General features: G+C 44.1%; 2 protein-coding genes across 2 annotated transcripts; both read right to left on the reverse strand.

Annotated features, from left to right (window-relative positions):
* Positions 1-12,498: 12,498 nt before the first annotated feature.
* On the reverse strand, positions 12,499-23,743 carry LOC134344712 (extracellular calcium-sensing receptor-like). The gene is made up of 6 exons (XM_063044798.1): positions 23,646-23,743; positions 19,795-20,086; positions 15,388-16,224; positions 15,049-15,276; positions 13,492-13,615; positions 12,499-13,403 (listed from the first exon to the last, which is right to left on the reverse strand). Exons 2-6 carry the CDS (start codon positions 20,050-20,052, stop codon positions 12,499-12,501), a joined length of 2,352 nt encoding a protein of 783 aa, XP_062900868.1. The 5' UTR covers positions 20,053-20,086; positions 23,646-23,743.
* An 18,765-nt stretch (positions 23,744-42,508) lies between these two features.
* Positions 42,509-49,927, reverse strand: LOC134344713 (extracellular calcium-sensing receptor-like). The gene is made up of 6 exons (XM_063044799.1): positions 49,833-49,927; positions 47,812-48,103; positions 44,831-45,667; positions 44,494-44,721; positions 43,501-43,624; positions 42,509-43,413 (listed from the first exon to the last, which is right to left on the reverse strand). Exons 2-6 carry the CDS (start codon positions 48,067-48,069, stop codon positions 42,509-42,511), a joined length of 2,352 nt encoding a protein of 783 aa, XP_062900869.1. The 5' UTR covers positions 48,070-48,103; positions 49,833-49,927.
* Positions 49,928-54,784: the final 4,857 nt, after the last annotated feature.

Raw genomic sequence — 54,784 nt, forward strand, 5'->3', positions numbered from 1 at the left:
GAAGCTGCTCAGTCTGTTAAGTCCCTCAAGCAGATTGTTGCTTCAGATACAGCAACTGCAGTCACGTGTGTCTCCATTGGAACTAACCTCATAGAAAGTTTGTTCTTCAATAAAAATCATTGCGATTTGTGATCAAAATCTAGTAACTGCTTTCTCCGAATACTTGACAAAAAAAGCGATAATTCTTTTTCACTGCCTGCTGTACCTGCATGCTTACTTTCGGTGACTGATGAACAAGGACACCTAGATCTCATTGTACTTCCCCTTTTCCTAACTTGACACCATTCTGACAGTAATTTGCCCTCCTGTTCTTGCCACCAAACATGTTCCAGATGTTGGTGGAGTCCAGAACCAGAGGCCACAGTTTAAGAATAAGGGTAGACAATTTAGAACGGAGTTGAGGAAAAACTTTTTCACACAGAGGCTTGTGGTTCTGTGGAATACTCTGCCTCAGAAGGCAGTGGAGGCCAATTCTCTGGATTCTTTCAAAAAAGAGTTAGATAGAACTCAAAGATAGCGGAGTGAAGGGATATGGGGAGAAGGCAGGAAAAGGGTACTGATTGTGGATGATCAGCCGTGATCACAGTGAATGGTGGTGCTAGCTCGAAGGGCTGAATGGCCTAATCCTGCACCTATTGTCTATTGTCTAAAACCAACAAAAGTCCCATACGCTGAGGCCATTTGTGAAGAAAGTTCCAATTTTTTATTTGCTCTAGACTGGTTGGAAGACCATAAGACCATAAGATACAGGAACAAAGTTAGTCCATTTGGCCCATCGAGTTTGTTCCACCATTCATCATAGCTGACCCAATTTTCCTCTCAACCCCAGTCTCCTGCCTACTCCCATATCCCTTCATGCCCTGACCAGTCAAGAATCTATCAACCTCTCCCCAAATATATATAAAGACTTGGCCTCCACAGCTGCCTGTGAGAAAAAATTTCACAGATTCACCACTCTCTGGCTGAGGACATTTCTCCTTATCTCCGTTCTAAAAGGACTCCCCTCTATTCTGAGGCTGTGTCCTCTGATCTTAGACTCTCCCCACATCCATTCTGTCGAGTCCTTTAACCATTCAATAAGTTTCAATGAAGTCACCCATCATGCCTCTGAAATCCAGTCAATATAGTCCCAGAACCATCAAACACTTCATATGACAAGCCATTAAATCCTGGAATCATTTTCCTGAAACTCCTTTGAACCCTCTCCAGTTTCAGCACATTATTTTGAAGTTACGGGGCACAAAATTGCTCACAATACTTCAAGTGAGGCCTACCAGTGTTTTATAAAGCCTCAATATTAAATCCTTGCCTTTATATTCCAGACCTCTTGAAACGAATGCTAACATTGCATTTGCATTGTTCATCAAAGACTCAACCTGCAAATTATCCAATAGGAAATCCTGCACAAGGACTCCCAAGTCACTTTGCACTTCTGTATTTTCTCTGCATTTAGAGAATAGTCAACCCTTTCCTTTCTTCTACCAAAGTGCATGACCATACACTTTCTGACACCATATTCTATCTGTTATTTCTTTCTCCATATTCCTAATCTGTCCAAGTCCTTCAGTAATCTCTTACTTCCTCAATACTATTCGTCCATCCACTTACCTTCGTACCCTGAGATCTCATCATTAAAAATCAAACCCAACATCTTCCCAACCACTGAGGTCAGGCTAACCGGCCTGAAGATTTCTTTCTTATTCATCTCTCCCTTCTTGAAGAGTGGAATGAAATTTGCAATTTTCCAAGTCTTCTGGAACCGTTCTAGGGTCTAGTGATTCTTAAACGATCATCACTATTGCCTCCATGATCTCTTCAGCCAACTCCTTCAAAACCCTGGGTTCTACAGCATCTTGTTCAGAGGAGTTATCTTCCTTCAGACCATTCAGTTTCCCAAGAACCTTCTCTCTAATTATAGTAACTGCACACACTTCACGATTTCTGACACCGGGAATGTCCACTGTACTGGTAGTCTTCCACAGTGAAGACTGATGCAAAATACTTATTCAGTTTGTCTGCCATTTCATTGACCGCATTACTACCTCTCCTGTATCCTTTCCCAGCAGTCCGATATCCACTTTCACCTCCCTTTCACACCATGTATCTGAAGAAACTATAGGTATCCTCTTTAATAATATGTACCAGCATAATTTTGCATTTAAGACTAATGAGCTGGTGGTAGACCTGAGGAGAGCTAAGGTACCGGCGACCCCTGCTTCCATCCAGGGGGTCAGTGTGGATATGGTGGAGGATTACAAATACCTGGGGATACGAATTGACAATAAACTGGACTGGTCAAAGAACACCGAGGCTGTCTACAAGAAGGGTCAGAGCCGTCTCTATTTCCTGAGGAGACTGAGGTCCTTTAACATCTGCTGGACGATGCTGAGGATGTTCTACGAGTCTGTGGTGGCCAGTGTGATCATGTTTGCTGTTGTGTGCTGGGGCAGCAGGGTGAGGGTGGCAGACACCAACAGAATCAACAAACTCATTCGTAAGGCCAGTGATCTTGTGGGGATGGAACTGGACTCTCTGACGGTGGTGTCTGAAAAGAGGATGCTGTCTAAGTTGCATGCCATCTTGGACAATGTCTCCCATCCACTACATAATGTACTGGTTGGGCACAGGAGTACATTCAGCCAGAGACTCATTCCACCGAGATGCAACACAGAGCGTCATACGAGGTCATTGCTGCCTGAGGCCATCAAACTTTACAACTCCTCCCTTGGAGGGTCAGACACCCTGAGCTAATAGGCTGTTCCTGGACATTTCCTGGCATAATTTACATATCATATTTAACTATTTATGGTTTTATTACTATTTAATTATTTATGGTGCAACTGTAACGAAAACCAATTTCCCCCGGGATCAATAAAGTATGACTATGACTGTTTCATCTTTACCTTCTTAGTGAATTTTCAGTTGCCTTCTGTTGGTTTTTAAAAGCTTCACAATCCTCTAGCTTCCCAGCAATTTTTGATCTATTATATGCCCTCTCTGTGGCTTTTATGTCGGCTTTGACTTCTCTTGTTAGCCATGTTTGCCTCATCTTTCCTTTAAAATACTCTTTCCTCTGGGATGTATATATCCCATGCCTTCTGTATTGCTTCCGGAAATTCCAGCCAATGCTGCTCTGCCATCATTCTTGCCAGTGTTCTTTCTTAATCAATTCTGGCCAACTCCTCTCGCATGACTCAGTAATTCTTTTTACTCCACTGATACATCTAACCTTAGCTTCTCTTTCTCGTGTTTCAGTGTGAATTCGACTATATTATGATCACTTTCCCAAAGGGTTGCTTTACCTTAAGCTGTCTAATCAATTCTGGTTTATTGCACAACACCCAATCTAGAAACGCTGATCCCCTAGTGGGCTCAACCACAAGCTGCTCTATCCAAACCACCTCGTAGGCACTGTAAAATATCCCCCTTTTGGAATCCAGAACATGTAGAATTATTTCTCATCAAAGTTGCTGGTGAACGCAGCAGGCCAGGCAGCATCTATAGGAAGAGGTACAGTCGACGTTTCGGACCGAGCCTCTTCGTCGGGACTAACTGAAGGGAGAGCTAGTAAGAGATGCTGTCCGGCCTGCTGCGTTCACCAGCAACTTTGATGTGTGTTGCTTGAATTTCCAGCATCTGCAGAATTCCTCGTGTTTAGAATTATTTCTATCAGCTTCTATCCGGCTGTTGCACCAGATTCTTACACGGTCTTCAAGCAGCTGCCTCTAGTAACACTTCACGCAGATGTGGCTGCCCGTGAGAATCTGGGTCTTAGGACTCCAACATTTGGCTTGAAGAACACAGAAAACCAGGTCCCCTGACTCAGTAATTAAAAAAGGAAACTTAACAGAAACTTAACCGGACAACTTATCCGGAGCCAATGCCTCTTCCTAGCCGAAGCCCAATGCCTGAAACTCCCACTCTCATCATTGGTCCACTCCCAACAATGGCAGCTCCGCTTGTCCCTTCTGTACTTCTGTTTACACCTCCATGTGCTGCTCCTGCTGCTGACAACACCGTCATAATGATACCGAACGTCCGAGAAGCTCTCCTTATAAACGACCGCCACCGACCTGCGAGAAACCTCCTCCTTGAGCGGTGCTGCAGCCGCTAATTGAACCGCTGGAATGTTGCATCGGGTTAAGATCGGATTCCGACTGGGTTACTGAAGGACTTCAGTTTTCTTCATTTGAAGCCACTTCATGGTTGCTTTGGCAGTGGGTTTGTGTCGTCTTGCTGAAAGACGAACTTCCTCCACAGCTGAAGCTCTCTGGTAGAAGATAGCAGGTTTTATCCAGGATTTAGCAGCATTCACCTCCCTATCAATCCTGCCCAGATTTTCAGTCCCTGCTGTGAAAAGCATTCCCCATAGCATATTTTACAGTAGGTACGGTGTTACCTGGTTGACTTGCAGTATTAGATTTAATACTGCACGGACCGCTTAATGTTGAAGCCAAAAACTTCCATTTTAACCTCATCCGACCATAAGTCCTTCCACATGTTTACAGTATCTTCTAAATGAAACTTTGCGAAACTTTTACGGGCAAGGATATGCTTTTTTTTGTCGGGGCTTCTTCCTTGCCGCTCCTCCATAAATACACTTTTAGTGAAACGCCTTAAACATTGTGGAGCCATGAACGGCGTCTTCAGTTGCAGCCGTCGTCTTCTGCAGTTCGCTCAGAGTGATTGTTTGCGTCACGGTAGTCCCTCTTGCAAATACCATTCTTCTGTTACGACTACATTTAGAGGAGAGCCGTGGCCTATGCAGTGTGGCCGTGGTTTCATATTTGTTCCTCTTTCTTACAATGCGCTGCACTGAGCTCTGAGGTATATTTGGTGACTTTGATACAATGTTGTACCCATTCCCAGATTTGTACTTCTCTAGTATAATTTCCTTGATTTGTCTTGAATGCTCCTTTGCCTTCATTTTGGTGTGGTCAGTTGAAAATCTACCATACTGTTGGATCTTACAGAGAGAGCGTGTATCTACCAGGTGATCATCCAATTTTGCACTTCATCAAATTGAGTAAGTTGGTAAGGTAGTACGTATCTTGCAGCCGAGAAAAGTTAATGTAGTAATTATAAAGGAGATAGATATTTTGTCTGCCTCCCAATTTTAGTTTCTCATTTTTAGTAAAATGTTGACAGGTTTTGGAATTTTCCTTTGATTTGACATGATGCGCAGTGTATCACAGGTTAACTCAAAATCCTACTTTGATGTATTTCAAATATAGGATATGAGCCAGCAACCAGTGAACATATTTGTGGGGAATGGATATTTTTTCAAGGCACTGTATGTGCGGCGTTTTGTAATTGTCATATAGGCCACACTTGGAATATTGTGTTCAGTTCTGGTAGCCTCATTGTAGGAAGGATGTAGAAGATTTTCAGAAGGTGCAGGGAAGAACTTTTAGGATGCTGTCTGCATTCAGGAGCATGTCTTATGAGGATAAGTTGAGTGAACTAGGGCTTTTCATTTTGGAGCGAAGGTTGCTGAGTCGTGACTTGATAGAGGTGTACAAGATGATAAGAGGCATAAATCGAGTGGACAGCTGGAGATCTTTTCCCAGGGCGGGAATGGCTCATACAAAAGGGTATACTTTTATGGTAATTTGAAGAAAGTATAGCGGGGATTTCAGAAGTAATTTTATTCTTTCGCGTGGAGTGTGCTGAGCACGTGGAACGCCATTCCTGAGGTCGTGGTGGAGGCAGGTACTTTACAACCATTTAACGCACTCTTAGCTAGGCACATGAATGATAGAATAATAAAGAGCTATGTAGGACGGAAGGGTTAGATTAATATTAAAGTAGGTTAATAGTCAAAGCAACATCCAATGATCTCTACTGTATAGGCGCTACGATAGCCTAGCGGTTAGGACGCTGCTATTACAGCCCGCAGCGCCCGAGATCTGAGTTCAATTCCGACATCGTCCGTAAGAAATAGAATCCTTTTGAAATGTAACAATTTCTACCTTATTGGAAAGAAACTGTCCTATACCAAAGGATCGCAAACCAAAGGTCGTTAATAATAAAGATTAGTGTTTTTCAATGATGAAAAATTTCTCGGGTGCTGAGGCAAAGTGTTCCGAACTTGTATGAAATAAGTCAGAATTATATTATCGCAGCAAGCGACAGTATAATATTTCGGAACTAATGTCGGTTTAGTCTTCGTATTCAAGACCCTAGCACGTTTATAGCGAGTTCATGTCTCTGTTAAACATATGATGCACAAGTTTCGGAGATGCAGCTGTCAACACGAACCTCATGTACTAACTTTAAGTTGTGCCTTTCTTATTGTCCTTGGTGTTCTGAATTTCCACTTCAGGACATGTAAACAATTGAAACAAGAACACTCCGTGGCCGTGCAGACATGGTGATGATTTTCAATTGTTATTCAGGCCAAAGATCAAATCTAACTCTCTTTGGTCGCGGAGTGGTTACTGGCGCCGGCCAACATGGTTATAGGATCTCAGAAACTGCTGATACCCCCGGTATTTTCACGCATAACAATATCTGGAGTTTACAGAGAATGGTACAAAGCACACACAGCCACACACACACAGACACACACACACACACGCACACTATATCCACTGAATGGCAGTTCGGTGGGCGGAATAAGCCTTGCTAATGAGAGAGATGAGAGGAGAATGGCCAGACTGGTTCAAACTGACAGGAAGGTGACAGTAACTCAGATAAGCACGCAGTACAACAGTGGTGTGCAGAAGAGCGTCTCTGAACGCACAACACATCGATTCTGGAAGTTGATGGACTGCAGCAGCAGATCACGATGCTACACGTAGTGGCCAAATGTATTAGGTACAGCAGGTACCTATTAAACAAGCCACTGCTTATAGTTGTTCCTTTTTTATTGTCTTCCATTTGCCTGTGACACACTTCTCAGAACAAATTACTGTCATAAACTTGAAAGACTATATATAGTCAAAGAATAATCCAGCACAGAGACAGGCTATTTAGCCCCACGAATTCATGCCGACCGTGACGCCCATGAAAGTGGGTGTATTCGCCTGCAGTTAGTCAATATCCCTCTAAACCCCTTTTACCAGAGTACTTACCCAAACGTCTTCAGAATATAAATCTCAAGTTTGAAATTTGAAGTTTTCTGCGGGGCACAAGTTCCTTGTTGAGTTCCTATGTAAAAAGCGAATGGGCCTGTCGGGACATTTTGTCGAGCTTGAGATCTCTTTAACTACTAGTCACTTGGCAAGGGCCAATAAAAAGTAAGTTAGGTTTAAGCGGACCAGCCATCGTGGCAGCAGCCGTAGTATGAGTGGCATTAGGTTCGAGTGGGGAATAAAGGCAAAGGTAGTGACAAGGAGAAGCGGAGACAAGGATAGGATTTCTCTAACATTATTTATTAGCTTCTAGCAAGAATAGTGAGGATGAATTCCAGGTCAGTGGTGTGCTTCTCATGCAAGATACTGGAGATCTTGTCTCCGTGATTGCTACATCTGCCAAAAAGAGCACTTGGAAGTAACGCCCAGCAGACCGCCTTAGGAAATTGGAAGCTGGATAACGTTTGTCCCATTCAGGATAAGGAGCAGATATCCTACAGAGAAGTAGCCACACCTTTGTTACAGGAGGCAAACTGCACCAGTAGTTAGCTTGATGACTGTTTGGGGAGGGATAGGGAATAGGCTGGTAGGTTTTGATAACGACTTCTGCAATGACCAGATATTTACAATCTTTCCCATTTGATCTTGCTCTTTTCCCAATTTTAGAAACCCTAATTGCTTTAAAACATATTCTCAACTGGCCCTGCAAATATCAACAAGATATTCACTCTTGTTGCCATGATCTTGTTGATCTGCCCTATTTTAAAACTGCCCTTCATTAATCCCTCTTTTCCCTGGCAGAATCAAGTCCATAATACCATAGAAGCAGCATTCACAAGAAAACACATAAACGAGGCGAAGTGAAGGTGGCGCGAAACAGCGACTGCTTTGCTTGCATCTTTGGAAACAGCTCTATTTCCATCTTTGATATCTTTATTTTTCCCTTTCAGGGTTCTTTTGAAGACCTTGACAGGGAGTTACACGCAGACTTCGGTTCTTTGCGGGAATGCAACCCGCTCTCGAGGTTTCAGAACCCGCCTTGTTGTTTGGCACTCCAAGGATTCGGCCTGAGAGTCCGGCTCGAATTCGAAAGCCCGAGATCTCGGGGCTCTGGAGACGGGCGGAAAGAGGGTCGGTGTCACCGCAGGATACTCGTGTGTCGTCGGGGAGGCCGGAAAATCTTTCGTTGTGGGCCCGAAGACCCAAGATCTTTGCGATCTTCAGGCACACAGCTCGTAAAACAGCGACGAAATGAACTTTTCAACATCGCAAATCATCGGGTTGTTGTCCCGTCTCCTGCTCGCTGTGAAAATGGGGGACAGCTCCCTCTCCCTTATTAGGGAGAGAGAGAACCTGCGGTTTGTCGAATGCCGGATGAAATGCGATAGTCTTTGGGGTAGCTGCAAAATCTGTGTCTTTGCTATCACCTAGATCATACTCGTGCTCGGTAGCGTGGGCTTTTTTTTTGCTGGGGAGGGAGGAGGGGAATCGTTGCTTACTGCCGCTTACTCGCGGTATGGGGGAGCTGGGGGGACTTCGGGGTTCTTATGATTAACTGTCGTTCATTCTTTGGGGCACTTCTCTGTTTTCGCGGATGTTTGCGAAGTAAAAGCATCTTAGGATGTATATTGTATACATTAAATTGGACCTTTGAACCTTTGAAACACAAATTTTAGTGGTAAGCACAATTAGAACCAAATATAGCAAAAGTCTTTAACAGTGGAAAGTTGTCAAATTGCCACCGTGTTCCTAAACTGGACTAATTAGGATGATGCCGGTTGGTTTAAAACCGAATGGGCCTGGTAATATGGGACTTCAGTCCCGATGGCAGCTGCGAGAAGTTGGCATGGTTCGGGGCTGGTCGTTCGGTATTTCTTCATTTCGGACGCTGTGGAGGCTTGCCCGTTGAGTACACCATTTGCCTGTGCCGGCTTTCTTCATATTCTCCTTAGCCAGACTAACACAACATCAAACGGTAGTTTTACAGAAAACCGGTTTGTAATCCATGCTATTTTAATGTTTCAGACAGAGATCGATGTGTTTATAATGCAATTCCATATTATAAACATGGAAACATAGAAAACCCACAGCACAGTTAGACCTATCGGCCGCAATACTGTGCCGAACATGAACTTACTTTAGAAATTACCCAGGGTTACCCACATCCCTCTCTTTCTCTAAGCTCCATCGAGGAGTCTCTTAAAATACCCTGTCGTGTCCGCCACCCCACAGTTGTCAGTAGCCCATTCCACGCACTTACCACTCTCTGCGTAAAACAATTACCTCTGACATCTTCTCTGAACCTACTTCCGAGCATATTGGTGAAGGCAATTTGCATTGCTCACTGAACAGTGAAATAATTACTTAATGAACAATGAACTAAAGAATGGGACGGACTTTTAATAAAGGAAAGGAATGCAACAGATGAAGCCTGTTTACTCCTATTGTCTGCCCTTTGAAAGAAAGATCCATTTGGTGGAAGTTTTACAAATCCTTGCAGTTCGTTTCCGTATAATTAGAAATGTATTTCAAAAGCTGCTATTCAACATACATCCATCGGTCTTTCAGTCAATGCATCACATTCTCAATGTTTGATACCTGCATTTATCTGTCAATAAGGAAATCGATTATTCCTTTGCTCTGGAATCGAATTACAGTAAATTTATTGTGCAGTGCACCATGAATGTATTGAAAATACATAATTAGTAAACCAACATTGTTATCCACGAGGCCATGAACCGATGAAGGATTGCACAGTAATTGCAATGCGGGACTTCAATCTGCAAGGATATTGGGAAAATTACGTTAGTGTCGGATCACAAGAGAAGGAATTTGCTGAATGCCCAAGGGAATTCTTTTTAGAGCAGCTTGTGCTTGAGCCTACGCGGGAAAGGCTATCTTAGGTTGGGTGTTCTGTCATGACCCAGATCTTATTAGGGAGCTTAATGTAAAGGAACGCGTGGGAGGCAGTGAGCATAATCTGATTTAATTCACACTGCAATTTGGGAGGGAGAAATGTAAGTCACGTGTATCTGTATCGCAATGGAATAAAGGGAATTATGTAAGTATGAGAGAGGAGCTTTCGCAGGTGGATTGGAGGAGGATACTGGCGGGGATAACGGCAGAAACGAGATGGCTAATGTTTCTGGCTGTAGTTCACAAGACGCAGGATAGATATGTCCCACAGAAGAGGAAGTTCTCAAATGGCAGGGGTAGGCAACCATGGCTGAAGAAGCAAGTTAAGGACTGCATAAAAGCCAAGAAGAGGGCATTTCAGGTAGCAAAAGTCAGTGGTAAGTTAGATAATTGAGAAGCTTTTAAAATCCTATAAAAGGCAACTCAAAAGATATAAGAAGGAAAGAGATGAAACATGAGGGTAGTCTAGCCAATAATATAAAGCAGGATACCAAAAGATTTTTTTTTCAGGGAGGTGAGAGTTGATACTGAACTACTTGAAAATGATGGTGGTGAGGTAGTAAAATAGGAGATAAAGAAATAGCAGATGAGCCTAACGGGTACTTTGCATCTCTCTTCACTGTGGAAGACACCAGTAGTGTGCCAGAGGTCCGTGAGGGTCGGGGAACAAGAGTGAGTGACATTGCTATTAGACAGGAAAACTTGCGAGGCAAACTCAAAGCTCTTAAGGTGGATAAGTCACCAGAGTTTGACGGACTACATTCCAGAGTCCCGAGAGACGGCGCTGAAGTGATAATGAATGGATTGGTTATGATCTTTCAAGAATCACTTGACTGTGTCATGGTCTGGGAGGACTGGAAGATTGCAAGTGTGACACCACTCTTTAGGAAGGGAGGAAGGCAAAAGAAAGGAGATTATAGGCCATTTTATCCCAAGAGTGGTTCGAGTCATTATTAAGGATGAAGTTTCGAGGTACTTGGAGAGTAATGATAAAATAAGTCAAAGTCAGCATGGTTTCTGTGAAAGGCAATCATGCCTGACAAATCTGTTACAATTCTTCGAGGAAGTAACAAGTAGGGTGGACAGGGGAGATGCAGTGGAAGTCAGTCACTCGGATTTTCAGAACGCGTTTGAGAAGATACCACACATGAGGCTGCTTAATAAGATAAAATCCTGTGCGTTACAGGAAAGATACTGGCATTGATAGTGGAATGGCTGACAGGCATAAGGCAGCGACTAGGAATAAAAGGGACCTTTTCTGGTTGGCTGCCGGTGACTAGTGGTGTTCCCCAGGGGTCAGTATTGGAACTGCTACTTTTAACATTGTTTGTCATTGATTTGGATAATGGAATTGATGGCTTTGTTGCAGTATTGCGGATGATACGAAGATAGGTGGAGGTGGAGGATGTCAAATTGGAAGAATGGGCAAAAAAGTGGCAAATCAAATACGGCGTTGGGAAATGTATGATAATGCATTTATGTACAAGGAACAATAGTGCGGACTATTATCTAAATGGGGAAATGGTTCAGACATTAGAGGCACAGAGGGACTCAGAAGCCCCCGTGCAAGACTCCCAGAAGGTTAACTTTCAGGTTAAGAGTGTGGTAAAGAAGGCAAATGGAATGTTAGCATTTATTTCAAGGGGGATAGAATATAAAAGCAAGGAGACAATGCTGAGCCCTTATAAGACACTAGTCAGTTACACTTGGAGTATTGTCAATAGTTTGGATACATATCTCATAAAGGATGTGTTGTCATGGCAGAGAGACCAGAGGAGGTTCACAAGGATGATTCCAGGAATGAAAGAGCTAGCATATGGAGCGTTTGACTGCTTTGGGCCCGTACTCACTGGAATTTATAAGAATGCGGGGTTATCCAATTGAAACCTACCGAACATTGGAAGGACTAGATAGGGTGGATGTGGAGAAGGTGTTTCCTATGGTGGGGTATCCGAACTAATTAGAGGGCACAGCCTGAAAATTGAGGACGACCTCTTAGAACAGAGGTAAGGAGGAATTTTTTAGCCAGCGAATAGTGAATCTGTGGAATGCTATGCCACAGAATGCAGTGGGGGCCAAGTCCGTGGGTATGTTTAAGGCGGAAGTTGATCGTTTCCAGATCGGTCAGGCATCACATAATATGGCGAGAAGGCAGGTATATGGGGTTGAGTGGGATCCGGGATCAGCACCGATAGAATGGCGGAGCAGACTCGATTGGCTGAATGACGTAATCCTGCTTCTATGTCTTATGGTCTAAAATTTTATGATTTTACATCTGAAGTAACACTTACCAACAGTTTTACAATCCAACTGGGTTCTGATCTTACACTTTACTGGTTATCTGCGCTGCAGTTTCTCTGCAGCTCTACTCTTTCTCCTTGCTCCACCTTCGATGCACTATGTAACCACATGAACAATATGCAAAAAGGTTTTCCACTGCGATGTCGGCATAGCTGATAATAGTAATCCAATATCAATAAACCATAACAAATACTACTTAAGGCTTTTAGCAAGACAATTTCCCCATCAAATGTTTCTTTGTATTTCTCTCCGGCTTTAACAATATGATGTAACATTTAGGAGCAAAGATACAGAAAAGTAAGCCAAAACTGGAAGCCAAAATGGCAAATACTTCCACTGCCACAGTGAATTTCCCGGGGGAACTGATGTAAGCTGGAATGAAAGATATCCAAACAGAACAGAATACCAACATACTAAATGTGATGTATTTCGCCTCATTGAAATTGTCCGGTAAGTTTCGTGCCAAAAAGGCAACGGCAAAGCAAAGCATTGACAGGCAGCCAATGTAACCCAGGACGCAGTAGAATGCTGCATCTGATCCCACATCACACTCCAGAAGGACCACCTCGTTCGAGTAGGCCATGTTTTTGACGGGGAGGGGTGGGGATTTGATGAGCCAGACGGTACATATCAAGCACTGCAGCAGTGTAAGAAGAAACACAGTCAGGCGCTGTTGTAGGGGACCAAACCATTTGGCCACATTACTGCTGGGTAGTTTTGCCTGAAATGCCAGCACCACAACAATCGTTTTGCCCAAAACACAGGAGACGCAGAGAACAAAAGTAACGCCAAACATTGTGTGGCGTAGCATACAGGACCACGCCGATGGCTCGCCAATGAATGTGATTGAACAGAGGAAGCAAAGACTCAATGCGACGAGAAGAAGGAAGCTGAGCTCAGCATTGTTTGCCTTCACGATCGGAGTATCTTTGTGAAACAAGAAAATGCCACCAATGGTGGCAGTGAAGCAAGTTCCGATCAGCGCCAGCGTGGTCAGAACAATCCCCATCACCTCGGTAAATGTGAGAAAGTCAAGCTGCTTGTGTATGCATTGGTCTTGTCGGTCGTTGGACCAGGAATCACTGGGACACCTCATGCACTCAATTGAATCTTGAAGGAGAAAAGGGAAAATTGATTTAACAACTGCTCTGGAGACACCCGTGAACACTTTAACATTGAAGTTATTAGTGGTCCATACCTGTGGCGTTGCTGATCACCCCTTGGGCACAAGGAATGCAATCAAAGCAACAAATAGGCTGTCCCTTGCGAGCTGCTTTTCTTGTTCCAGGGGGACAGCTGTTGGAACAAACTGCCCGGGGCACCTCGTGGCAAACAACGATAACCTGTTAATTTCTTATTTTTATCAAAGACACATCACCCTGACGGGGAACGAACTGCAGGGCTTAAGGTGTAGACTCGGGCAGATTTATAAGGGACATGTGGGGCAACTTCTTCATGCAGAGGAAATAGCACTCGGAGGAAAGCAAAACTACCGGGATAGGTTTAAATTGTGGCGTAAGAGAGATATGAATGGACCTGTGAGGCAGCTTTTTCAAGCAGAGGGTGGTACGTATCTGGGAAAAAAAGCTGCCAGAGGAAATAGTGTAGGCAGTGGCAATACTAACCTTTAGGCGGATAGACAGGTGCATGGATGGGTAGCGTTCTAAAGATGTGGGCCGAGCTGACAAATCGGTGGAAATCTCGGTCAGCACGGGTGAGTTGGGCCAAAGAGTCTGTTTCTGTGCTGTATAACTCTATATCTCAGAATGTCAGTACCTTGGCTAATCCTACCTGCACTCCTGTATACAGAGAATAAATCACAACTACCCTCGTGGATTTTCCTCCACTAATTCGGGGAAATGTTAAGGCCAGATAATTTTTTGACAACCTCTCTCACGGAGGAATTAGATATCGCCCAGGGAATTGCAGGTTGTTCACAACACTGTGTGTAATTCCTGTACGACCCTCGGGTTCATATCTTATCTGCCAAATTTCGTTTAGTTTTAGGAATTAAGAAAGCCCAGTTTTCGTGACTCTACACATAACGTTCCCGGGTACCAAACGGATTCCGTTTTACAGATGTCCGAAATTTGATTCTGTCCGTAAATCGGAAAGCACACAAAGATCATTCGATATGCTTACACTACTGTTATGAATACGATCAAAATCACATAAGTCTGATAATATAGCACAATCCTGAAAGTTGAAAGAGAGAGAGAGAGAGACAGGGAGAAAGGCGAGAGAGAGAGAGAGAGAGAGAGAGAGAGAGAGAGAGAGAGAGAGAGAGAGAGAGAGAGAGAGAGAGAGGTTGAGAGAGATTGAGAGAGAGAGAGAAGAAGAGAGAGGGGGAGATATAGAGAGTGAGAGAGACAAGGGAGGAGAGGTGAGGGAGAAAATGTGTGTGAAAGAGGACACGGCGATAGATAGATAGAGAGAGAGAGAGAGAGAGAGAGAGGGAGACAGACAGTCAGACAGACAAACAGAGAGTAGAGATGTAAGTAGGCATGACCTCGGCAGAAATAAAGATCGGAAGGGTAGATCCGGTGGGTTTTAGAACTTAATAGTATTATGAAGCTGGTTATCAAGTCGAGCTGTCTATAACTCGACAGGTCATAACCGGAGGACCGCCTGTAGTTAAGTTGTTCAGTTACATCATGAATCTCAATCCCGTTTACAGAAAGAAATGTGAAGCTTCGCTAGCTGTTAAACTTCAAGATTACTTACTTTACGCTACAATCGCATTTTCATGCATTACCTCTCTGCGACCACCAGTCCACACAATCGATCCTTCATTTATTATAACTTGTTCAGCTGAAGGCGCGGATCCGTCATAATGTCCAACTATCAAAACAGCGGCATTCCCCTCGCTATTCACCTGCCAGTTCACAATGTCGTACGTAGGCACTGAGTCTCCGTTATCGTCGAAATTTACCCTTTCCCCGACCTTGCTTGTGAAATTTAGCGATTGCATATAATGCAAAACCTACCAGGGGACGACACGGACGATGGAACATGACATCGATCAACCGACATTTCACATAAACAAAGAATATTAATTGGACTATGTTCGAATGTCTTAGTCAATTCTACGTACCTGCCATGGCTGAAAATTTGAAATGTTCGCGCAAGACTGATTGACAAATGGACCTTCGCCACTTTTACACGAAAGCATATTGTGAAGTGCATGGGCTATAGCATAAGTGGCCTCATAAACTTTGTTGGTCACCCTCATCTGAGATGTGTCCGTGTAGGTGTTAGACACAGTCTTTAGGCTCTCCAATTCGGTACATTGACGAGGTTTTGCGGTTGTCGTTGTGCTTCCTGTGCTGTTACCTGTTCTTTTCAGGCTACAACCGAAGGTCTTTTCCCAAAATTCTTCGACTAAAATATTACCGGGATAAGCAGACGGATGAAACCGCGTTAAGAAGTTTTTGAATCCCGGAATATTCACGTTACGTATCGCAACCCCGATGGCGCCAGTTACGAATCTTTTGTTCTCCTCTGGAGATAAAAGCGAAGTTGCGATCCACGCCTCACTACCCACCCACTGGATACCAGAAATGTTTTGTCGAACTATTTCCCTCAATAAAATGGCCATGTCGCCTTGAGCGAGAAAAGCCACCACGACTTTCGTGGACGCTTTCCGAATAATTCCGGTAACATGAAGTAACCTTTCTCTCGAATACGTCCTGTGGAAAGACTCGGAGAAGGCAATGCAAACCCCAAGCTGCTGAACCGTCTCAGTGAAGGCCTGCATCCCAAAGTTTCCATAATCGTTGTCGCTTCTCACTGTTCCAATCCAAGTCCATCCAAACCGCTTGACAAGTTGGGCCAACGCGTGGGTCTGGAAGTAATCGCTTGGGATCGTCCGAAAAAATGAGGGGAATTCTCGCCGGTTGCTGAGACAAGCACAGGTGGAGAAATAACTAACCTGCTCAGAAACCAAAATGGAAACAGAAAAAAGAAAATAGTAAAATTAGTACAGTCTTGGGGGAATAAGTCGGCGCAAAGAAATGTCTCTACGTAGAGAATGCTACAACTGGCATCTTTCATTCAGATAGAGTCATAGAGTAGTACAGAAAGGACATAGTCCTCTCAGTCCACCCCTTACATACCGATATTTCCATGAAACTACAGCTATACGTCTGCTTTCTATATGTCCCCATTTCCTTCTAAAGAATTACTGTCAAAGTGTCCTCTAAATGTAATTGTCGTAGGGTCAATAGCTTCCCCTGGCAGCTCGTTCCTGCAAACCACCCCCACCAACCTGCCTTTGTACTCCGATACCCTGCAGTTCTTCATTCCCGAAACCTGGGAAAGATGTGGTGAATTTACCATCTTTAGGAAACGTCAATTTTAAACAGAGAATGGAAGAAATAGTCATAGATCAGACAATCAAAGAGAATGTGAAGAAAAGAATCTCGTCAAAGAGCGATCAGCAGTTTTATCTGAGCGCTGTGAGCATTCTGGAATATATTTCATTGTTTGTTAATTTACTTCTGGTAATATTACTTCACGTGTTGTGTGTGATCTATATGCATTGTGTTGTGTATCTCGTCCAGAGGAAAGAGTTTTTTTTCGTTTGGTGGTATATATCTGCAAATATCTTAGGCACATAGATGGAGTTAGGGTGCCTGAGACTTCGCACAGCACTGTATTTGTCAACGTGGAGCGGAGAACGAGTTTGTAAACCTGGCGGGAGCGAAGAGTGTTGGGAATGGCGAGTGTAGTACGTCGTGCGAAGATTGTGGGACAGCCGGCAGAGGACTGCCGGGGCAAGAGTCAGTGTGAGTGTAGACGCACCCATTTCAGAGACGCCAGACAAGATCCTATGTTTATATGTATGTGTCTGTACGCGCCTAAGAGTTTTGCACAGTACATATGGTTGAATAACAATAAACTTGAACTTGAAGTTGTACTTGGTTTGCTATTTCCAATTTCAAATATCCAGCTCTGACAGCCTTCTAGTTTCAAATTTAACTTTCTAGAGCAAACTGAGTCAAGGCGTATTCCTTCGAACACCTCCTCATATTGTAACCGTTTTGTATTGCACCCCGAAAGCTTTGCGAACTAAAACAGTTGATGTCACTTAAATAGCACATGCTCACCATGCTTGAAAAGGCGGTGTATAATTTAGGTTTAGAAACATAGAAACATAGAAAAATCTACGGCACAATACAGGTCCTTCGGCCCACAATGCTGTGCCGAACATGTACCTATTTAGAAATTACCTAAGGTTACCCATAGCCCTCTATTTTTATAAGTTCCATGTACTTATCCATAAAAGACGTTATCGTATCCGCCTCAACGAACGTTGCCGGCAGCCCATTCCATACACTCACCACTCTGTGTAAAAAAACTTACCCTTGACATCTCCTCTGTATCTAATCCTAAGCACCTTAAAACTGTGCCCTCTCGTGTTATCCATTTCAGCCATGGGAAAAAAGCCTCTGACTATCCACACGATCAATGTTTAGTTATGTTTTTGTTGCGAATGCTACTTAGTTTATGGTATGTGCTTGTGAGGCTATTGCAAATAAGTTTTGTTGTGCACCTGTTCATCCATGCACTTGCGCAGATCGCGATTAACTCGACTTTGACTTTGATAAGTGCTTGTTTCTGAGGAAGTTATGTTTTAAGTGGCTGCTGTCCGACGTACTTCCTCTGTCTTGCCCCAAAGCTATTGTTGATCCAAACATGATCGGCATTTTGGCTTACCTGTTAGTGCAAATGCAGGACTGCAGGTACTGGAATCTGGACCAATAAATAAGATGCCGGGAGACCTCAGCGGGTCAGACAGCAGCTGTGTATGGACATGTGTAGTCGACTTTCATCTACACTGGCAACATCCGGTCTCTTCTCTAACACACGTGTGACCTGTGCACCGAATTTGAAGCGTCTCTACCCGAAACGTCTACTGTTCATTCCACTCCACAAACCTTACCTGCTCCGCAGAGTACCACAAGCATTTCTTTTGTTACGCCAGTTAGTGCTGTTGCCTCACACCCCGATTCGAGTGTCTCCGTCTGCGTGGAGTTTACATGTTCTCCCTGTGGCTAATAGGTTTGCCCCGGGTTCTCTGCTTTTCCCTACAGCACAACGATGTGTTTAAGTGCAGTTGGTACTCTAAATTACTCTTCAGTGTATAGTAGTGTCACCAGGATCGAAGAGGAGCTGATAGACACGTGAGAGTCTGAATCGATGGCTGGAATGGAGGGAATCGAGACGGGAGAGGCCTGATGTGATTGGTCAGTTTACATCCATAAGGCCATAAGACCATAATATATCGGAGCAGAATTAGGCCACCTGGCCCATCCAGTCTGCTGTGCCATTCAATCACGGGTGGTCCTTTTTTCAATCTCCTCCTCAAACCCAGTTCCCGGCCTTCTCTCTATAACCTTTGATGCCATGTCCAATCAAGAACCTACCAACGACTGCCTTAAATACACCCAACGACCTGGCCTCCACAGCTGCATGTGGCAACAAATTCCACAAATTCGCCACCATTTGTCTAAAGAAATTCATCTGCACCTCTGTTTTGAAATGGCGCCCCTCTATCCTGCGGCTGTGCCCTCTTGTCCTAGACTCTCCCATCATAGGAAACATCCTTTATACTTCTACCCTGTCTCGGCCTTTCAACATTCGAAAGGTTTCGATGAGATCCCCTCTCATCCTTCTGAATTCCAGCGAGTACAGACCCAGAGACATCAAACGTTCTTCGTACGATAACCCTTTCATTCTTGGAATCATCCTTGTGAACCTCCTCTGGACCTTATGCAATGGCAGCACATCCTTTCTAAGATGAGGGGTCCAAAACTGTTTACAGTACTCAAGGTGAGACCTCACCAGTGCCTTAGAAAGCCTCAGCATCACATCTTCCCTCCTGTATTCTAGACCTCTTCAAATGAAAGCTAACATGTCACTTGCCTTCATCACCACTGACTCAACCTGCAAGTTAACTTTCAGCGTGCCCTGCACAAGGACTCCCAAGTCCCTCTGCATCTCAGACTCCTGGATTTTCTCCCTGTTTGGAAAGTAGTCCACATATTTATTTCTACTACCAAAGTGCATGACCACGCATTTTCCGACATTGTATTTAATTTGCCACTTTCCTGCCCATTCTCTTTATACGTCCAAGTCCTTCTGCACCCTTTTGTTTCCTCAACACGACCTGCCCCTCCACCAATCTTCGTATCATCGGCAAAAGTGGCAACAAAGCCATCATCTAAATCATATGTATCCGATAGGGGATAACGAGCAGAATAGTATTTAAATATGGTGATTGCCACATACAATAAAAAGACAAAGACCATTTGAGGTTGAATCACCTGTGAGCAATAAACTAATTTCTGGCAATGAAAATCGTGTAAACATTCAGTAGTATTTCAAGTCATAAGAAACAAAAAGGACACGTGTTATATTCCAGGCCGCCGTTTTACGCCAGCAGATGTATTAAGGCTATTTGCTAAGAACACGCCTTTAAAAATAAGTGAGTTCTCACCATAGGAACTTTCAATGGACCGACTGACGCCGCCAAAGCCAGAGAGAGCGAAGATTCCGATTCCGCCACGATGGCGGGGACCAGTGAGCGCGGAGTACATGAATGCTGCGGGAATATTGGGTCCAGTCCGTTGATCAGGTCGAAAGCCGCTTTCACTGAGAAGCGAGGCAGACTGCACGAATCATAAATCCTGTAGCCCAGTGTAATATTTGGAAGGAGGACGGGACTCCTGTTTATCTCCTGAATCGCAAATATCATAGCCTGAATGTAGCGGAACACTTGGAATTCCAAACTGCAAGGAGATGCTTGGTAAATTAGCAAATCAGTACCACATTACTGCCACATGTACAGTGTAAACTGTGCTTTGCAGGCCAACCACACAGAGATTTTTATAACAACAGTGCATTAATGTAGATCAAAAGAAAACAAGGGAGGGAGGTCGGCAGCCCACAGTAGAAATAAAGATGTGTAGGCATGGCAGGTTATAGAACTTAGTAACATTATAAAGCTCACTACTAAGTAGAGCTGTCAATAGCTCGGCCGTTCATAACCCTCAGGAGCGCCTGTAGTTTAGCTGTTCAATTACATCATGAATCTCAGTCCGGTGTACAGAAAGAAATTTGCTGCTTTGCTAGCTGCTAAACTTTTGAATGACTGAGTTCAAGAATCCATCCTATCCTACAGGAGACAGCGGAGAGGCACGAATCAACATCGTGATACGAGTTGTACTGGAGCCTGTCCTTGTGTGAGAGAGAGAGAGAGAGAGCGAGAGAGAGAGAGAGAGAGAGAGAGAGAGAGAGAGAGAGAGAGAGAGAGAGAGAGAGAGATATTTATAAGTTAGAAGAAAGTTTTAATTTCCCATTTTGCAGCATTTTCTATTTAATTTAAATTCGTAGCACTTTTGGAATCATTATTAATTCTTTTCGGAACACAAAAATTTTGAGCCATTTTTGCCACAACGCCCAGGGAAAGTGCTAGTCAGGAGCAAAAGGTGAGCTGCTGGAGGAACTGAGCGAGTCTGACAGAATCTATGGAGCGAAATGGACTGTCAACGTTCAGGATTGAACCCTTTAGTTGGCTTGTGTGATCTGCTGTCATTGTGGACACGTTCTCCCACAATGCAGATATTGAAGAAAAACACATTGTTCCCCACTTAACGCCATTCTGTACGTACTTTACAATTCTGAATTTATACACGGTAAGTATTGACATCAACTTGATTATATGTTCTTGCATATGTATTAATTCTATCTGGTTTTAAGAGAATATCAATGAATTATTCGGCACGGAATTTGGTTCGTATGTCACTAAAACTGCCAAAGTTACAAAATCCAGCCTAAATTCTCTCAGTTCTGATTATTGTAACCTCAAACTTTGTATTCCGATTCCAGCATCGAATCAGGAACTTCCGAATCGTTTGGTGTAATTCATTTATAAATATCATGAAGGAAATTGTCGAGACTTGAAGACCTTAGTATGGAGGGAAAATATGTGTAAGGGATTTCTTTTTTTGTGTGTCACTGCGTACTCTAATTAAAATGGCTTCTTTGTTATGTTATAATTGAAAGGGCTTCTTTGTTATGTTAACTGCTGAGAAAGTCCCTCCCACTAGCAGTTGTTTGAATCACGTTACTGATAAGAAGATGTTATGAACCAATTGCGATAGTTGTTATGTTTTTGGTGTATTTGTAAGATATTGTATGCGCGGGGTTTTGGGAGAGAAGGCGGGAGAGGGAGCCAGAGGATGGATCAGGTGCTGTGAGTCCGCTAACGGGGTCGGACCCCGAGCGGGGCGTTCTGCGAGGAGAGGAGTCGGAGACGCAGACGGACTCGTGTGGAGCGTCTAGTCGACCACCGTTGATGGTCCCAGGCGGCCGGTCGAGGTGGTCCGAGGGGTCGCAGGGTGAAGAAGAAGGGTCCTGAGCTCCAACTGTTTGTGCACGAAGAGATTGAACTTTGACAAATGTGGTGCCTTTTATTTCCCTTTTATATTTTATTCTCTATTAATTATATAGTTCCAGTAATATCTATAAAACTGCAAATCATTTAATCATATCTCGTGTATTGTCTGTTATTTGGGCGGGGTGGGGTACATCACACAGCATCCACACAAACTTATTACCCAGTTTGGTGGGGCCGAGGGCTGTTTCCCTAAACGACAGTGAGCCGAACGACCCTAGGGCTGGCCAGGGGGGGCTACAGATGAATAGTTTAGGACTTTTTCTGTGGAATGTAGAGGACTGATAGGGAATACAAAATTATTAGGGGTATAGATAGGGGTAGAAACAGGATAGTCTCACTGCAATTTGGTGAGAGGACAACTATTGTTCTTGGGTTGAGGGAGAAAGGTGAAACATTTAAAGGAAGGTGAGGAGGATATTCACTCAGAGAGTAGTGAGTATGGAACGAGTAACGAGGGCAAATAGTGGATGCGGGGACTATTTCAACATTTAATTTAAATTTCGACAGGTAGTTGGATGAGATAGCAATAGAAGGTTATGGAGGTGCAGTTCGATGGGACTTGAGAGATGAATGGATCGGGATAAACTATATGGACCGAAGGGCCCGTCTCTGTTATGTCGTTCGAGGACTCTATGGCTCCATAAAATGATTTGTCAGTGTTGCGTCGATCCTACTAAAATAATTATCACTTATTCTTGTCATATTATCTAAAAACTGTGAGAAGCCTATCTTGCATACTGATCGTACAGATGAAATCATTGAACAGTGCATTGAGGTAGAACAAGGCAAAACAAAATGCAGAATAGGGTGCAACATTTACAGAGAAAATCCAGTGTAGGTAACTACTAAGATGCAAGATCATAGCGATGTGGATTATGAGGTCAAATGGCCATCTAATCATATTTGGGAACTATTTAGCAATCTCATAACACCAGAGTAAAATAGTCTTTGAGCTAGTCGGTCCGTACGTTCAGGCTTTTGTATCTTTTGCTTGATGGAAGAGGGGAGAAGATGTGTTTTTGGGACTGGGGTCTTCGATTATGCTAGTTGCTTTACTGAGTGAGAATGGAGTATTGACAGAGAATGTAGGGGACACTGGTGTCCGCGTTCTGATGAGATGTGTCCACGATTCTCTCCATTTCGATGCCACCATGTGGAGAGCAGGTAGCCTAGCAAACCATCATCCAGATAGGATGATTTCTGTGGTGCATCGAGATAATGAATCATGTTGAGTGCGATTTGCTTTGTAACGGGAACTATTCGGTCACTATCACTAATGATTTCTGACATTTTTATTGAGAATACAATTCACCAAACAGAACAACTATTAGCTATTTCTCAAAATACTCTTCAGCTTCATGGTTTGTGGAGTAGGTTTCAAACATCTGCATTTCTGTTATAGATTAATTGGAAATAAAATATATACTAAAAGAAACCATTTTGTTTCCTTCTCTTTATCATCACAATAAATACAATTAATGCCAAGAACGATCGTATTGGTGGAATCTATAGAAGCATCTAGTCTAGTAAACGATGTTGGCTCTATGAGAACACATCCATGCTAATAACAATGTCGAAACGTGATTAAATTCTGGACTAAACTTTTAGAGAAACACTCCGGAACGAGAAACAGGCAAACAGACAGAAACTGAAATTGATTCTATCGCACCAAATGTTACTCCAGCTAACGAACTCAATATCGAAACCAGTAAAGGCTGGAAATACTCTGTCGGGAGATAAAGCGTATTTCCAGCAACTTCTGTGGAAAGAGATTCTGGGTTAAAGATCCAGGTCTAAGACTCCCCACTAGAACACCATAAGGGAGAAGGTTAAGTTAGTTTTAAGTTACAGAGAAACGATAGACCCGGCACTCAGCGCACTAATCTGACCTTTCACATTTCACAGTTCTCGGTTTGATTTCAAATGGAAGCTCCGAATCTTCTGTACGAGAGTGCAGACCAAAAATTCCACCGATGTCGATGTCTCCTTCCTTCGATAAACTAGACAAATCAAACATTTCTCTGCGTTTACATATCAGGCTGCCAGTGGACACTGCAAGGGGTAATAATAACCTCCAAAGAACCACACAGCACATATTTGCTTTCGTTCTCACTCTTGCTGACAAAGGACCACGGGGTTTTGTCGCTGAGCTCATGCTTGGGCGAGCAATGTTATTTCCCCTGACGAAAGAAATGACAAATTGGCACTTTAATCTAATTCGAAACATAAACAAATATACCGTGTCACGCTATATGACCATAAATAGGGACACATGATTACGGCTGTGTTGATGTTCTCGAAAACAGTTAAATAGCCAATTGGGCACAGCTGAAAGCTAGTGTTCACAGGGATCATAATAACTCCATCTTTCGCTTTATTGCTTCCTATCTCACTAATAATTTTATTGTGAAACACCATAGCCTATGTTAAAGGGAGCGAATCGATTGTTGAGTCAGTCGAAACCTCAAAATAACATTGCAAGGAGTAACCTGCGTTCTGTAGTACTATGATGAACACACTAAAGTTGGAACCGATAGTGGTGAATTCACGTTAGTTATATATTTCCTGCTGGATTAAATGTCAATTTGATGGACTAGATTTGCGTATTTCCTTCAGAATAGTAAGGCCACATGCTTTACAGAAATGATAAATCTGGAATTTTGTAGCTTTTTGTTGGCTCTACATATCACCTTCCAGTTTCTTTCACAATACCCACTCTTCCCTCCGCATCTGCCTATCACCTGCTTTCAGTAGACACTGTGGACTTGAATGGGACAGTCGAATGATGTGCTCTCTCCCAGGTGCCAAGGTTAGGGACGTCTTGGATCACGTCCGCAGCATTTTGGAGGGGGATAGATAGCAGCCAGATGTTTTGGTACATATTGGTGCCAATGACAAAGGAAGGAAAAGCAAAGATGTTTTCAAAAGAGAAATTAGAGAGCTAGGCAGGAGGCTGCGAATCAGGACCTCCAGGGAGATAATTTCTGGATTGCAGCTTGCGCCCCGTGCCTGTGAAGGTAGAAACAGGATGAAATGGCAGATTAATCCGTGGCTGAGGAGCTGGTGCAGGGTGCATGGTTCAGGTTCTTGGATCATTGCATCTCTTCTGGGGGAGGTATGCCCTGTACAAAAGTGACTGTTTGCACCCGAACTTGAAGGTACCAGTACTCTAGCGGGCAGATTGATAGAGCTGTCGGGGAGGGTTTAAACTAATTTGGCAGGGGTGTGGAAACCGAATTGAAGGGACTCAGGATAGGACGGATGGTAATAAAGCAAAGATTGCAGACTGTGAGGTAGGACAGGCAGATGATAGAACAAAATTGCAGCCAGCAGGATGAGTATCAGTGCATTAGGGATGCAAAATTAAAAATGGTAGTATATACAGTGCTGGAAGTGTTATATCTCAATGCACGGACTATTACAAAAAAGGTGGATGATCTTGTTGCATTATTACAGATAGTCATGAATGATGCTGTGGCTGTCACTCAAGCGTGGCTGAAAGATGGTTGTAGTTAGAAACTGAAAGTTAAACATTGCCTCGGAGGGATACGAAGGTAGTCAGGGGGTATGGCTCCGCTGGCAAAGAATGGCATTAAATCAGTGGAAAGATTGCATTAGATTATGAGGACACTCAGTCCTCGTTTATTGTCATTTAGAAATGCATGCATTAAAAATGATACAATGTTCCTCCGGAGAGATATCACAAGAAACACCTGGCAAACCAAAACTAAAATTGACAAAACCGCATAATTATAACATATAGTTACAACAGTGCAAAGCAATACCGTAATTTGATAAAGAGCAGACCATGGGCACGGTAAAAAAAAAAATCTCAAAGTTCCGATAGCCTCATCATCTCACGCAGACGGTAGAAGGGAGAAACTCTCCCTGCCATGAACCTCCAAGCGCCGCAAACTTGCCGATGCAGCACCATTGGAAGCACCCGACCGCAGCGGACTCTGAGTCCGTCCGAAAACTTCGAGCTTCCGACCAGCCCTCCGACATTGAGGACCGAGCACTATCCTCTGCCGAGCGCTTCGACACTGCCCCGGCAGCCGAACAACAAGCAAAGCCGCGGACTCGGAGCCTCCCCCTCCAGAGATTCTGGATCACACAGCAGTAGCAGCAGCGAAGCAGGCATTTCAGAAGTTTCACCAGATGTTCCTCCGTGCTCTCACGTCTGTCTTCATGAAATCAGGATTGTGCATGGCACCCTACTTTACAGATAACAGACATCACCACCGCAGTGGCCGCTGCGAGCTGCGTCGTGCCACCATCTTCTTCTGCCGCCCATAGATGTGACATAGGATGGGAAGATGTTGAATTCTTCAGGGTCGAGTTAAGAAACTTCAAGGGGACAAGGATCCATGATGTCAGTTATATAGAGACCTTCCAACAGTAGGTAGAATGTGGACTACCGATTACCGCGGGAAATAGAAAAGACGTGTCAAAAGGGCAATGTTGTGATACTCATGGGGGATTTCAACATGCAGGTCAGTTGGGAAATTGGGATGGTAATGGACATCAAGACAATTAGCTTGTTGAATGTCTACGAAATGGTGTTTTTTGAGCAGTTTGTCGTTGATCCCACTAGGGGATCAGCTATACTGATTTGGGTTTTATGTAATGAACCGGATTCGGGAGCTAAAGGAAAATAATGTAAAATGGAGGCTATGGGTAACCCCAGGTAATTTATAAAATAAGTACATGATTGGCACAGTGTCGGTTGCCGAAGGACCTGTGTTTTGCTGTAGTTTTCTATGTTTCTATGTCTAACATTAAGGAGCCAGTGAACACAATATGATTGAGGTAACTTGAAATTTGATAGGGAGAAAGTAAAGTCTAACGTAGTAGTATTTCAGCAGAGTAAAGGAAATTACTCCACTGAAATTAAAGGTATGAGAGAAGAATTGGAAGGAGATGTTGACAATGATGACTGCAGAGCAGTAATGGCATGAGTTTCTGGGAAAAATGAGGAAGATGCAGGATAAATGTAATGCAAAAAAAGAAGTAATGCTGAAATGGCGAAATAGTATGTCTGTGGCTCACAAGGGAAGTAAAAGCTAATGTAAAAGCAAAAGAGAGGACATACAGAAAAGTATAAATTTGCGGGAAGTTAGAGGATTGGGGATCTTTTAAAAACCTACAGAGGGCAACTAGAAGAATCATTAGCGGTGAAATGACGAAATATGAAAGAAAGCTAGCAAACAAAGTCAAAGAGAACAGTAAAGTCTTTTTCAAGTATGTAAAAAAATAAAAGAAAGATGAGCGTGGATATAGGAGTGCTAGAAAATGAGGCCAGAGAAATATTAACAGGGGACAAGGAGATGGCAGATGAACTAAATAAGTATTCTGCAACAGTATTCGCTGTGGAAGACACTAGCAGTGCGACAGATGTTGAAGAGTACGGGGGAAGAGAAGTGAGTGCAGTTACTATTACAAGAAAGAGTTTGCCCAGAAAATTGAAAAGCCTGTGGGTAAGTAATTCACTCGGACCAGATGAAGTACGCCCTAGGATTCTGAAAGAGGTAGCGGTAGAAATTGTGGAGGCATTGGTAGCAACTTTTCAAGAATCATTGTCTTCTGGCATGGTACTAGAGGTTGGAAAATTCCAGATGTCACTCCCCACTCTAAGAAAGGAGGATGGCAGTCGAAGGGAAATTATAGACCAGTGAGCCTGACCTCACTCGTTGGGAAGATGTTGGAGTCAATTGTTAAGTATAAGGTTATGGATTACTTGATTACACGGGGCAAGATAAGACAATGTCAGCATGTTTTTCTCAAGGGAACCTGTTGGACTTCTTTGAAAGATTACAAGTAGGAAAGATAAAGGGTATGTAGTGGACGTTGCATATTTGTATTTTCAGAAGGCCCTTGATAAGGTGCCACACATGAAGATGCTTAGCAAGTTAAGAAACCATGGCATTACAGGAAAGCTACTGCCTTGATTAGAGCATTGGCAGATTGGCAGTGAGTTGGAATAAAATTATTCTTTTCTGCTTGGCTGCCAGCGACTAGTGGTGTTCTGACTGGGGCGGTGTTGGGACCGCTTCTTTGTATGCTATATATATATCAATGATTCAGATGATGGAATAGATGGTTTTGTGGGCAAGTTTTCAAATGATAGGAACATTGGTGGAGGGGAAGGTAGTTTTGAGGAAGCAGGTAGACTACAGAAGGACTTAGACAGAGCATGCGAATGGGCAAGAAATCGGTAAATGAAGTATAATGTTGGAAAATGCATGGTCATGCACTTTGGTAGTAGAAATAAATGTGCAGACTATTATTTAAACGGGGAGAAATCCAAAAACCTGAGATACAAAGGGACTTAGGAGTCCTTGCGCAGAACAGCCACCCACTTCAACTCTGCTTCCCACTCCCATTCAGATATGTCCATACATGGCCTCCTGTACTGCCATGATGAGGCTAAATTCAGGTTGGAGGAGCAACACCTCATATACTGTCTAGGTAGTCTCCAGCCCCTTGGTAGGAGCATAGAATTCTCCAACTTCTGGTAATTCCCTCCCCCTCCTTTCCTCTATCCCTATGTCACTCTGCCCCCTCCCCCAGCTGCCTATCACCTCCCTCATGGTTCTGCCTCCTTCTACTACCCATTGTGTTTTCCCCTATTCCTTCTTCAGCTTCCCTGCCTATCACCTCCCTGCTTCCCCTCCCCCACCCCTTTATCTTTCCCCTTACTGGTTTTTCACCTGGAACCTACCAGCCTTCTCCTTCCCACCCTCCCCCCACCTTCTTTATAGGGCCTCTGCCCCTTCCCCCTACAGTCCTGACGAAGAGTTCCAGCCCGAAACGTCGACCGATCTTTTCCGCGGATGCTGCCCGACCTGCTGAATTCCTCCAGCGTGTTGTGAGTGTTGCTTTCACCCCAGCATCTGCAGATTATTTTGTGCTTACGAATCTTTCATCAGGATCCATACCTATCACCTGCCGTTGTTGGTCTACTGCTAACCCCTCATCTCCTCACGCTTGCCATTTCCCCTCGATCTTTCAGACTAGACGAAAGATCTCAACCTAAAATCTGGACTGTCCATTTCCCTGCGCAGACTATGCCTGACTGTTGTGTTCCTTCAGCGTTTGTATTCTTGCTTTGAACTCTATGCACCGGGCAGACCCAGTTATCTGTGGGAATGTCACGGTCCCGATCGGTTATTCTCTGGTACCCTTTAAATTTCCTTCGTGTCATGTTCGGGACCATTGACTCCATGTTTTCCTTTAATTCATTGTTTTCTCGTGTTTCTTAAGCTCTGTAATTAAAGACACTTGATTCTCTGCTGAACGGTCATTATACAGTGTCGCGCTAACTGCTGCTCAGGGCTTGACCGTCACGCCAATGAAGCAAGTGCGAGCAAGTTACATCGCCGGAGCAATCAAGTCTCCTCTCGGAAGCGAGTGCCAGTAAGTTGCCTCTCCTCGCTGGAGCGTTCCCATCCGGTTACCGCGCCTCAGCGAGCCTGCTATGCTGCCTCGCCGGAGCAGATCCGTCAAGTTAACCCGCCAAAGTGAGTCAACAGCCGCTGTCTGTAGTTCCGGGGCCGAGTCGCGAGCTTGCCGCTACTGGGAGCCATTTCGTTCCAAGACAAAAGAAATGTCTATCGTTGTGTGGTTTTGTCTCTTCGTGTCCCAGTCTCCAGTAGGTAGGTACGGCCGTTTGCCACTATCTTGAGATGAAAACTGTCTCTCTATGTCCTCGCCTCCGCTGGGTAGGTCCGGCTGTTTGCCACTACCTGCAGTTGGGAACTGTCTCTTTGTGTCCTCGCCTCCACTGGGTAGGTCCGGCCGTTTGCCGGTACCCTGAGTGGGGAAATATAACTTTGTATTCTGTGTCCTGTGTCCAAGGAAGAGTCCCAGCTCTGTGTCCTGTGTCTAAGAAGAGTCCCGGCTCTGTGACCTGTGTCCCCGAAGAGTCCCGGCTCTGTGACCTGTGTCCCCGAAGAGTGCCGGCTCTGAGTCCTATATCCAAGGAAGAGTCTTGGCTCTGTGTTTCGATGTTCCGAGTTCCAAGTCCAGGCTCCGATGTTCCGAGTTGCAAGTCCCTGTCCAAGTCCAAGTTCGGGTCTCGAGTCCCAAGACCCAGCCCAAGTCCAAGTCCGGGTCTCGAGTCACAAGCCAAGCCACGTCCTGAGTCCCAGTCTAAGTCCAATGACCGAGCCCAACTTCAGACCTGCATATTCCCGCTTCACTTCATTCACTCCTTGATGTCTCTCTGTAAAATCCTTGCTTCCATGCTTTCCTAGTTAGTATTAATATACTCTATTTTTGTTAACACTCCAAAACGTGTTTGTGTCCTACATTTGGGTCCACCCTTGCTCCGCACTTGTGACGGGGAAGAGGTAACTGAGGACAATGACATGTGTATACACCCTAATAGATGATAGCCCAGAACGCATTTTGTCTTTAATGTGGGGCAATGAAAGAGCAATGTGTTGCAAACAAGCAGAGTTTAACTAGAATAGAGGAAGCATATGTTACAAGAATTGCCCCTTGTAATCATGATCAGTGAGGCACAGAGAATCTGTTGTTACCGACAAGTAACTTTTATTGTTTCAACTAAAAGCACGTGGGTTCACAAACTGTCGCTGTGTGTATCCTACTAGAACTCCCTGACAGTCCATGAACAGTCAATGAAGAGAAAAGAATATTACCCGGGAAAGGGGTCTACACTGGCCAGGCTTTCCTCGTGGTCCCGATCTCCATGTGTCCGTGGGGTCCTCCTTATCCGCGATGGTTGGTCTCTGGCTGCTGGAGAGTTGTCGCCCCTGAGTATTTCGAGCTCCTGAGTCTTGTACTGCTCCTCATCAATTGAACCATTGGATCTCCATCCCATTGGCTAAGGGTCACCAGACCCACCTGGGGCACCTTCTTACTGGTCATTGTACAGGGCTACAGCCAACATTGTTTCGTAGCGCTGCCCACCCCAGCCTTGTGTATTTGTGTCTTTACGCTCTGACTGGACTAAACCAGTTAAATGAGGCAGCCAAGACACAGTGTAACGAGATTACCTATTGCAGGTCTGGCATTTTACGAAACAAGTAGCTACTCCCCTGAGAAAGGTCTCAGGCATATTGCTCTGATTAGATTGTTCCAGAGCAAGGACTAGTTCAGAGTCTATGTCCTTTACTTAACAAATGGCTATTTGTTTGAGAATGGTCTCAGGTTTAGAAGATCATTACCTGAAGCTTCCCGTGTCCACATTCAGTTTCTCTGATTAGATTATCCAAGAGCAAAAAACTGCTTAGAATCTACAAAATGGGGGAAACAAAGTAATTTGTCTTCTTCCCCTGTCCTTGATCAGACTGCAGTTTCTTCTGGCCAACACACAGAGCAGCTGGGTTGGACACAGGAATCACATGTAACCTTTGTTCCGGAAAAAAAAACTTTCCAAATTTACTCCATTTTGACACAATTTGCAAGTGAAAGTTGTAATGGTGACGAACATATTAATTTCCAGCCCAGATATTATCGACATCCCCTTCTCTCCGATCTGCCAGGACACCTAAAAGCCTGAAAACTTACTGCCAGTCGCTATCCCGGGCTTATAAGTCTATCGCACGGTTCCGCAATACGACAAGATGGACTCCTGACCTCAGAATTTGGCTCGAAATGGCCCTTACACCTTGTTGTTTGCTTTCTCCGTAAACTTTCTCTGTAACTGAAGCAATTTATTCTGAATTCAGTTATTCCTTTTGCATGCTGTGCTGATGTGAAGAAAAGAACTGTACGGATGGCGTCATCCGAGAAGTGTGCTATTTCTTCACTTAAGAACGCACTCAAGACGAAAAAAGCAGGGCTTCGAGGCATTCTATCAGATTTGGTCTGCATCCGATCCGTGAGCAGGAATCATTAGAAAGGGCGAATAAGAATAAGGCAGAGGCAAGTGGAACGGCTATTGTTGTGAGCGGACCAGTGTCAGAGTCTGAGGCTTTGGCGAGATCACGCTTGGGGGAGGTAGATATCTGTTCAGTTTCTTTTTCTTCATTCTTATTCTTCGTCTGTTCAGGCACAGTTAGTACCGTGAGAATGGCTCCATGGGGCTGTGGTTTGCCCGCTCTGTGAGATGGGAATGCTGGGCGACCTCCGGCCTTTCGAATAACTTAACCTGGACCAGGCACACCGAGCTACAGCTCAAGAACGTGTTAAGGAACTGGAGCTGCTGCTCAATAACCTTTGGCTCAGACGGGAGACTGGAAAAGTGATAGGTAGGAGCTATAGTGAAGCTATCACCTCTAGGTTACAGGAGGCAGGTAACAGGGTGACTGTCAGCAGAAGAGTTCCCCACGTGGCTGTTCCCTCCAATAGTAAGTATACCACTTTGGATACTGTTGAGGGAGACGAACTACCGGGGGAAGCCGCAGCAGATGACATGGAGTGGGAATTTGTACAATTTGTACAATTGCTATAGGTAGAGCTAAGCAACTGCATAGGTAAAATGACCTCCATGGAAGTTATATACAGACCCCTAAAGAACGGGAGATAGAAAATAAATATCAAAAGAGCAATGATACGGCAGTCCGAGCAACACACACAAAATGCTGGAGGAACTCGGCAGGCCAGGCAGCATTTATGGGAAAAAAGTACAGTCGAAGTTTCGGGCCAAGACCCTTTGCAGGACTGGAGAAAAAAAGCTGACGAGTAGATTTAAAATGTGGGGATTGGTGAGATGAGGTGAGAGTGGGAAAAGAGGATGGGAAATGGAGAAGGTGGTGGGGGAGGGGGGGCAGTGGTTGGTCGCATTACCGGACTTTTCAAAAATCGATGTTTATGCCATCAGGATGGAGGCTACACTAAAGGAATATAAGGTGTTTCTCCTCCAACCTAAGCGTGGCTTCATCTGGAGAGTGGAGGTCATGGATGGAAATATCGGAATAGGAATGGGAAATGTAATTAAAATGGGTGTCTGTTCCAGAGATGCCGATTCTGAAAAAGTTTAAACCTTCCCTCCAACGGGAGTTCAGTTAAATTCTCTTTCAGTGCTCCCCCGCTGTGTCCCTGCTGCTGTCCAAATCATTGACCACATAGTTTTAAAAAGGAGCATTTGCCGGGCTCCTTGTATTAGCGGCGGACCAATCAATTCGCGGAGAGATCGAGATTCGCACGGGTGCAAGTAAAAGTAAAGCAGGATTAAAGCAGAGCGGCCATTGTGTGAGGGGACCAGCTTAGGAGTGGGAACGAGACTTTGGCGAGGAGGAGCAGGCAAGTTGCAAGTAAGGCTTTTGTAGTGATTGAATAAAAAGTTGCTAAATTACAGCTAATTAAATAAAGTAGGGATGATGAAGGATCAGGCGATCTGCCACAGCTGCATAATGTGGGAGCAGATAGAGTCTATTGTGGATCCTGGTGACCACATCTGCGGCAAGTGTTGGCTGGTCGAAGAATTCAGGCTCAAAGTTGATGACCTGGAATCTGAGTTTCAAACACTGCGGCCCATCAGGGGTGGGGAAAGTTTAACCTCTATTCTCTGTTTCAGGAGGTAATTACAACCATTAGATAAGCTGCCTCAAATTCAGCTTAGGCAGGTAGTGATATCTAAGAGACCATGCTGGAGGAGCTTCGGCCCTTGAGCTTGTCCAACATGTCCGAGATTTTTGCTCCCTGTATGCATGAGAGTTGGGGCTGTAGGAAGGATGAGCCGCCTAACTGTGACACCGTAGTTCAGGGAACCATTCAAGAGGGGGAAAAGAAGAGAAATGTGGTGGTAATTAGGGATAGTATAGTCGGGGGAATAGGCGGAATTCTCAGTCGCGAGAATTGAGCGTCTCGAAGGCTGTGTTGCCCGCCCGGTGCCCGGATTCGGGGCATCTTACCTGAACTGCAGAAGAATTTGCAGAGCGAGGGGAAAGATCCAGTGTCATGGTGCATGTGGGTACCAACGACTTCGGTAGAACGCGGAAAGAGTTTCTGCCGGGGGAATTTGAGCAGTAAAGGACGAAATTAAAAAGTAGAACCAAAAAGGATTACTGCCTGAGCCGCTGCAAATTGTAATAGGGTCAAGAAAATTAGAGAGTTAAATGTGCGGGAGAACATGGGTTTGAATTATTCGGAAATTGGCACCAGTATTGGGGAAGAAGGAAGTGTACCAATGGGACGGGCTCCGCCTGAACCGTGATGGGACATGGATCCTAGCGAATCGCATGACTAGGTCTGTGGATATGGCTTTAAATTGAACAGTGGGGGAGGGGTGTATTCAACAGATTGGTGAAGTATGGATAAAGTATAAAAGAAAAGTGTAGTGGATGAAGATAAAGAAAAAAAACAGAAGATAAAATGAGACAAGTAAGAGTGATTTGAAGAAAATTCAAGTGCAAAAGAGTAAAAGATTACAGGATTTTAAAAGGACAATGAGTGTAAGGGCACTTTACTTGCATGCCAATAGGTTTCGACACAAGGTCAGTGAACTAGTGACTGAAATCAGTACAAAGAGGTATGATTTAGTTGCCATTACTGAGACGTGGTTGCAGGAAGGAGAGGATTGGGAATTAACTATCCAAGGATATCAGGAAACAGGGAAGGATAGGCAGGAAGGTAAGAGAGTTGTGGTGGCGCTCTTAATTAAAGACGAGATCAGAGCAACAGTAAGAGACGATATAAGATCTAAGGAGCAGATTGCTGAATCCTTCCGTGTACAGTTGAGGGACAGCAAAAGGAAAAATCAATGGTGAGAGTTGTTTATCGGTCACTGAATAATGACAGTACAGCGGCACAGGCAATAAACAGAGAAAAATCTGAGACCTGTCAGAATGGAACAGCAGTTATCATTGGGGACTTTAACTTGTATGTAGATTGGGAGAATCGAGTTGGTCGAAGCAGTCTTGAGGAAGGCTTCATAGAATGCATATGTGATGGCTTTCTTGATCAGCGTTTTACTGAGCCTACAAGAGCACATGCTATCTTACATCTGCAATGACACAGGAAACATTAGTGACCTTGTAATTTGGGATTCTCTTGGAAAGAGAGAACTCAGTAGGAGCGATTGTTCGATTGAAAACCAGTGTATTATGCCTAAACAATGGAGACAACAATGGGGTGTGGGAAGATTTAGCTAGCGTAGATTGGGGACACAGGCGGTTGAGGAACAGTGGAAGAGTTTCAAAGAGATTTTTCACGGTGCTCAGCAAAAGTATATTCCAGTTAAAAGCAGGGACAGAAGGGGTGGGGAGAGCCAGCCTTGGATTTCTAAGGAAACATTTTGGAGAGAGAGGGAGAGCAGCCAGGCGACTTGGTACATGTTGGTACCAGTGACATAGGAAGCAAAGAAGTCCTGAAAAAAAAAAGAACTTAGAGAGCTAGGTAGAGAGTCAGGGCTTCCCGGGTAGTAATTTCTGGATTGCTGCCTGTGCCACGTGCCAGTGAGAGTAGAAACAGGATGATTTGGCAGATAAATGCGTGGCTGAGAAGCTGGTACAGGGGCGGGCTTCAGCTTCTTGAATCATTGGGGGAGGTATGACATGTTCAAAAGTGAAGGGTCGCATCGGAACCCTGGGGCGACCAATATTTTTGCGGGCAGGTTTGTTAGAACTGCTGGAGGGTGTGTAAACTAATTTGGCTGGAGTGTAGGAAGCGGAATGAAGGGATTCCGGATAGGACGGATGGAAAGAAAGTGAAGATGGCGTGCAGTCAGGCTGTCAGGAAGGGCAGACAGGAGACGGGACTTAGTTGTAGCCAACAGGCTTAGTATCAAAACATTAGGGATGCAGAATCAGATAGGCTCGCGAATACGGTACTCAAGGTGTTGTATCAAAATGCACGTAGTATAAGAAATTAGTTGGATGTTCTTGTTGCACTATTGCGGATGACCAGGTATGATTTTTTAGCCATCACTGAATAGTGAACAGGAATGGTTGTAGTTGGGAGCTGAATGTCCAAGGTTACACGTAAATCGGAGGGATAGGAAGGTAACAGAGGGGGTGGTGTGGCTCTACTGGTAATAATGGCATAAAATCAGTAGAAAGATGTGACATAGGATTAGAAGATGTTGAATCCTGGTGGGTTGAGTTAAGAAACTTCAAGAACGTTGATCGCAGCTGTATGCAGGGCCCCCGACACGGTTGGGAGGTGGACCACCGATTACAACGGGAAATAGAAATGGTGTGTCAAGGGCAATGTTATGGCAGTCGTGGGAGATTTTAACATGCAGATCGATTGGGAAAATCAGGTTGGTAATGGATCTCAAGAAAGTGAGTTTGTTGAATGCCTAAGAGATGGCTTTTTAGAGCAGTTTGTCGTTACACATGCCAGGAGATCAGCTATACTGGACTGGGTGTTATGTAATGAACCGGAGGCGGTTGAATGGCGGAGCAGGCTCGTCGGGTCCTACTGCTGCTCCTATTTCTTCTGTTGTTATGTACGTGATTACCCAGACCCGATACTACAGCCATGTATCCTTTCTGGGAGCATGTCTTCACCTCCAGCTTATAGCACCACACGGTTTACAGGTTGGTTTTCAAGCTGCTCGATTTACATCCTCCAAGGACCCCAGGTACGCACATTCAATTGGCTTCTTCTCCCGTTGTTTCTCCGTCGCGTTTTACGCGCCACACTTTCCGCCATGAGGAGGTACCTGGTGTCCCTATTCCAGTCACTTGCATAACTCCGGGATTCCTTCTCTGCCGCTGGTAATGGACCTGTCCTCTTCTTTAACCACCGCCTGATCCACGCTTTCAATCGCCAGTTCTTTGACTTCCTCCTGTCCTTCACGGATCGGAAGATTGCTCGTCTACAAACCACCGAATCTGATGATTCCAACGCCGGCAGGCCTTGACGTCTCTGGACTGCGATCCCTACTGATGACCTGAACAGCTCTAACAATCCACAGGAGACTCATAAACCGGCTCCACTACCATTAATGCAGGCACCAAACACCTCGGACACCACCGAAGTGCCGATTGCGCAACCTCCAACTCCAACTCCGACCTTGATCTCCAGGCCGGGTCCTCACGAGCTGCCGCTGGAACCTCCGTCTCTTCTTCCCCCAACACTACTCCACAGTCCCCTCTCTCTCCCAGCTCCTACTGCCAGCTCTTGGATCCTCGGAGACTCCATCTTCCTCTCACACCTCCATCCCTGAACACCCCAAACTTATTTTCCCCCTCTGATCCCATCTCTTATCTGTGCCAGGTTTTGACCACTCCCACCAACCTTCCCCTCTCTGAGGCAGAACGTTCTGTCCTTTATAAGGGCCTCACCTTTGTTCTGCTCTGTCCACACCCCATTGAGTTCCGCGTTCTCCACGACACTGAGCTCTTCCTCCGACTCCTCCGTTTTCGAGTCTTTTTTTTTGGCAAAGACTCTCCACCTCGCCCCGATGACCCCTTCTCCCGGTTTCAACCCTGCTGCTCTTTCTGGACGTCCCGCCTTGGTCTGCTGCCTGCTCTAGACCTTTTTTATTGCCAGGTACTGGCGGCACATTAACCATCTCTAGACTTCAACGCTCCTATCTCCTATTCCAACGTCACTCTTTCCGAACGCTCTGCTCTTCATTTTCTCCGCACTAATCCTAACTCCACCATAAAACCCGCAGATAAGGGAGTGCTGTAGTAGTCTGACTTACTGATCGGTACATTGCTGAGGCCCAGTGTCAACTCTCAGATACCTCCTCTTACTTACCCCTTGAACAGGACCTCAGTAAGGAACACCAAGCCATTGTTTGCCACACCATCACCAATCTTATTGACTCTGGAGATTTCCCATCCACCACCACTAACCACATAGTTCACGCACCCCGCACTTTCCGTTTCTACCTTCCTCCCAAGATACACAAACCCGCATGTCCAGGTAGACCCATTGCTTCGGGTTATTCCTGCCCCTCTGAAGTCATATCGGCTTACCCCGACTCTGTTGTATCCGGCCCCCTAATTCAGTCCCTTCCCACCTACATCCGTGACACCTCACACACTCCTGATCTTTTCAAGGATTTCAAGGACCCTGTTCCCCATCATCTCATTTTTACCATGGATGTCTAGTCCCTATACACCTCCATCCTTCACCAGGAGGCCTCAAAGCTCTCCGTTTCTTTCTGGACCTAAACAGTTCCCCTCCACCAGCACTCTCCTCCGCCTAGCGGAACTTGTTTCCACTGTCAATAATTTCTCCTTTAGCTTCTTCCACTTCCTTCAAACAAAAGGGGCAGGCATGGGTACTCGCATGGGTACCAGCTATGCCTGCCTGTTTGTTGGCTACGTGGAACATCCTATGTTCTAACCTACACTGATGACCGTCCCGCACTTTTCCTACGCTACATCGACGACTACATTGGTGCTACTTCCTGCACTCGTCAGGAACTCTGTGGACTTCATTCACTTCGTCTCCAACTTTCACCATGCCCTCAAATCCAACTGGTTCATTTTCGACACCGCCCTTCCCTTTCTCGATCTCACTGTCTCTATTTCTGCAGGCAACTTATCCACCGATAACTATTACAAACCCACGGACTCTCACAGCTACTTAGACTACTCCTCGTCCCACACTGCTACCTGTAAAACCGTCATCCTCTTTTCTCAAATCCCCCGTCTCCGCCGCGCCCGCTCTCAGGATGAGGCTTTTCATTCCAGTATGAAACAGATGTCCTCCTTTTTCAAAGAAAGGGGCTCTCCTTCCTCCAGCATCAACGCTGACCTCAACTGCATCTCTTCCATTTCACGCATGTCTGCTCTTATCTTATCCTCCCGCCACCCTACCAATGATAGAGTTTCTGCTGTCCTCACCTACCACCCACCAGTTTCCGCGTCCAGCATATAATTCTCCGAAACTTCCGCCACCTCCAACGGGATCCCACCACCAAGCACATCTTCCCACCCCTCTTTCTGCTTTCCATAGGGATCGCTCCCTGTGCGACTCTCTTGTCCACTCGTCCCTCCCCACTGATCTCCCTCCTAGTAGTTGTCACATTTGTGAAGGAGAAGCTAAAGTCTGGTAAAGTCAGTGAGGTAAAGAGAATTTCAGAGGCACGAGAGAGGAGCTGGCCAAAACTGACTGAAAGTGAACACTATCCGGATGAAGGCAGAACAGTAATAGCTGGGATGTCTGGGAGCAATTCGGAAAGCGGAGGATATATTCATCCCAAAGAGAAGTATTCTAAATGACGGATGACATAACGGGGTCTGCCAAGAGAAGTCAAAGGCAACATAAAAGTCAGAGAGATGGCATGTAATAGAACAAAGTTTAGTGGGAAGTTAGAGGATTGGGAAGCTTATAAAAACCAACAGAAGGCCACTAAAAAGGCATAAAGAAGGAAAAGATGGAATACGAAAGTTAGCTAGGCGATAATATTAAAGAGGATACCGAAAGTTGCTTTAGACAATGAAGTGTAAAAGCGAGGCCAGAGTACTGTACCGCTGGATATGTTAGTGGAGAGGTAGTAATGGGGGACAAGGCGTTGGCGGGACGAATAGAATAAATACTTTGCATCAGTCTTCATCTTCGAAGACACCAGCAGTATGCGGGAAGTTTGAGAATCACGGGGCAGATGTGAAGTTGAAATTACTAGGGAGAGGTATCTGAGAAAGAGAAAGGAAAGGAAGGTCGATGAGTCACCTAGACCAGATGGTGTACCTGGACCAGATGGTGTACACCACAGCGTTCTGTAAAACGTGGCCAGAGAGTCCGTGGAGGCATTGGTAATGATCTTTCAATAATAAATTGATTCTGGCATGGTTTGGAGGACGAGAAATTTGCAAATGTCATGCCACTCTTCAATAAATGAGAGAGGCAGAAGAAAAGGAAATTAAAGGCCAGTTAGCCTGACCTCAGTGTTTGGAAAAATGTTCGAATCGATTGGCAATGATGTGGTTTCAGAGTACTTGGAAGCACATAATAAAATAGACCGTAGCCAAAATGGTTTCCCTTAGGGAGAATCCTGCCCGACGAACCTGTTGGAATTCTGGAGGGGCACATAGTTTTGAGGAAGCAGAAAGGCTACAGAAGGACAAGTGAGAATGGGTAATGAAGAGGGAGATATATTCCATTTCGGGGATTCCTAAATGGACATTGAAGCTTTGCACACTGCCTCACTTTTTTAATATACAGTATTTCTGTTTTTGCACATTTTAAAATAATCTATTCAATATATGTAATTGATTTACTTGTTTATTTATTATTATGTTTTATTTTACTTATTATTTTTTTCTGTCTCTGCTAGATTATGTATGGTATTGAACTGCCGTGGCGAAGTTAACAAATCGCACGTCACATTCCGATGATAATAAACCTGATTCTGATTCTGACTCTGGGAACGATCATGCAGTTTATTGGAAGAAATAAAAGCGAAGACTGTTTTCTAAATTTAGATAAGATTAGATTAGATTATGAGGACATGCAGTCCTCTTTTATTGTCATTTAGTAATGCATGCATTAAGAAATGATACAATTTGTTCCCCCAGAATGATATCATAGAAACACAAGACAAACCAAGACTAAAAAAACTGACAAAAAACACATAATTATAACATATAGTTACAACAGTGCAAGCAATACCGTTATTTGATAGAAGAACAGACCATGGGCAGGATAAAAAATTCTCAAAGTCTCTCGAAAGTCCCATCATCTCACGCAGACCGTCTTCCTGCCATGAGCTTCGAGCGTCGCAAACTTGCCGATGCAGCATCCTGGAAGCACCCGACCACAGTCCGACTCCGAGTCCGTCCAAAAACTCCGAGCTTCTGACCTGCTCTCCGGCAGCGAGCACCGAGTACCATCTCTGCCGAGCGTTTCGACCCCGGTCCCGGCAACAGGCAATAGGCAAAGCCGAGGATTTGGGGCCTTCCCCTCCGGAGATTCTCGATTGCACAGTAGCAGCGGCAGCGAAGCAGGCATTCCAGAGGTTTCTCCAGATGTTCCTCCGTGCTTCTCACGGCTGTCTCCATCAAATCAGGATTGTCCACGACATCCTACTTCACAAATATGATATCAATTCTGAGCGGCCGTGCGCGCTGCGTCGCGCTGCCATCTTCTCCTCCACTCTTTAGAGAAAATTTAGAGAAAATTTAAAAATCTGAGGTATAAAATGACTTGGAGGTCCTCCATGCTTCCCTAAAGGTTCATTTGTAGGTTGAATCTGTGGTGAGGAGCGCAAAGCAATGTTAACTTTCATTCCTAGAGGACTAGAATATAAAAGCAGGATGTAATGTTGAGGATTTATAAAGCATTTGGAGTATGGTGAGCAATACTGAGCCCCTTATCTAAGAAAACATGTATTGACATTGGAGAGGGTTCAGAGGATGTTTACGAAATGAATCCTGGATCGAAAGGCTTATCATATGAGGAACATAGAACATATAACATAGAATAGTACAGCACAGTACAGGTCCTTCGACCCACAATGTTGTGCTGACCCTCAAATCCTGCCTCCCATATATAAGCCCCCACCTTAAATTCCTCCATATACCGGTCTAGTAGTCTCTTAATCGTCACTAGTGTATCTGCCGCCACCACTGACTCAGGCAGTGCATTCCACGCACCAACCACTCTCTGAGTAAAAAACCTTCCTCTAATATCCCCTTTGAACTTCCCACCCCTTACCTTAAAACCATGTCCTCTTATATTGAGCAGTGGTGCCCTGGGGAAGAGGCGCTGGCTATCCACTCTATCTATTCCTCTTATTATCTTGTACACCTCTATCATGTCTCCTCTCATCCTCCTTCTCTCCAAAGAGTAAAGCCCTAGCTCCCTTAATCTCCGATCATAATGCATACTCTCTAAACCAGGCAGCATCCTGATAAATCTCCTCTGTATCCTTTCCAATGCTTCCACATCCTTTCTATAGTGAGGTGACCAGAACTGGACACAATACTCCAAGTGTGGCCTAACCAGAGTTTTACAGAGCTGCATCATTACATCGCGACTCTTAAACTCTATCCCTCGACTTATGAAAGCTAACACCCCATAAGCTTTCTTAACTACCCTATCCACCTGTGAGGCAACTTTTAGGGATCTGTGGACATGTACCCCGAGATCCCTCTGCTCCTCCACACTACCAAGTATCCTGCCATTTACAGTTTTTCAGTCGAATCTCTTTTAGTAAATAATATGCACACTGTTCATTAAAAATAAGTCACTTTACAATGAATAAAAATGGGGGTGGTGATAGCGGTGTGGTTCTGTATTCTTAAAAAAGAGAGAATATTCAACACCTGTGGAAACTGTTCCATTGTGTCTGTCCTTTAAAATATTTATTTTGTCCCGTCGTCTATTTGATAAAATGATAACGCTAATATGTTTCCAGTATAGCTGCTCACTATAAGTCTATTGCCTGTCAGACAATGCATTATATTCTCAATATTTGAATCATGGATCTAATCACCAATAACTAAATCGAAGACACTTTTTGACTGGAAATGAATTAAATATATATTTACTGCACTGTAACAACATGGGTGCATTCACAGTATATCTCAATATTCCCCATTTACAGTCCGCAATAGCAGTACCCTTGAAGCAGCACAGAATAAGTAAAGCGGAGAAGATTTCATATTAGAAGTACTCTTTATCAACACATTTACTTCGCAGTCTCATATTCACATCATTATGATCTTGTGCTTTAATGTCTACTTGTATTGCACTTTCTCTGCAGCTTTTAAGCTTTATCGTGCATTGTCGTTGTTTTATCTTGTTCTACCTCAATGCAATGTGTAATAACGTGATCCGTAAGACGAATATGCAAGACCCGTTTTAACTGTGTCGAGGAACTTGTGACAATAATAATCAAATACCAGTAAATTAACATCAATGCCACTTAACGCTTTTATGAAGACACTTTCCCCATCAAATGTTTCCTTGTATTTCTCTCCGGCTTTAACAATATGATGTAACATTTAGGTGCAAAGATACAGAAAAGTAAACCGAAACTGGAAGCCAAAATTGCAAACACTTCCACCGCCACAGTGAATTTCCCGGGCGAACTGACATAAGCTGGAAAGAAAGATATCCAAACAGCGCAGAAAATTAGCATGCTAAATGTAATGTATTTCGCCTCGTTGAAATTGTCTGGCAGATTTCGTGCCAGAAAGGCAACAGCAAAACAAACCAATGACAGGCAGCCAATGTAACCCAGGACGCAGTAAAATGCTACTTCCGACCCCACGTTACACTCCAGAAGGATCACTTCATTCGAATACGCCATGTTTTTGACCGGGAGGGGTGGGGATTTGATGAGCCAGACGGTACATATTAAGCATTGTAACAGTGTAGGAAGAAACACAGTCAGGCGTTGTTGAATGGGACCAAACCACTTGGCCACATTACTGCTGGGTAGTTTTGCCTGAAATGCCATCACCACAACAATCGTTTTGCCCAAAACACAAGAGACACAAAGGACGAAAGCAACACCAAACATAGTGTGGCGTAACATACAGGACCATGCAGACGGCTCGCCAATGAATGTGATTGAACAGAGGAAGCAAAAGCTCAGTGCGAGGAGAAGAAGGAAGCTGAGCTCAGCATTGTTTGCTTTCACGATCGGAGTGTCTTTGTGAAACAAGAAAATGCCAGCAATCGTAGCAGTGAAGCAAGTTCCGATCAGCGCCAGCGTCGTCAGAACAATCCCCATCATCTCGGCAAATGAGAGAAAGTCAAGATGCTTCTGTATGCATTGGTCTTGTCGGTCGTTGGGCCAGGAATCGCTGGGGCACCTCATGCACTCAATTGAATCTTGAAGGAGGAAAGGGAAAGCTGATTTATAAGCGGACTGGTGACACCTGCGGCCACATGAACCATAAAGATGTTACTTGTCCATACCTGTGGCGTTACTGATCGTACCTTCGGCGCACGGAATGCAATCGAAGCAACAAATAGGCTGTCCCTTGCGAGCTGCTTTTCTTGTTCCAGGGGAACAGTTGTTGGAACAAACTGCCCGGGGAATCTCGTGGCAAAGAACAATAACGCATTAGTGTCTATTTTTTGGAAGTAAATTATCACTCGGTGGGACGGAAAAGCTACTGAGTTTAAAGTGTAGCGTGGACACATTTAACTGGGACCTGAGGGGCAATTTCTTCACGCCGAGGAAATATCACTACCGGAATAAGTTTAATGTGAGGTGTGAGGCAGAGTTTAATTGACTTGAGAGGCATCTTCTTCGTCCAGAAGGTTAGAGGTTTCGGGAAAAAAACTGACAGAGGAGGCGGTTTAGCCAGCTGTAATAATTGGTTGATCTTACCGTTTAGACGCTTAGGTGGGTCCATAGATGGGACAAGTTTATAGCGATGTGGGCCGTGCGGACAAATAGGCGGGTACCTTGCTTAGCACGGGCGAGTTAGATCGAAGAGCCTTTGTCTCGACTGTATAACTCTATGGCTCGGAATATCAGTACCTTGGTCGATCTTAAAGACTTTCGTATACGGAGAATAAATCATCAGCAAACTCGTCGTATATTTTTCTGGGTGTAATTCGGGGGAATTGTAAGCGCCTAGAATTTTTTTCCCCAATATTTTTCAACTGGAAAATATTTGTCCCCCAGGTAATTACAGTTTGCCTGTATTACCGCATGCCTTTCTTATACAACGATGTCTGCCAGAGCTTTATAGCTCCGGGTAGACTCTATATCTGCCAACATTCGTCTACTTTTAGCAACCTGGCCTTTCGTTATCCGCGGACCGCCTATAGTTCAGCGGTATTATTACCTCACGAATCTGAATCATGATGTTATGTAACAGAAAGAAATTTGGCCCTTCGTTAGCTCTTAAATGCCAAAATTATATTGTGAAAACAGGAAGCATATTTTTTATGTATTACCTCTTTGCGACCACCAGTCCAAACAATAGATCCGACATTTATCATGACCTGTTCTTCTGAAGGCGCGGATCCGTCATAATTTCCGACTATCGAAACAGCGGCAATCCCTTCGCTGTTCACCTGCCAGTTCACAATATCGTACGTAGGCACCGAATCTCCGTTTTCGTTGAAATTTACCCTTTCGTCTACCTTAGTTGTGAAGTTTAGTGATTGCATGTAATGCAATACCTACTAGAGGAAGACACAGACGATAAAACATGACATTGGTCACCCAAAATTTTGCATAAATCTCGAGTTTTAATTGGACTTCCTGGACAACTTGGTCAATTCTACGTACCTGCCATGGCTGAAAGTCTGAAATGTTTGCACAAGACTGATTGACAAATGGACCTTCGCCACTTTTACACGAAAATATATTGTGAAGTGCATGGGCTATAGCATAAGTAGCCTCATAAACTTTGTTGGTCACCCTCAGCTGAGATGCGTCCGTGTAGGTGTTAGACACAGTCTTTAGGCTCTCCGTTCCTGTACATTGACGAAGCTGTGAGGTGGACATTGGGATTCCTGTGATATTGTCTATTCTTTTCAGGCGACAGCCAAAGGTCTTCTCCCAAAATTCTTCAACTAAAAGATTACCGGGATAGGCAGAGGGATGGAGATCCGTTAAGAAGTATTTGAAGCCCGGGATATTCACTTTACGGATGGCGATCCCGATGGATCCAGTAACGAATCTTTTGTTCTCCTCTGGAGATAAGAGCGAAGTTGCGATCCACGCTTCACTGCCCACCCACTGGATTCCAGAAATGTTTTGTCGAACAATTTCCTTCAATAAGCTGTCCATGACCGCCTGAGTGAGAAAAGCCACCACGACTTTCGTGGACGATGTCCGAATAACGCGAGTAACATAAAGTATCCTTTCTCTCGAATACGTCCTGTGGAAAGACTCGGAGAAGGCAATGCAAACCCCAAGCTCCTGAACCGTCTCAGTAAAGGCCTGCATCCCAAAGTTGCCGTAATCGTTGTCGCTCCTTACCGTTCCAATCCAAGTCCATCCAAACCTCCTGACAAGTTGGGCCAACGCTTTAGCCTGGAAGTAATCGCTTGGGATCGTTCGAAAGAAGGAGGGGAATTTTCGCCTGTTGCTGAGACAGGCACACGTGGCGAAATAGCTCACCTGTCAGAAACCACAAGGGAACCAGGGAAAAAAAAACAGCGGCATTATTTCGGTGTCGGGGAATAAAGTTCCGCCGGAGACCTGTATCTACGTTCACAGTGCTACACTGGCGTATTCCATGCAATTATAGTATAGCATGGACACGGATATTTCGGCCCAACTACTGTATACTAACCTATATGCCCACTAAGCATTTTGTTCCCATTTAGCTCCATTTGACCTATATCCCTCTCACCTGTTCCATACAGGTATAAGGCCATAGTTTTGTACAGTATGGACACAGACCTTTCGGCTCAGCTCCTCTACGCTAACGCTAACCTACGCCCACTCATTCACCAACATTTGGCCTATATGCTTCTAAACCATTCCAGTTTATGTATCTGTTCAGTCTTATTTTAACGTTTTTAATTGTACCTGACTCAGGCACTTCCATCGACAGCTCGTTCCCGACACCCGCTGTCCTCTGTGCGAAAGGGCAGCCTCTCACGTTCCTTTGAAATCTTTCTGTCTTATATTAAGTCTATGCTTTTTGGATCTTGATTCGCTTCCCCTATTTCTGACATATCGATTTTATATGGAGAATGGTGGAAATAATGTCAGCTGATCAGAGAGAGATTGCGAGGTAACTTCCGATTCAATAACCCATCACCACATTTGTATGAATACTGTCAGTATTTGCTAATTTAAAATTCCAGATCTCCTATGTCGACAGCAAACTGGTTTATTTAATTTTCCTTCCGAAACTGAGTAATGTTCGAATTATTGTCATTCCAACGTGCGTATATGCACGGCCATCGAAAAAAATTCCTCCGGATCAAGGTGCGTATTGAGTATATATAACGTACAAAATGTATATAATATACATATAGAGCAGATAAAGTAACGTTACCACAATGAATTAACAAATAATTAGGTGCATTTACGATCCAAGTTAAGAAATGTATACAGCTACTGGTAGCCAGCCAATTGCGGCATCAGCGCGGGACTTCGAGCGTTTGATTCTGGCCCGCTCCCTGCACGCTTTAAATCTGTGCTAGCTTGAGCGTCGAACTAGCAACTCAGACAAATGCGGAAGAAACGGCAAAAATACCACCAAATGCGTAACAATGGGCGAAAAAGAGCAACAACAATAAGGCTCACAACAGGAATTCTGCAGATGCTGGAAATTCAAGCAACACACATCAAAGTTGCTGGTGAACGCAGCAGGCCAGGCAGCATCTCTAGGAAGAGGTGCAGTCGACGTTTCAGGCGTTTTAGTCCTGACGAAGGGTCTCGGCCTGAAACGTCGACTGCACCTCTTCCTAGAGATGCTGCCTGGCCTGCTGCGTTCACCAGCAAATTTGATGTGTGTTGCCGCAATAAGGCTACTCGCGCCATATATGTGATGAGACTAAATTGGTGGCAGGGCGCTCCGTAGTCTCAAGGCCTGTGGGAAGAAGCCGTTTCCCACCCTATCATTCATTGTCTTAATGCTACGGCATTTCCTCCCTGATGTTAGGGAGCCAGGGAGATTGAAGAGCAGATGGGAGGGTTAATTGATAATGCGTACGCGCCTCTCCTGGAAGAGAGAGTCCGATAATCCTCTCTTCAGTCATCGCAATTTATTGTAGGGACCTGCGATAAGATATATTTTAACTCATAGAACCCACCCTTATAAGTTGAACATTTCGGCCTAGCTGCGCAAGGAGCAGGCAGTATGGTCTCCCTACCGTCGGAAGATTTACTTTCCTTCTCTCCCACCAACATTCCCGCACCAAAGCCTCTTCTGCAAATTCACCCAGCTTCCAATGGCGGAAATGTGTGGAAGATGCAGAGAGAAATCACTGTCCAGCATCCTCAGCTCCCTAAGCAAAACTCTACCGATCACTTCTTTGCAGCTGAGGACGGCGAGCTCACTTAGTGAAAGCACCTTACCATCCACCTGATAGCCACCCAAACCGAGGGGGTGGGGTGATAAACACACACACACACACACACACACACAATTGAACCATTGAATCACTCGGGAGTAATAAACTACTATCTTGTATTGAAAACCGTTATTCACCACGATAAAATAAGGGCAACGTGTTTTGCATCTGGAGCCGCAGTCTTCCGTTCAGAGATAACTATGACGGCTTGAGATGATAAAAGACTTGTCTTACCACGGGGACTCTGAAAGGACCTATTGACGCCGCAACCGCCAGGGACTGCGAGGATCCCGATTCCGCCACGATGGCAGGGACGGGTGAGCCTGGGGGACAGGACTGCTGCGTGTATGCTGCCTCCTGCCCGTTGAACAGTTCGAAAGCTGCTTTCACTGAGAAGTGAGGTAGATTGCACGAATCATAAATCCTGTAGCCCAGTGTAATATTTGGAAGAAGAACGGGACTCCTGTTTATCTCTTCAATCGCAAATATCATCGCCTGAATGAAACGGAATGGACGAAATTCAAAACTGCAGGATAGAGATAAATGGCAAATTAGTGAACTGGGAAATAGGTTTATCCTTGTCACATGTGCATGGGAATTGTGTATTCGAGACAGGCAATAAGGTCTAACGCCATAACGAGGTAACTGTGAGGTCAAGATTCCATTTTATTGTTCAATAGTCTTAGAACAGTGGGGTAGAAGTTGTCCTTGATGCTGGAGTTTCATGTTTTCAGACTTTTCGATCTTCTGCCTTTTGGGAAATTAGAAAAGTGAGAATGTCCAGGCTGTGTGGGCTCGTTGATTATATTGGCTATTTTACCGAAGCATGGAACGGCGTAAACAGATTATTTCTGCTCCTAAATCCCATGGTTTTAAGGTTTTATTAGATTGCTTTAAGAATGGGACTAATGAACAACGAGTATTTCTCTGTGGTGTGCTTCTTCAAGTAGACGTACTCGTCCGATGTATCATGTGGACGATTTTTGGAATTAATAGATTGTGGGCACTGAAAAACGGCACTCTGAAAGCACATTCGTTATATGTCTCTAGAAAGTACTGGTTTCAAGCTAAAAATGAACTGCCTCGTGAACAGCGAGTCAACAGCATCTGTAGAGGGAAATGGACTGTCGATGTCTGGGGAGGAACCCTTGGGTGGGCTGTCTGGACTGCTGCCTTTGTGGCCACGTGCGGCTATAATTTGCCACTTAGCCTCATTCAACACGTATTTAGCAAATTTGTACAAGGTAACATTTAACAGAAATTTAATTTAATTTTCTGGCATTTGTATCATTCTTTTCTGGTTTCCAGACAACAGACACGAGTGATTCAGCACAGTGTTTAGTTTCTAAGTCACGAAAACGGCAAATTTTACAAAATCCAGTCAAAAACCTTTCAATTCCGATGACGGGGAACCGAAATACTTCATTTGGACACTGTACTCAAAACAGGGCCTGCCTGATCGTTTAGTGCAATTAATTTGTAAAAGTAAGCAGAAATTCCACTGCTGGGTCAATACTACTAGAATTATTAGTATTGGTGATAGACATTTAATGATGTTTTCCTGTCAGAAGATGAATTTATTTTGTCTTGTAATGCGAATTATTCAGTTGCTATCACAAACCATTTTCACAAGGTTTCGGCACTAATCTTCGACTGTTTATTTTCGTCCATTAATGTTGTCTGACCTGCTGATTTCCTGCAGAATTTTGTGCGTAATGCTGAGGAATCTGTTTTGGTATTTTGACATGAAGTGTGCAGGTGACTAATCTACACGATTTCGTAAAATACTCCCATAATGTAAAAGGGGACTTCTTTTGCAGAATATATATTGACTCATTATCTGTGTCTGTTAAGGATATATTTCTATGTTTCCTTATGTTATCATCGGAATAAGTACAATTATTGCCAGTATTACTCATGGGGGAATCAATTGGTTGACTTTAAACGATAAACGATACATGCTAAATACGTGACTGAATCCTGGATTATAATGTTACAGGTAGCGAGCAACAGACACCCAGACAGAAACTGAATTTGATTGTGTCGCCAGAAATATTATGCCTCTCTTGTCTTCCAGCAATTAAACTCAATAACACATCCAGAATATGTTCGAAAAACCCAGGATCTGTGGTAAATGAATCTTGGCTGAATTATCAGGGCGAACACCCTTCAATAGAACATGAAAAGAAGGAAGATCAAAGCAGCTTTAAATTTCAAAGAAGTTATAAACCCGTCGCTCGGCTCATTAAACTGACCTTTCACATTTCACAGCTCTCGGTCTGGTTTCAAATGAAAGATCCTTTATCTCTATACGGGAGTGTAGACCAAAAATACCGCCGATATCGATGTCTCCTTCCTTTGATAAACTGAACACATCAAACATTTCTCTTTTTTTACATAGTAAGTTGCTAGTTGACACTGCAACAGGTAGCAATAAACCCCAAAACGCAATACAGCTCATATTTGCTTTCGTTCTGACTCTTGTTGACAAAGGAGCATGCAGTTTTATATTGGAGCTCATGCTTGGGCGAACATTGTTGTTTCTCATGATTAGGGAGATGATGCTCAGCAGGGAATAAATTGGCACTTTAACCTAAATTGGCGACGTAGAAAAAGACACTGTGTCACGCTATATGGTTGTAAATAGGGAAACATGATTACGACCCTATTGATCTTTTTGGTAAAAGTGAAATAGCCCATTGGGAACAACTGAAGGCGAGAATCCATAATAACCCCATCTCTTGATTTACTTCTTCCCCTGCCCTACGGGCGATATAATTTTATGTTGAAACACAATGAGAGCGAAACGATTGGCGATTCAGTTAAAACGCAGAATAACGTTGTCGGGGTAATATGCATTCTGCAGGAATATGACGGATAGCACTTCAGTTGACAGAACTTGTGGTGAATTCATGTTAATTATATATTTCCTGCATGATTAAATGCGAAATTGATCTACAAGATTTTACTGTTTCCCTCAGAACTGTAACGTCGCATGCTCGACAGAAATTAAAAGTCTGAACTTCTGTAGCTCTTTATTGGCTCCAAATATCACCTTCCAGCCTCTATCACTCGTCATACTCTTCTCTCCCCCATCTGAGTAAAACTACCCTCTGAACTGGACCCCCCATCCCCTCCCAGACCCTGTCACTATTCCCACTTTTCCCTCAGCTATCTGCTTATAACTCCCTCCTTAAATGCCAACAGTCGTTCCACATCTTACTCTTCATTTCTTCATGTTTGGAATGTCTTCTCCCTCTATCTTTCTGTGCAGATGCAATGTCTCGACTTGAAGCGGGGACTGTCCACTTCGCTAAGCGGATGCTGCCTGACCTGGTGAGTTCGTCCAGCGTTTGGGTTGTTGCGTTAATATCCGCGCACAGTGTAGATCTAAGTACCTGGGAGCAGAACTAATAGAGGACGACGATTTGGGCGTAAACCCCTGAAGATGCTGGACCAGATTGCATCTTGCATTTAAAGAGCGGCAGTGCTCTGCTCTGCAAACAAGTGGAGCTTTAACTGGAATTGAGAAAATACAGAGCAGCTGGGTCCAACACAGGAATAACATCTGACCAGCCTGCTTGGGGAAAGATAAAGAGTCCAACTCGACTTCTTTGTGACATAATGAGTGAAAGTTGTATTCTTCAGTAACATATTGTTTCGCTCCCGAGAGATTATTGATACCCCACCCCCACATTTGAAAGTACATATAAAAGCCTGAAAACGTACCACAAGTCCCTATTGCGCAATTGTAAGTCTTTTGAACCATAATAAGACCATACGACCATAAGATATAGCTGAAAAATTAGACCATCTGGCCAATCGAGTCTGCTCCACCATTTCTTCATGGCTGATCCAATTTTTCTCTCAGCTCCAATCTCCTGCCTTTCCCGCCTATCCCTTCATGCCCTGCCCATCAAAAATCCACAAACTCTGCCTCAAAATAACATAAACACTTGGCCTACATAGCTGCCTGCGTCAAAGAATTCCACAGATTCAACAGATTCTGACGAAAGATATTCCTTCTCACCTCTTTTCTAAAAGGACGCCTCAGTATTCTGAAGCTGTGTCTTCTGGTCGTAGACTCTCCCACCATAAGGAAGATCCTCTCAACATCCGCTCTATCAAGGCCTTTCACCATTCATTAGCTTTCAATGTGTTCACCTCTCATTCTTCTGACTTCTAGTGTGTACAGGCTCAGAGTCATCAAAAGTACTTCATATGACAAGCCATTCGATCCTGAAATCATTTTTGTGAAAGTACTTTGAAACCTCTCCAATTTTAGCATATCCATTCTAAGATAAGGTGCCCAAACCTGATCACAATACTCCAAGTGAGGCCTCACCTGTGCTTCGTAAAGTTTCAACATTACATCCTTGCTTTTATATTCAAGTCCTCTTGAAACGAATGCTGATATTACATTTGCCTTCCTCACCACAAACTCAACCTGATAATTAATCTTCAGGAAATCTTGCACAAAGACTCCCAAGTCCCTTTGCACCTCAGTTTATTTTTGTATTACCTCTTCATTTGAAAAAATAGTCAAGTCTTTCATTAGCGTTTCTCTAATAAGACAAGATGGACTCTTGACCCCATAGTCTTCATCATCATGGCCCTCAGCTTTTGTCTGCTTTCACTACACTTTCTCTATAACTGATACAATTTATGAATTCTGTTATTGCTTTTCCCTTGTATTACACGGATGGACTAATGTGATGAAAGGAATTGTATGGATAGCAGGGAAAACAAAGCTTTCCACAGTACTTCGGTACATGTGAGAAGAACAAACTAATTTAACCAACATACATCAAAGTTGCTGGTGAACGCAGCAGGCCAGGCAGCATCTATAGGAAGAGGCGCAGTCGACGTTTCAGGCCGAGACCCTTCGTCAGGACTGATTTAACCCTCTGTTTCTTCATCACAGTTCGGCGTTCCACACCATTATATCCTCAGAATTACACAACAAGCACAAACTCGAAGGGTCTCGGCCTGAAACGTCGACTGCACCTCTTCCTACAGATGCTGCCTGGCCTGCTGCGTTCACCAGCAACTTTGATGTCTGTTGCTTGAATTTCCAGCATCTGCAGAATTCCTGTTGTTCGAGGGCTATAGTTGGATTTTTAACTTTATTTGTTTAGGGATACAGCTCGTGCCGCACAAATGCACCCAAGTGACCAACTAACATATGAGAATGTACGTTTTTGGAATGTGGGAGGCAATCGGAGCACCTGAAGGAAACCGACATGCTCACGAGGAGAACATGCATTCTGCTTGCAGACAACGGCAGGAACTAAACCTGGGTTCCTGGCACTGTAATGTGCTAAGTTAGCCGTAATGCTAGCATGGCACCCTGACGGATCCTTGAGTCAGCGGATGTTGTCTATATGGACACGAGCAAGAACATTGTCAAGGTTCAGCATGGGAGATTGGCCACGAAACTTCAGTCGCTTGGCATTTAATATGAATGTGTAAATTGTATTGAGCGTTGGCTTTGTGGACGAAGTCAGTAAGTGGTTGTAAATGCATTAGGGTTAGGATTGAATGCCTGCCTCTCTGACTGAAAGTTGCTGGCTGGCGGTGTGCCTCAGGCATCGGTGCTGGGCCCGTCGTTGTCTGCCATCTGTATCAAAGATCTGGATCTGGATCTGAATCAGCAAATATGCGGATGACGCAAGGATTGGTGGTGGAATAAATAGTGAGAAAGTCATAGGGATCTAAGCCAACTGAATACTATGGCTTAAAATTGGCAGATGAAGTATAATGAGGACAATTGTGATGTGCACAAATTTCGAAGGACCACGGAGACAGGTCTTACACCGTGAGCAGTGAGGCACTGAGGATAGTGGTGGAGCTTGGTGAGTTGAGAACGAGATTATATGAGTTAAGGGTAAAAGGTGAAATGTTTTCGGGAACATGATGGAGAACTTCTTCACCAAGAGGCTGGTGAGAGTGTGGAACAAACTATAAGCTGTAGTGGTTGATGCAGGTTCAATTTCAACATTTAAAGACATTTGGATAGGTACATCGGCGTAGGGCAATGGAAGGCAATGCCTGTCAATGGCCTTAGCGTAAGTCAATAGGACTCAGCATAGACCAGCTAGGCCGAAGGGCCCGTATCAGTACTGCACCCTCTGCAGAGGCAAATGTGAATAACTAGAGAACATGTATTCAAGGTGAGAGAGGGAAACTTTAAGAAAATAAGGGAACTTTTTTTAAATAGCAAATGTGGTTGCCTGCAGTGTGTTTTCTGAGGTAGTGGAAGAAGCAAATTCGATGCAGGTACTGAAGAATTTTTCTTAATATTCTGATTGCTATGAAGAGAATTGGAGGCGGTAGTTGATTCGCAGCTAGAAGGTACTTGGTTTAAATATAGCGTTTTGATCAGAGGAGGTATCATAGGACAAAGGGCTCTTTTATGTCTAGTAAATAGCGGAGCCTGTAGGAGGTGGCATTCATCAGCAAGGGTCCTCACTCTTCAGGGTGTGTACCCACTTCGATGTCAGAAAGAAATAAGATCATTATAAGAGTTTGAATTTAGTCATTAGAATAAATAGTTCGGTAAAGTTAATCTAGATGAAAAGTTTACATAATACTTCATGGAGTGTTTCTTACAGCAGAATGTTCTGAAGTCAATCAAGATCGGGCTTGAAGGTGCAATGTTGTATCAAGAGTTAATTAAAAAGCTCATACTGAAGGGACACTATTGTAAAATACGTCAATCTCGGGTTACATTTTACATCCAATTCGAGGGAATGTGGAATGACGCAAGCAAAGAATATTAAAGAGTCAATAGATAGTTGTAAAAACAGATCAAGCTTCCAGAGGATTCCTCAAAAAATCTCAGCAATTTGGAGGGCACTTAGCATATATACAGTGAGATAAAGTAAAGGGATCTATCGAGTTACTGCCCTGATATTGTTTAAAATTGTTTAAAATTCCTAATATGACTGAAGGTGGCCTGATGCGGGGTTTTCTCCTCGAACTACCTATAGTTCCTTCTCTTAACACCTCAGAGGTGCATTTAAATTTCATCCATGAAAATTAATGAGATTCTTCATTTTTGTCATGTCGGTACTTGGACAGGTAAATAGAAAGAATATATATATACACACAACTGGACATAGGCTAAACATATGCAGGGAGACTTTATTTGATGAGTATCCTAGTTGACGTAGACATCAAAAAATCTTCTCCGTATATACGCAGT

The sequence above is a fragment of the Mobula hypostoma genome, chromosome 4, assembly GCF_963921235.1.
Source record: "Mobula hypostoma chromosome 4, sMobHyp1.1, whole genome shotgun sequence".
Taxonomy (NCBI): Eukaryota; Metazoa; Chordata; class Chondrichthyes; order Myliobatiformes; family Myliobatidae; genus Mobula; species Mobula hypostoma.

Coding starts and splice junctions, on each gene's coding strand:
- LOC134344712 (XM_063044798.1), bottom strand. CDS start 20,052: ATGATATTTGCGATTCAGGAGATAAACAGGAGTCCCGTCCTCCTTCCA. Junction 16,225..19,794: donor GTCCATTGAAAGTTCCTATG/GTGAGAACTCAC, acceptor GTTTCTGAGCAG/GTTAGTTATTTCTCCACCTG. Junction 15,277..15,387: donor CAAATTTTCAGCCATGGCAG/GTACGTAGAATT, acceptor GTCCCCTGGTAG/GTTTTGCATTATATGCAATC.
- LOC134344713 (XM_063044799.1), bottom strand. CDS start 48,069: ATGATATTTGCGATTGAAGAGATAAACAGGAGTCCCGTTCTTCTTCCA. Junction 45,668..47,811: donor GTCCTTTCAGAGTCCCCGTG/GTAAGACAAGTC, acceptor GGTTTCTGACAG/GTGAGCTATTTCGCCACGTG. Junction 43,625..44,493: donor GGACTGGTGGTCGCAAAGAG/GTAATACATAAA, acceptor CTTTGCCACGAG/ATTCCCCGGGCAGTTTGTTC.